The sequence below is a fragment of the Scomber japonicus genome, chromosome 12, assembly GCF_027409825.1.
Source record: "Scomber japonicus isolate fScoJap1 chromosome 12, fScoJap1.pri, whole genome shotgun sequence".
Lineage (NCBI taxonomy): Eukaryota > Metazoa > Chordata > Actinopteri > Scombriformes > Scombridae > Scomber > Scomber japonicus.
In genome coordinates this window covers 3,595,580-3,667,668 of record NC_070589.1, presented here as the reverse complement: position 1 = coordinate 3,667,668, position 72,089 = coordinate 3,595,580, and the positions used below count along the sequence as shown (strand labels likewise).

General features: G+C 38.9%; 2 protein-coding genes and 1 long non-coding RNA gene across 3 annotated transcripts; 1 reads left to right on the top strand and 2 right to left on the bottom strand.

Annotated features, from left to right (window-relative positions):
- Positions 1-13,843: 13,843 nt before the first annotated feature.
- en2b (engrailed homeobox 2b) lies at positions 13,844-16,979 on the bottom strand. The gene is made up of 2 exons (XM_053330082.1): positions 16,493-16,979; positions 13,844-14,160 (listed from the first exon to the last, which is right to left on the bottom strand). Exons 1-2 carry the CDS (start codon positions 16,977-16,979, stop codon positions 13,844-13,846), a joined length of 804 nt encoding a protein of 267 aa, XP_053186057.1.
- Positions 16,980-37,474: 20,495 nt separating this feature from the next.
- On the top strand, positions 37,475-55,858 carry paxip1 (PAX interacting (with transcription-activation domain) protein 1). Its single transcript, XM_053330078.1, has 23 exons — positions 37,475-37,656; positions 40,252-40,386; positions 40,898-40,941; positions 41,063-41,126; positions 41,234-41,344; positions 41,854-41,929; positions 42,690-43,217; positions 46,170-46,285; positions 46,415-47,324; positions 47,721-47,815; positions 48,005-48,100; positions 48,413-48,550; positions 49,078-49,199; positions 50,007-50,191; positions 50,394-50,437; positions 51,424-51,491; positions 51,577-51,679; positions 52,459-52,627; positions 52,837-52,937; positions 54,462-54,596; positions 54,849-54,924; positions 55,037-55,097; positions 55,566-55,858. Exons 1-23 carry the CDS (start codon positions 37,576-37,578, stop codon positions 55,579-55,581), a joined length of 3,474 nt encoding a protein of 1,157 aa, XP_053186053.1. The 5' UTR covers positions 37,475-37,575; the 3' UTR covers positions 55,582-55,858.
- An 11,546-nt stretch (positions 55,859-67,404) lies between these two features.
- Positions 67,405-71,402, bottom strand: LOC128369123 (uncharacterized). Its single transcript, XR_008321998.1, has 3 exons — positions 71,199-71,402; positions 70,556-70,681; positions 67,405-67,898 (listed from the first exon to the last, which is right to left on the bottom strand). It is a non-coding gene; the product is annotated as an uncharacterized LOC128369123 (long non-coding RNA).
- Between the last annotated feature and the right edge of the window lie 687 nt (positions 71,403-72,089).

Genomic DNA, 72,089 nt, shown 5'->3' with positions numbered 1-72,089 from the left:
TCCATGTTCATCTACTTACAAGCTGTGTGTGTGTGTTGTGTGTGTGTGTGTGTGTGTGTGTGTGTGTGTGTGTGTGTGTGTGTGTGTGTGTGTGTGTGTGTGTGTGTGTGTGTGTGTGTGTGTGTGTGTCCACATGAGTGAGCCACTCTGTTCCTTCATCACCATCAACACACACACTGTAGTTTATTTTTTATTTTGACTTAATCCCACACACACCGTCCTGGTGCTAGAAATACTCACCAAAAGTGGATTCATCCGCCGCTGAAAATAGTCCCCCAACAAATGCACTATTTCCTCCTGTTTAAGCGAGCTCTGATTAAAAACTAGCAGTTGTTTGTGTGTTTGTGTGTTTGTGAGTTTGTGTGTTGTAGTCCAGCTGCAGCTTTCCTCTGATGATCCAGTCAACATCCTGTTGCTCTCTCACTAAACTAACCTGTAGTTGTTCACTTCTCTGACACAAAATGGAGTCGCACAAGCAACAGTCGCTGAACGGATAATCATAACACAAAACCATCTGAATATGTGAGGAACATTCTGGATTTAACATCATGAATGCAAAATAATTGATAACGGTAAGACTGCCTTTGTAAAATAATAATATATACAAATCAGTTAAACATGTAATATTTCTGTAACGGAATCCCATCACATTTATTTAATGGCAGTATGCAGAGAGGAATGCTCATGTTCAGCCTTCTAGCGTGATTCATTTCATATCTCACTCATCACCTCCTGTGCACAGAATTGCTTTAATAAACTAGGAAACAGTATGAAAGATGTTGCGGTTGACTTCTCATATCAGATAAACAGCAGAGGAGCAACTTAACTTCCTGCCAGTCAGTGTTTGTGCACAATTCACTATAATCATGTGAAATGATGAAGTTGATGTTAAATGTAGATTCACTGAGAGAAGCAGTGATTTAGTCATTAGTAGTAGCTTTATGGTTATTATATTAAACGACATTTAGATAGAACATTTGTTATATAAATTTAGCAATATTGTTGTCTGACCTTCAATATAATGCTAATAGAGCTACTACCAAATGTATGTATCAACTCTACCATTTGAGCCCCCCCCAGGTTTCTGTCATGACCCTCACCCTCACACCTCCAGCAGCTACAACTCATCAGTATGAATCATGTACTTAGCTAAATGTATTGAATATATCAGTCATAGATAATGTACTTTGACTTCAGTAAGTGTAGCTGCTAATCCTTCAGTCTTTTTATATTGTAGTATTAAGATCTGAGTACCAATGCTATTCACTATGTAGTGTGAAATGAGTATGAAGTGTGTGCTCAGATATGTCAGTGGTCTGGTTAACCCATTCATCACCACCACATCTTCCTCATGTCTCTGATTTCTTAACAATATGAATGATAGAAATATTGTTACATTATGTTTTAATATGAGGCTGTGATCCTGGAATTGTTCACTTTTAGCCTCAGTCTCTTTTTTCCTCAGTAGATTTACTTCACTTCACACTTCATCCTTTTCTTTCACATATAGATGTTTTGACTAGTTTTCACAAAGTGTGAGCAGCAGCAGATGTTCACATGTTCAGATGTGGCTGCAGTCACTTTACTGTTTAAACATGAGCTTTATTTGTAGTTGTATCTGTTTATTGTTCTCAGTGGATGTGTATTTTATTTTACTCACTGTTTTCACTCACACACATACAAAGTGGAGCTGCATAGATTAGTTCATTAATCAATTCATTTTCAACAATTTCAAATACATTTCCAATGATTATGATTAATCATTTGGAGTCATTGTTAAAGAAAATAAAATGTTCAAATTCTCTAATATCATCTTTTTAAAATGTGAATATTTCTTGGTTTCTTTAGCTCTCTCTGACAGTAAACCATTATTAGATTAGCTAGCCCAACATTTTCATCTCTGACTAAATGTAACCTTCAATAAGACCAGTAACTACTGGAAAACATTAAAAGCTGTAACTACCAGTCCATATGTATCAGCAGAAGTTGTGGACCAGCTATTCCAGCCCACTCTCATTATATAACGACCTGGGATGAGAACATGATGGCTATTCTCTATTATCTTCAAGGTATTCCCCCCTCCCCCCCCTCCCCCCCTCCGTTGTTTTCTGATGTAGGCCATGTTGAAACGACAATGTCATGACTTGTATCCATGAATCATTCTTCTTTTAATGGTGTCAGTAGTTTCACTTTACTTTACTTTATTTAACTTTCATTTCATTTATGTCCCCAAGGGGCAAATAGTTTTGCAGCTAAACAGAAATAGACACATAAAAACAACACACACCTGAGTGCAGTGATACTAGAGTGGTCAACCACACTGTAGTATTTTGTTATTTCCTATAGTGGAGCAGAGTACTCTCAGCATGATTGGCTCTTGCTGCTTGTCAGTCACATTGCATCAGAGGATATAGTTGGGCTTTTCTCTGTAGAAGTAAAATCACGATGATTCATTCGAGTGTCCCACATCTCACACACAGCCCTCCTTTAACCCCCCTCACAGTGAGTGGTACCATACACTATATATATAAATATATATACATACAGGCCTTATTTATAATCTGTGCAGGCAGTATGCACAAAACAGGCTTTAAAGATGTGCAGACGTGTCATTTCACAGAGAAACATGTGATTTATAAAAGCAAACCTGACATGAGAATGTGTACACCTGTACTGAAACTCAGAGGAGGCTGGAGACACAGATGGCAAGACTTATAATTATTTTCCCCACATTTCATTAAACTTCATAACAACCGACGCTATAAACATGTAAACCACCTGTTATTCCACAAGCACCTCTCTATTTTTTAATTATAATTGAAATATTGAGCAGCAGCTAGCAGCTAGCAGCTAGCCCATCGCTACATCCAGTCGTATGTGGAGAACGTCACAGCTGCTGACATGGAGGATGGTGACAGAATAGATGAGGTGGCAGAGCTCTGAAAAGACTTATTCAGCTTGTTTCACTAAATCTTTTAACACTGTCCATATTTCAGCAGGTAGGTGACTGTTTGATTTCCTTTACAAATAGTTTATTTTTGCAGAACTGCCTCAGTGAGCACATTTCCATGCTATCCAGGAGCAAACTGTGCTCCCTCCTCACCACCTGGTCCAACCAGCTCACCACACCACTGTATCACATATGCTACATATAAAACACACGAGGTGAATGGTCTCATCAGTGAGACTATAAATGCCTGAGCATCAAATTACAGTGATTGATTTATTTGTTGAACTGATTCCATTAACAGCTGCTATCATATATAATCAGTATTAACAAGTGTTTTGCATTGACAGTTAATGGTTGAATGTATGGGGTGTAGTGAGTGACATGTGAGCTTTCATTTTCAGCAGTGATCCAGAACCTGCAGTGTTTTTTTTGTTTATAATGTGAAAGCTAATATTGTAAATAATATTAATTTAAATGAATCAGAGCTCAGCCACATTGTTCTGGACATGGAAACAAAGTCTCTCTGCATATTGCTAGTAGTGAAGTGTGTTTTATAAGTCCAGTGTGTCCAGCTACTGGCATAAACTCACATTTGATTGGCTGAACTTTTGTAAATGCCTCAGAGGACATTCTGAGCAAACGTTTGAAACTATTTCATAGAAAGAGAAAAGATGTATTGATGTAAAAAATAGTGATTGGATGACATATTTGGCTACATTAGAGTAATAACACAGGGATACAGGAATACAAGTGGAAAACTCTCATTTCACTGGCTCTAGTTTGAGTTTTACAAGCAGCATCTCTATTGGTGGAAAATCTGCAATAAAATCTTCTATAAAGCTTCAAAAAAGAAAACATTTTTTTTGTCTTTTGGTCTACGTCATTTTTGTCTTTATTGCGAGGATAAATTGTGCCGTGTTTATCGTCTGGATGAGCGCTGTGTGAAGACACGAGGTCTAGTGAGTCTTCCTCAGAGTAGTTACCAGGAAGTTGGTTGAGACTGAAGACTGGAGCTTCTGAGTTGGATTATATCTATACAGGAAATTATGGTGAATGTAAAAATCAGTGAGCATTCTTTCAGATTGACAATGTTTTAGCTTGTGTGAGTTTATTTCTTTTATTTTGGTTAATAACCAGAGAAAAAAATGTTTTAAATGGTAACACAAGAATTCAGGTATAGGCCTACATTCAGGAAAGAGCATTAGAGCAGTATGAGAGCAGTATGACATGCAGCAAAGGTGGAGGAATGTTCACTGATTTGTATCTTCACCCTAATTTCCTGTATAATCTATATCTAATCCTCAATCTCAACAAAGTTCTTAGTAGCTAAACTGAGGAAGACTCACTAGACCTCGTGTTTTCACACAGCGCTCATCCAGAGGATAAACAGTGCACAATAAATGTGCATAATAAAGATAAAAATGATGGACAGATGCATAAAGAGTCATCACTAAAAGTGATTTCTAAAGCCGTGCATACACATGCTACCATGTTTAAATCTCAGTCATTATGGAACTATGTGTAAGTACATGAGCCTCATTTCCACTCTTTATAAAAACCACCAATAATAGTCTGAACTCAGCATTCAGTTAAAGATGAAAATGCTGAGATCATTTTCTGAGCCCATGATTCATGTTCTGTATGTAACAAAGCACAAACATGACTCTGCACGCCACCAGTTCTCCTCCACACAGCCGACCCTCCACTCCTCTCTGTTTCCTGTGACTGCACCAGCAGCACTAAGTCTCTGCCGCCCTCCCTGCAGCTTGGGTTTCCTCTCTGCACAGGGATTGAAGTCACAGTAGGCTCGTACAAGCTCATTGTGTAGCTGCCTGTCTGGAAATGTCAGAGAGCCCAGCTTCCACCCCTGACAGATCAAGGGTTACCAAGGTGCTGACTGGCTGCAGGGTGACAGGCAGCCCTCACAGCCGCTCACTTCTAATTCCCCACAGCTTATTGGTCAATGATAAGAGTTTTTAACGTATTTTGTGTGTATACTCCTGTTGATCAGACAACATAGTGAATATCACATTCTATTAACTGAGGGAAATTTCAGGAGTGCCTTGGTAGTCGAGTGGTTACTGCACATGCTACATAATGGTAGTGTCACTGGCAAGAGACCTCTGCTGCAGGCCCCCCCCCCCCAACCTCTCTCTCTCTCTTTCTCTCCATATTTCCTGTTGGTGTCTATGCCACGTACTTTCAAATAGAGGCAAAAAAATGCCCAATAATAAATCTTTAAAAATAAATGTGGCAAATAATTAATGGGAGACTCCAGTTTCATGTGTTTGCAGTTGTATTCATATCATACAATCAATCAATCACAAAATCACAACAAAAGTCATCCCAAGGCACATTACACATAGAGCAGGTCTAGATTGTACTCTTTAAATTTAAAAGACTACAACTAACTACTAACTACAAACCTCCAGGTTAGTCAAACTTAGTTGTGTCCATTGTAAACATCTTCTAGTGTGGACCTACTTCATGCTTAGGGTTTAGGGTTGGCCTGCTGGTCATTGTGTGTGCACAGCTGGATAAACTCTGGATAAGCAGTTTGTTTCCAATCCCAGATTACATGAAATGACAATGTTTTTTAAGATTCTTGCTTCCTACAGTATCTGTGAATGGTAAATACACTTTGGTTGAGGTTGGGAAAAAATTGTGGGTGAAAAAAGGAAAATGTTGATAGCATGTGTCACATGTGATGGGATGCAAACATGGAAGTCTACACACCCAACCACCAGTCTCCATACTCTTACTGTCTGCTTCACTACATAAATCAATCAATCTTTATTTATATAGTGCCAAATGACAACAAAAGTCATCTCAAGGCACTTTACACATAGAGCAGGTCTCAACCGTACTCTTTAATTTAATTTAAAGAGACCCAACTCCACTTTAACAGGAGGAAACCTCAAGCAGAACCAGACTAAGTGTGACCGGTTGGGTTGGGTTGGATAAAGGAAACTCTCTGACCTGCACTGACACTGAATGTTGCCACTGGATATAAAAATATGAGGTGCAGAATCATCTGGTAGAATGGGTAGTCAGATAATGAGATTTTATTTTGCTCTGTTTCTGATAAATATTCTGACAGGTTTTTCATTCTACCCAGTAACAGAATATGTTCCCCAGCTCAGTCTATCAGTGACTGTAGGACTTGTACTCACTGTGCTTACTGTGTCTGCAGAGGATGATAACAAAAGTATGACTGCTTGATCATTTCTCTTAGACTCAACATTCACTTTATGAAAAGAAAAACTCCTTGAGACAAAGTGTGATTTTGTATTCTTGTATCCTTATAGTATAAAGTTTGGTCACTGAGCTGCGGCATTAACTTGTATTCTAACAAGATTAAAATATATTTGTCCTGGAGATTAGCATAGTTAAGTCTCCCTTTTTTTTTTTTGGCTTTTGGGGCGGCTGCAGCAGGCTTTGATCAGTGTAGCGCGGCGAGGCCCAGGCTTGGCCTGGCCATCCGAGGCCCGGGTGTGAAATTGGTCTGATGTCATCCCCCATTCTCCACCTTCCCCAGCTTTCAGCAGCCGTAATTATATTTCCGCCACAAAGCCCCCGTCCCCTTCATTCCATATTCCAAGTTTGACTAGGAAGCGTTTTAGAGAACTATGGCTAAATTACTCAGTGGGGGGAAGGGGGACTAGATGGCCCGTCTTTTGTGTGACGGAGACACAGGGGACATCAATACTTTACTGATATGTACTTTTCTTTTCTCTGCTCGTCTGCCCTTTGCCTCTGCCTGTTGGAGAGGTTAAGTTTATAACAAGGGGATGGATGAACTTTGGATAAATAAGATGTTTTTTTATGTTTTCCACCTTTTATAATAAAGAGTTGTAAAACAACAGGACCTGTTGCTGAAATGTTACAGACTTAACAACATTTAACTGCTGTATCTAACCAGACTTTAGGGTTTGTTTTACTTTCTCTGTCATCTCTTTGGAATATTTACAACATGACATGTACATGTAGATAGATTTCTGGCAGTTAAGAGATTTATGATCATCTTATGAGTGTTGCTTTAGGTTTTGTCACTGATCATTGTAAAATGACTTATAATGATTATAATGACTGTGAAGACTTTTCAATAGCCATTGGCCCATTTGTCATGTTTTAGCCAAATGGATTTTAGACTTTCTAACCTGTTGTAATAAATGTAGCTGATTGAATTGACAGAATTAGCCGCATGTGTCTGGACATTAGCGCTGACATTAGCCGTGGTTTGAACTTAGAGAACAAATTGTAACTTCTGTTGAATGTTGTCAGTGTTCTAAATGATGGTCTACAGTTTTCATTCTTGACCTTGGGGATAGTATGTAAGACGAAACAATCTCACCCTAAAGGTCTATTCTTCACTGGTGTCATTTGCTGATGAAGACCATGAGATGCAGTTGAAAGCTCTGAAAAAGCTTGTAAATGGACCTTGAATTGAGATTCTGTCAGTTTTGTACAAAGGCCAGCCAGCCATGGCAGAAAAAAAAAGAAAAGTGCATCCTTCTTTCATTCCTTTTGTGTCTCTCAGGCTGAATATTCTAACACATACAAAGGAAACACTGACTGTAGTGTATAGAAGGACCTGTCAACCATGAAGTGTATCATTTCTCAAACTATGTGAGGTGAGACTAATTTAACACAGTTTCAAATCTGCATAAAGCTTAATAAAACAGCAGAAAGATTAGATGTTTTTGAGAGCCTGTCAAATTAAAACCAAATCTTTGAGTCATTGGAAAGTGGACTGAACCCCAAAGTACAAGTAGTTGTGTTTTTACTGAGGGGATTCTACAGATCCCAGTCTATATCTAAAGACAACGTTCACTGGCAACACAGAAAATAGACATAGAACAGAAGTTCTGATGTTATAAGGGCCGCTCCGTCCAACCATTTTTGTAATTTTATGAAAACAATCCAACAAGCAGACTTGCTGTACTCAGTGATTGGCCAGGTGAGTGAGTAGGTGGGATTAGAACTTATCCTTCACCAATGAAATGACCCACACACCTAATGTACCCTGATACATTTGGAGGGTCTATCCATTATGGAGTTCATCTAGCCCAGAGGTGTCCAAACTATCCCATAAAGGTTCATATGGCTGCAGGTTTTCATTCCAATCAATCAGGAGCACACCGCATTGAGAATGAAGAAACATTGGCATTGAGTGTTACACAACATTGTTATTGATTGTAATCCAGGAGTTTACGTATGCATGCAATATTATAGTTTGGCAATAGAGAAGGAAAGACCAAGCAGAACATTTTTGTACCATTAAAACACTTTTTTGTTGGATTTAAAATATTGGATTTTTGATGGAACCACACTGGGAGCAAAAGACGTCTGGCTTTTAGTCCAAATGGTTTGATCACTCATGTTATTAGCGCTTTAACATGAACATTTTTGATATTTGAAGACTAGAAAAGTTTTAGATCAGGCACTGTGAGAGGAAGAAATTCAAGAAAAATGATATATTGAAACTATTATTTTGATGTGTAAAAAATATCAATTTATCAGTTTAGTTCCAGCAAATCCTTCCTTTTAGTTCCAGGAAGTTGCAGGATATGTCATGATGTCCACAGTAGGGACTGGTGAGGAAAAAGATGTCCATTTCTCACCATTCTTGGCTCTAGTGTAGTCACCTGCTGCTATTTGCATGAACACCCAAAGCATTTTGACCTTCGTCCAGGTTCTCTGGCAATTTTACTCCAACTCCTCCTCCGCCTTCATCAGTCCATTCCCTCCTCCCCCAACCCTTGGACTGACAGTCCCGGGCTGTGCATAGAAACCCAGCTCGCAGCCTTTTTTCCCCCCTTTCCTCTCCCAAGTCAAGAGTAGCTCAGCTCATCAAGTCAGCGACGGTTGGGCATTACTTCCACATACAAGCCAGCTAAGAAAGGAAATGCAGATGAGGGCTTCTGCAGCCATTCACAGAGCCCAGGTCAATGCTGCTGCTGCTGCCAATGGAGGAGTCACAGATAACTCTGGCTTTTTGTTGATGGATCTGTTTCTACTCTCCATACTTCTTTCTTCCTCTCTGTTTCCTTTTTTCCTCAGCTGTTTCTCCACTTCATTCAGATGTTCAGGTAAACATACACACAAGTGAACGGACAGTGTGTGAAAATCTTGAGATTTCAGAGCGACGTTGAGAGTTAATGTGGTTGCAGGATCACTTTCAGGTAGGCGGAGGTATTTTTAGTTTGCGATTGTTCTTTTAGCTTTCATGAGTCAGTCTTTTAACCTGTGAGGTTTAGTCTGTGGTTTTCAGACGTCTCTACAGTGAGTCACAAGCTTATAGACAAACTGTGAAGTTACAGATCGAAGTAATGATTGATTGACATGTAGCTCCCAGATTTCACCTGCAAGACACAACAGAACTATCAGTATGTTTGCCATTTACACAAGACAAGAACCTAGTTTATATGTATGCAGTGAATTCAATGGACAAGTACAAGCATATTATCAAAATTCATGTTGTTTTTCTTGGTAATGGCTTGTTTTGGCACCTTACAGTCACAGTAACAGTTGATGTGTAAGGTTACAGTGTATACCACAACTCTGTTCTGGTTGAGAATCGTGTATGTGTTCATGTTCATTGTACACTTCTCCAGTTGAGCAAACTGCTGTCAACTAATTCTTATCAACTGACTCATTCCTCATCAACCACTTGTGTTCATATTCCACAGTGTGTGTCAGACTGTGTTAGGTTGATGAGAGAATTCATCAGAGAAACTCTCATCTCTCCCGTCACTGTTTGAACCATTTTCAGAGAAAGTTCCTGCTTCCTACATCATTCTAATTTGCATATTGTTGATGTCTGATTAAAACTGTTCGTGTTGGGTGATTTTTCTGTTTTACCAGTTGAAGGTGAATGCTCCTTTGGGTTGAGGCAGTGGTTTAAACCTTGTTGTTTTATATATAAAGTAGTCACCTAGAAGTATCTCTCTTTCTGATAGAGTGATGTTTGAATGTACAGTGATGGTATGTTTATGGGTATAAAACAATCCCGAATTACAAATAAGAGGAATCATGGTGATGCAGCCCTGTCTCATCCGCAACATCAAAATGAAAGCAAAGAGGTGAAGTGATGTAACTCTGTTAGGATGTCCTGTAGTTCAGGGTGTTGATTTCTGAAACTTCCAGGAGTTTGTTGACAGTAATAAAGCAAAAAGTATCTATAACATATATGATAGCCATTGCATCAGAATGGTCTTAAAGCCAGCTGAAGCAGGAAGGAGACTTTGAAACAGCATTAACAAGGAAATGATTATGGTGGTTTTGGGAAATCAAGAAACTTTACAGTAGAAATCCAGTATTTAATACATGTAACCACTGGGGTTTAGCAGTAAAGAGCATGCCCTCTTAAACTGTTTTGGATTGCAGCTATCAGCTCCACCTTTTAAACAAAATGAATGTACAGCTGCTCAGACCTGATACTTCTGCTAGCTTGTCACATGTATGAGAATGTTTACTTTGTGACATTTAGGATCTGTGAGCGCCAGTCATAATCAGTGTTAGGAAAAGGTCGGCCATTGTAAACAGAATTAACTTTTTCCCCCCAGATGCTAAAAACAAATGTATGTTTTATGTGTGTTATTCACCTGTTCATGACTTCTGAGTTATGTACCATGGCAGCCTCATTTAGTTTCTCAATGTTTCTGGAATGTGGTCCCAAAATGTTTAAAACCAGCATTAACATTCCTATGAATCTAAGTATGGTATATTTCATTACTACTACTGCTTGTGTTTTGACTATACTGTGTATATGTATCTATACAGTATCTACATGGTCATATATTTGTACACACTTTTACACGTCATTCCTGCTCAGCACAGCCCATTTTTTACATCTTTTATTTCCCCTCTGAAGTGAGTTCCTGTCTGTTAAAGATTTTTTGTTCAACTTTTCAACCACTTTTTATTTTTGATCTCATTTTACTTGAATCTGTATTTTTGTTATGTATTTATTATAATTATTACTTCAAGAGCATGGATGGAGCACCAAAATGATAGTACCAAAAATACAATTTCTCTTCAAATAGTTCTATAAATCTCCCTGAGACTCCATATTCTTATCAAATGACTCCATGGCTGCTCCGTGCACTTAAAAGTTGCACCAAGGTTTAAAAAGAAATAATGTCACGTTTATTTGTCATGGGCAGTCATATTTTCAGTAGATTAAGAAAATGTTAAAATAACTGCGTAGTGAACTGTGCATAACAACCACCAGTGACGTCACATATTTTATGCGGCCTTTTTAATAGAGACATATGCATTGAAATGTTTAAGTTGAGGTTGTATGTGAGGCTGGTGTTGAGGATGAAGTGTTGCTGCAGACTAGAAGTATCCTCTGTGTTGTGTCTGCCGTCCTCAGCCCTCTGATTGTTATGTTAATTATCAGCAACATATTTCAATAAAAACCACCCGCAGACTCATCAAATCAACTTCACAACAAAATATCAAACGAAATATTTCAGCTATGTGGATTTTTTCTTGTTTGTTGAACTTTAAAAACAAAACAAAAAAAAGTTTATTCATATTCAGATTTATTTCATGTTATACAATAAAATACACCTCTGAGCCATCAGTTTTGCATTGTTGTCGTTTATTTATCATCACACCATTATGATATAAATTATTTACATATAAGATCATATAAAAGAGAACTTGAGCTGGGAGGAAAACAACTAAATGTGTTCTTTCTTTTTTCTTTTTTCTTTTTAGTCCTGATGTCAAAATCCCATTTGCGATATAGAAAACAGCTGCTCTGTCTTTATAACACTGTAAATATTTTTTAGGTTATATTTACATCACTTTAAGGCAAACGCTTGTCCAGGTCTGTAACCGAATGCAAGAAAACGGATTTTCTATAACACAGTAGAGAAATCATCAAAAACAAACATTCACAGCATCGTAAGACCACGATTTGGTTCGAATCCTCATTAATTAAACCCAGCAAAGGCCTTTCAGATGTTGCATTAAAAAAGTAAAGTTATTGCAGGAAAAATAAGTTATGTAAACGCTCCAGAGCCCCATCTCCACATGGCTATAGATGCTCATTTTATTATAAATAGGAATAAAATGGTCTTTGCTATAAAAAAAAACAAATAGCTAATACTTTGCCTATGTTCTTAAACATTCCTGGATGTACATGAGTATAACCTATGCTAGGCTATAGGTCCATGATTTGACCGGAGGGTGCGGTGCCTAAATCAGCAGAAGGTTAGAGATGAATGTGTATCCGCTGATCATAGCCTGGATTTATAGGGCGTAATATGACTTGTTTAAATGAGTTTAAGCTAAACAAGGGTTGATCTAGGCCTCAATAGAAAATTTTAAAAAACAAAATAAAGTTTGATTTTATGTTTAAAAAATGTCTGATCCAAAATTAGGCAAATTCAAATCAGGAGTGGACTTAAATTCAGCTGCGTGCGGGTTCAATGCCAATTAAACACTGTTCACCAGACAGCTCCTAAAGTACAACTTTAATTCCAGATATCAAAATGTATCGTTACATTCCCAAATTTTGGGGCGCCGAATTTCACTCTGGCACCCTAAAAAGGCTGTATATAGGCTACTTCCACACTGCAGGTCAACATTCACTACAGTACGCCGAAAGAAAACAGCAAGAAAAGATGAGAGAATAGCCAATAAAGTCAGAAAATACAAAACAGACAACAAAAAGAGGCTATTTCCTCAATTCACAGTTCCCAGAATGCAGCAGAAAATAACTCTTTGGATTTCAGCATATAGTTTTAAATCACACAGTTTATCACACACACTTCCGCCTCACGGGACACACAGGGCCGCGATGCGCGTGACGGCTGTCCTCGCGCGCGTCACGTTCTAAACTCAGATTGGATGTTGTTGAGTCTTTTTCCCGCTTCTAAAAACATCAAATACATGCTTTCTCTATACCTGGACCATCTAAGTCATTGTTATCAGTTACTTTGTGTCACTTAGGTTAAAATAATGCATGAATGAGCCTGATATGATGTGAGAGGGCACAACTCCAGCAAGGATAGATAGGTAAGGATGTTGATATTTTATAAACTACGACTAAAATCTGTATTATGCTACATTTTAGTGTCATGCTGGACCTGTACATAAACTGTTCCATAGGTCACTTTATTTTTTCACCGGAAACTGAAGCTGAGAAAACTGAGCTCATCTTATCTGATATCAACTCAATATGGCTAGTTTCTACACTTCCGTTAAAAGCAATATTGTCGCACACAGTCACAGTTAACGTTGTTACATTTTTCAAAATAGCCCTTACTATCAATGTTTGTCTCAGTCATATTTAAATGTTGTAGGCCGAAACCAAACCTAAAACTAGGCTCTAGCCTTTAGCATACCTACTAAATAATAATGGTAGCATATCAGTTGGTCGGCTACTAGCCATTATTTTAGCTAACAAATAACCAAATAATCATTGCCGAGCAATTTTGGAAGGTGGCCCTTAAATGTCCAACACAAGTGTAGCCTACTAGCATTACTGCTATTCATTGGCGCATGAGGAACAATACATTAAAGAGTTCATTAATAATCTTTAGCCTACGTATTAAGCTGCCACTGCACTTTTACAATGCACACAAGGTGTAGGTAACAGGTGTAGCCTACATCTTGGAAATTCTCAACTTCTGCTGGTGACATGAACGCAGCACTATCTTTGACTTGGGTCGTCGTTTTAACAGCCCTGAGGACACGTAGCCTGCACACACACACACACACACACACACACACACGCTTATTCCCCACATCAAAAGACAAACAAAATAGCAGAATATCGTCTCTGGTTGAGTTTAAATATGAATGCTGGTATTGAAGTGATTTTTATTGCATGGTTCAGACCCCCCCCCCCCCTCCTCCCCACCAGTGTCTCCTCTACTCGCTGTCCGATTTGCCGTCCTTGGACGTGGCGTGGTTGTACAGTCCCTGCGCCATGAGATGCAGCGCCAGAGAGTTTTTATTCCCAGTGGCTTTCTTGATTTTGGCCCGTTTGTTCTGAAACCAGATTTTGATCTGAGACTCATTGAGACCCAGTTCCCGGGCCAGACTCTGCCTCCGCTGCTCGGTCAGGTACCGGTTGTTCTGGAATTCAGTCTTTAACCGGTGTAGCTGCTCCGCGGTGAAGGCCGTCCGGGGCCGCTTGTCATCTTTACTCGGGGTCGGAGCCTTCTTTGGTTTACGGGATCTGGGCCCTTGAGTGGACAAAAATGACATTGAAGGGTAAGGATAAGTTTTAAAAGCAGATTTGGGTTAATAATAATGAGTTGAACAGAAAATATCTGTAGTGAGGCCCAAAATGTATTTTTAAGTGGACAGACATTGAATGTTGCTTCTTCATGTTGAGATTTGAGTCATGAAATGATTGTTATTATTGGCCGTCTGAACCTGCTCAGTGACCTATCAGGAGCTCCTGGTGCTGCCTGAATCACATGACCCACTGCCAGCTAAATGAAATATCATGGTAAGAAACACATGACTAACTGCTAATAGTATATTTTAGCAACTTTTCTTAATTTGTGTTGTGTACTTATTCATGTTGTCTTTAATGATAGGCCTACTTTATTATTGTGTTGCATTTATAAGCTGCTGTGAATGTTAAATGCCTCATGTCAATTTTTTTACAGGATATTGTGAGATTCTGATGATTTTTTAAAAGATGCTCTATCCCAAAATACACTTTCCAGACAGGACTTTTAATTCCAACCACAAATACAACCAAGAATTAAATGGAAAATATTCTGCAATACTTTATAGCAGCAAGCTAGCAGGCAGCATGGTGGCTGCATGTCCTACAGCTCCAGCTCTGCAGCACAAACAGTGAGGACGGGAGGAGGAGGAGGAGGAGGAGGGTGCAGATGGGGGGTGGGGTTAGAATAGGATGGAGGATGGGGGAGTTAGGCGCCTCTTTCCCTCTCTGTTACCATAGGAACTACATTTTTAAAAAAGTAATTTCCTAAAAAGACGCGATAAGCCTTTTTTTAAATTAGCCTCCATTCTAATATTTAGACGTTTCTATCATGAACAAGTCAAAAGCAAACAGATGTGAATGGATGTAAACATGTATTTCAGATTTGATTTGAAATGAGTAAAAACACAGCAGGCCTGTATCGATTGTGCCATCCAACAGTTACTCTATAAATCTGACATGTTATTGGTCCAAACAGAGCCTGCCTTTAGTTTGACAACAATACTCATTTTGCGCATTCTAACCATTTTTCGTCATATTATTGAATAACTGACTCATTTAATATGAAGTTATAGTTTAATAGGTTTAGTAATGCAGGGGGAAGCTGCAGCCTCCTGACCCCTTTCAAGGCCCTTTGTGGTCATTTCCATAAGCTCGGGCCTGGACCTCGATGGAAACTTTTTTTGGGGGGTTTCATACAACAATAAAAACAACATTTCCAAATGTTTTCGTTTAGTTATGACCTCATCAATCTGAACTCATCCATCGATCGCTAAAACATTTCCTCCACTTGCCTGCTAATTGTTTTTAGCAATATTACTTCACAATAAATGCATTTTAAAAATCAGGATAAAAAGAAAGTGGAAGTGCACCACGCGCTCACTGCGTTCATAAACTGCGCTGGATTTTAAAAATGAGTCATCATTTAGAGTCCAATTTATTTCAATTCTGAGATAAAACAAGCTTTTTCTCAACAGTGCATTGCGGAGATGAGGAAAGAAAAGCTTTATGATCGTCTGGATTAGATGCACTAAATGCTTCACAGCAGATCATTTCATAGCCACTGTGCACATTATAGCAAAATGTTTTATATTTTGTTAGCGGGTGAAAAAGCTTTGAAGTTGTGTTGTGCATTTAACATCGAACCCATCTCTGCTGGGACACACGGCCCTCACTTTTTAGACTCCCTCCCATTGTCAAAAATATGCTAATGGAATATTAACAAAGAAGAGTGAGGAACAATGGCGTTAAACTTGGTTTTACTTCACTTCTCTAAATTTTTATTTTACTTTTGACTCATATTTCTATTTCTTGCTTTAAATTCAGAACACTTTTAAACAACAGCACGTCCTCCTGTCCACTTTATCCTTATTTCGACGCCAAATTCAGATCAAAGTGCATCGAAAGCAGCTCCTGTTAGTTTCTGATTTTCATTTAAAGTAGTTTGTTTCATGTCAAATATGCTGAAGTATATTCTAATGATGTTACTATCACCTTTATACTGAAAGTGCAAAGTAATCAAGATAATAGTTCTGATGATGCAATAATTGATTTGTCAATTGTTACAAGTGATATGTCTATTAAGTAGGGTTGGGGGTTGCACAGCTCACACAATAAAATGCTATTTCACTTTCTTTCTTTTTTTTAAATTAGCGTGAAGAAGTTTTAAACTTGGAAATAATGCAATCGGAGTTTTTTTCTGTGCAGCCTGTAATAATTAAGAGGAGGATGGCTCTTTTCTTTCTTTCTCTCTCTGAAATGAAGCAGCCTCTCTCAACAAGCTTTCGTTTTTCTTCTTTCAATTTACCAAAAAACTGAGAAACATTTTTTCCACCAACCTGATGACGGACGGTCTGAGTAGCGGGTACAATAGACCCAGGCCGGCCACAGCATCTGTTTGGCCGAATTGGCCGAGCCGGCCTGAGGGCTGCGGCAGCGGTCCTCGTCGTCCACCCGACCCCTCTCATCCACACCACCGGCTATCAGCTCGGCCTTCCTGGCATCAGTATCCGGATGCTGGTCGTCGGATGCTTCAGAGTCGTCCTTCTCCTCTGGTCCTGCTCCACCCTGCTGCGGGTTGCCAGTTTTGGATGCTCTCCTCCCTGTCAGCTCCTCTCTTCGTCCCAGACTGCCTCCCTCCCGGGTCACAGTCCCGTCCTTTCTCTTTCGGCCAAAGTCCGGTCTTAAAATGTTATCGATGTAAAAGTTGGTGATCCTGTGGGACTGCTGGTTTCCAGGTGGCTGGAGGAGAGGCAGGATGGCCCTGTTGGACTCCTCACCGGAGTCCTCTGGACGCTCCGGGTCTCGGCGAGCATTTTCTTCCATAATGATGAAGCCTGATCACCCTCAGCACCTCTTTCTCTGCGCCGCTCTACAAAGTAGTAATTCCAATTTTCTGATGCGTCCTGATTACTTTCTTATCAATGAATTACTAGAGGGTTTTTTTTTTGTTTTGTTTTTTTACCACTGAGCTACTGAGAAAAGCTCAACTCCTTTTTTGGCAGAATAGTTCAGATTGTTTTTGCTGTGAAAACGCGCCTCTGATGATTTTGACAAAGAAAAATCATGCTTCAGTTTGTGGTATTAATCTACTCCTCATTGCTGGACTCGCTGCTCGGATTTAAGATCCTAAATACTTGTTAAAAAATTGTAGAATCTATAGAAATGTTTCCGGATCCCTGCACACAATTATTGATGCTTCCAGCAGCACTAAACTGCTCTCATATAGAAGCCGCTCAAATACTTTCACTACGGATTTTGGTTCTCATTTCTGATTGGCTGCGAGACGCTGCGATGACGTTGTACTACGAGTCTCACAGACACGTGCCTCGGACCAATACAACTGGAGAATTTGTGTCATGTGACGTTCCCGGAATTCCCCGGAGGCGCAGATTAATCCAATCCACTCTTATGTGATGCATTCAGGTCATAGCGGAAATTTCTTATTATTAATCAGGTATCAGGTATTTAGTAGGTACACATTAAAATGTGAGGCTACCAGTTGAAAATAAAGTTCAACCTTCAGCTGATATCAGTAAATAGTAGACACTGGCCTATAACAGTCCTGTTCCCTTCAAATCAGCCCAAACAAACATTATGAAATGATATAATATATACATATATTATTCCAAATTCACATTTATTTATTGATAGCACAGTGTTTGTGATACACTCTGGGCTGGAAATAACACACTTTAAGAACCTAGAATGAAGCTTGAACCTTTAGCTTTTATAATTTCGTTTATATAATAATATAGCCTAGTAGCTCATTTCCGTAATTGTTGCATTAAGTGGTTAGCAGTTACAATGATATTAATGTATGTCACTCCAAACAAATGCATGCAGGGCGGCAGTAGACAGTTGTGTGCTTTTAAGATGTTCAGGAGCTGAGCTGTTCTTATACCGTGGACGATGGTTAGGCTTATTCTGCTTTCAGATCAATTTGGAATAACCATGTTCCACCATGAGATGTTCACTTAGTTGTATAAGCAGTTATCTCATAGCTCAGATGACCAGGTCACCACTGAAATTTCACCTTCACATTTTCTAAATGTCTCAGTTTTTACACTCGGTTTTCAACTTTAATTGTACTGTACACATTTTCACATGGGGCGTGAATGCAGCACAGGTTAAAACACAAATATAGCCGAGTAGTCAAAACGTGAATTATGTCAACAGCTGAGAGTTTTATGTCTCCAAATAAATGAATCATATAAAGCTCCCCAGTTGTTCAGTGTGATCATTTCATGATGGTCATGTTGTAGCTATGATAACAGGGAGGGGACAGAGTGGCTTTATAGTCCTCTAAACACATCATAGAGAATAAAGGGCCCAGCTCATATACAGAGTGCATCCTCTGACCTGTGTGTGCATACAGGCTCAGTCTGTTGCGTGCTCTCTCATTTTAAATGCTCGTTCGTTCAAATTGTCATTCTATCCTAGAAATGATTCTAGGTAATCACAACTCAGCGTTAGTTCTGTGGACTGTTCTGTTGTAAAGAGCTGTCAGTGAATTTGATGGTGACGTTTCTTACCTTCCAACTACTCACATATTCTCACCCTGCTGTGTGATTGGTGCTGTGGGCTCGGTGATCTGGCCTCAGGTCAGCTGTAGATAAAACATTCTGCATAATGTTATTCATGCTGCTCACATGCTATTTTATGCAGCCGTACTGGGGAGGGGTTCCTCCTGAGCATCTCCACGTGATCATTTCATAAAACGGTGACATTGGAGTCATTTGATGGTTGTATATTAGTCATTAAAACAATTAATAAAATAAACTACATTGTAAATTGTATGCATATACCCTGCTCACTATTTTACATTGGGTATTATTTCACTCCACCATAAGGTAATTAGTTGCATCATTTTTAATAAACAATTATAAATGACAGAGCCACCAAATGATGAATGAGTATAAATGTGGCTGTAAAAAGCACATACTCTAACTGTCCTTCACTACTCCAGATATATGTTCTATTATCACACCGTGTGTTAAAGCTGCAGGCAGCCTGTTTGATGCATTTCAATGTTTCCTTTATAAGACGGTGATGCATGTTCTCAGGGGTAAGGAGAAATGTATCATTGAGCGCAGGAGAGAAAGGTGTGAGAGGTGTGAGGGGATGATGCTTCTTCATCGGAAGATCCTCAGATAGCAGAGGCTGGGTAGCCAAACTGGAACATTTTTATTTAAAGCAGGTACACACTGACCGCAGCGTTTATAGGTCAGTGTGTTCCCCTCCTCTCTCTGCCTGATCGGGATCAATATAAACACACACACACGCCAGCGGGCCGAGTATACCGCAAATCAAAAAAGATTTATTGATATGGTTTGGTAGTATTACACCTGAACGCAGCGTCAGAACCACTGAAGTCTGAGACACAGTGATGTTTGTCCATGCTGAACTGTGACCCCCCCCCCCCCCCCCCCCCCCCCCCCCCCGTGTGTCTGTGTGCGAGAGAGAGAGAGAGAGAGAGAGAGAGAGAGAGAGAGAGAGAGTGGCCTATCATTGGCATTGATAGAGTGTATACTACTAGGCTTATTTGTATGTGATAGTTTGCATATGGAGCAGCCATAACTAACTATCAGACCTATGAGCCAAAACACACTTATATGACTTTTTCTGCTGCTATATGCAGAAAGAAAGTGGGCTAAAACTGGTTGAATTACTGAAGAGCATTTACACTAAGTTTTAACCCAAAAATAAAGTGAGCAACAAAGTCTAAATATATTTATTAGTTGACTGAAAAAGCCGGGGTTGTCTTCTAAAATAGAAGTGTCTGTGATCATAGAGGAGGAGTTTAGGTTTAATTATGTGTTAATAACCAGGTTTTAACGAGCATCACGGTTTTATTCCGTTGTATTCATACCACAACACAAATTATAAATATTCACTAATAAATGTGTCCGCATCACACACCACGACCCACGAAAACACTAAATGTTTCAAAGTTCTCCAATAAATCACAACACCTAATAACAATGGATCATTTAAATAAATAACTATATTTTATGTTAAATATTTCTAGTTGTTGTTCTTTAGAACTTTATATATTTATTTTTATATATATATATACTTAGTATTTGGTCAGAAGGCTGCGGGCGGTGTGTGCAGCCTGCAGTAAGCCGGCTACAGAGCGCTATCAGCCGCAGGAAACGTGCAGCAGCTCGGTGTGTTCTCACTGAGCCGACCGGACAGCAGCATTAAAGCTCACTGCTTTCCTTTAGAGTCAGACTGGACTCAGACGTGTTGCTGTCGGCGGGAGAAAACTTCAACCTCTAAAAGCTTTTTGTGGAAACTTGTTTCAGCTGCACGCGCTGAGATGTCTTTAAAATAAAGTGATAGCCTATCAGCGCAAAGTAAAACTGTGCGTTCAAATGTTTGATGTGTAATAGAGAACAGTTAGGAATGAAAAGGTCAACCTGTCTGGAGGATGATTTAAATGCTCTTTATAACACTCACATTTAATATGACTGCAGAGCTGAGTGCGGCTGGACCAGAACGATATTCAACTCATGTTGAATGTACATTGCATACAATACAAGTCAACAGTTTGGACACATCTTTACATTCTCTTCATACTAACATGGGATGCCATCAGATACCCCCCCCCCCACCTTGAAACGCGCTGCTGTTAAATTCGGCTTAAAAATCCAAATAAATCAAATAAAAACATTTGAAAAATCTTACAGATGCTGACATGGTAGAAAAACTGTCATGCTTTAAAGAAGTGGAATGAACTAAATATGAGGATCAGTGAAGCCGTTGAGGCGGGGGCCACGGGCCTCATTATACAACCTATTCCCCATATATGTCAACGCAAGCAATGGATTTATTATAATAATAATTATTATTATTATTATATGATCTATTACAGCTTGTTTTCCTCCTGGCTAGATCTACCTTCTCGGGTTAAATCTCTGCTTTAAATAGCTTTTATGTTGCCTGTCACTTATTTTATTTTATTTTTTACACTAACTATCTTTTAAGCGTTTCTACTTTCGTTATTAGGATAATTATCACTGTGGAGAAACTAAACTGGCTTTTAAATATTTAGTAACGAGCTGACTTCTGCATGATAGAGGCTTTCTTTAATGATGATGATGATGATGTTAATCTGCAAACACCAACTCAATTCTTATTTAACACTAAAATAAATGCTTGATGATAATGTTCAGTCCACTAACACTCACGCTGATCCCTTCATTCATCTCACACAATATCTGATAGATATGATCAAAAGCGATTACACCTTTCAAAAACATCATGTAGAAGAATGCAATGCAGAATAAAGCACATGCATTAAAACATAATGCTGAGTCACCATAGTAACAAAGCATCAAACTGAGTCCAGTCTACACAAGCACTTTGATGAGTAATATCAGCTCATGAGGAAACATATTTCATACTGGACAGGCGTAGTGCTGCCATGTGTGCTGTGTGCATATCTGACATCGTCCAGTCTGTGTGCACAATGGCGGGATCAATAAGATATACATGAATACGATTTCACTTCTTATGTACATTATTTCTCAACTGATCATTATTGAAATTACAGAGCAGCTGTTCTTGTTTTTATAAATATTTTTTGCTACTATGTCATTCGAGTGTGCGCCTCATTTTGTTCCTTTTTTTTAATCTACATTTCTATAATGTTTGCGGGCTTTTAATGTGTTACCTTAAATCTCTACAATCATTAATGAAGCTGATGTGTTCATACAGTAATAATACACAGGATACTGATTAGCCTGCGTAAGACACATTTGGATATTATCTAAATAAGCATCAGCTTCATTACATTTTTTATGCACATTTGACGTCACTCAGGTGAGTTTTCTATATGTTTCCCCCTGCTGTCAATACTTTGCCTACTTTACTATTTTGCTGCGCCATCTAATGCAAGAGGTTGTAAATTCTGAAACATCAAGTAGTAAAATAATAATTCAAATTACAAAAATAAATAAATGAATATGGGAATAAATATAAAGTGTAATTATATTGAGGACATTTATAGACGCTGGATTATTGAGGTGTGACACGTGTTTATCCATTCATGATCTTCTTCATAACGCCACACAGTCACACACACAGTCACACACACGTTCAGTCTTCTTCAGACAAACATTACATTAAACAGTCTATATTAAATGAAATAAATTTAAAAAGTCATAAAAACTTCAAAATGAACAAATAGAATATAATAAAAGCATGAAATGAAGCCCACGTGCTGATTTATCTTCCTTCTCTCTGAATTCTACCTCCCAGTAAAACCAGTATGTGAATCCATCTCAATAAGTGCTGCGGAACAGTTTTTTTTAGACATTACAAATACAATCAAAATATACTTTTTTGAAATATGACGTCATTCTTATTATAATTTCAGCATTTATCGACATTGTTTTGTATCATAAATGTCCAGTTTTGACATGACAAGGTGTGATTTTAATATTGAGTTTAATCTTCATATGAATAGTGAATATAATGCATCATATCATACATTAGCTGACACACATGGCTCCACTCTGACTCTGTAAGATATCACAAGCAAGCAGCAAGAACCTTTGAAGTAGCACTCTGGCTTTTCATCTGATATATAGATCTTTATCTTAATGAATCCATAGATCATCCTGGTTCCACATAGAACCATTAGAACATGTAAAGAACCTTGTTAAGAGTGGAACAGTGACTTATGATCTGAAATAACTTGTGATAGAAGTGATGGAAGTGATGTCCACTAACCAACAACAACATGTCTAATATCATTTCCATAGCTTTAGGCTTTTGGTGAAAGTGCAGCCCTGAAGATGAGAGGCAGGGCTTTGTGCCACTCTGAATGCTGCTGTCTCCTACATTGTGTCGGTGCCCAGATGTGAGATGAGCCCACAGACAAAAGCAGAGGTCAGCCGGGACCATCAGCTTCCTGTCCGCCTTACAAAACCTCCCAGAGGGGGTGGAGGGACGAGGGGAGCTCCGAGGTTAGGGGACACTTCCTATTCCGCTCTGTCTGCTCTGTTTACGCATGCAGGGACCGGGGAATTAGTGCAGGGCCACACAATAATCAAACACACACTCTGCCTCTAACAGATCGCTAGTGGGAAATAAAACAGCAGGTTGAACTGTGACCTGATGCTAGATGATGATCACAAGAGAGAGAATGAGCCAGAGGAACTGAAAGCTTTTTGTCAGAAGCACACGTGTACAGTAGTGTGTATGATTTGTATGCATGTTTCATTCTCTGATCTCTGTAGAAGAGCATTAAACTGCAAAAACAGCTGTCAGACCTCATCTCTTTACTCTCATATTCTTTAAGACTTCTTTTTACAAAAGCAAAGAGGGGAAAAAACAAGCTGCCAAAGCTTACTGAAGCAGATCACTACATGAGAATAAAATCTTTAAAAACAAGCTGATTTGTGTTGCAAATGTGAAATCAAACATGACTTTTAGGCACGGCAGACGTCAAGTCATCCTCTTTTCTTACAGGTTTTATACTACGTGGTGAGCAGCAGACCTCCAATGACAAGGTTGAGAAATTTGAACATCAATATGATTCAAGCTTTTTATGTCAGAGTAACACTATTACTGCTGAGGACAGGAACAGAATTATTACACTTATTTATAAGAAAGGTGTTAGAGAAGAAAACCAGAAGGAAGACTTGTGTTTTTCATTTGACTCTTTCAGACTTCATTAAATCATTCTTTCATGCAGACAGAAATAAGGAGAAACTCATGTCCTCATTCTATATTATTTTATGCCCTTTATTGTGGATATTTCAACAGGCTGCAGGTAAACAGAATGGATGTTTTAATGATACACACCAGTAGGCCTATATAGCTTGTTTTGTCTCTATATTTCTAATTCAATTAACATCAGATTGAAAGCTAATAGGATTCTGATACCTTCCAATCTAACAGCAGATATGTCAAACATCAGGTTAAACATCAGCTGATGCTTAAACATTTTAAAAATCATATGAGTTTAGAGGTTGAGAGACTTCAGACTTCAAACCTGGTTTAAATGATCATGTAAAGCCTCAGTGCACTAGAACACTAATATTACCATGTTCATTTAAAAAGATGAATGACAAATGTATATAATAATATATCCTGTAAAAAGCAACATTTGTTCTGACTGAAATGGTGATTTCATATCCCATCAAAATGAATGATGTCATCTACCTGTCAGTTTTAAACCTGACAGCTTATATGACAAAACATGATTGTTAAATCTACTTCTAGGCCAAATTCACTCATTCAAATAGTTAGTGGAGTTTTTACTAATAAATATGTGATATTTGTTGTAATGCACAATGGTTGAAGTATATCTCTCTTTTGGAACTCAAATACATAACTCATATAAATTTACATTTTACAAAAGTGAATGTATCTTATTAAAAAAATGAACTTTCACTGTGTAATATTATTATGAGTTTAGCTGCTTTCATCCTCAGCTACATGTCAGAGTTTATTTCATCAGTAAAACTCCTTCTGTACACACTAAAAGGCCAAATGTCAAAGTTTCTATGGAAGTATGCATGGAATCAAAGTTACAAGATAAAGAGGACAACACCTTTAACTCTTAGATGAAAAAGCCTGAGTTTGAATCCTACCTGGACACACTCCTTGTCCTCCTCTCTGTGCTCCTCCAGCACCACTCGGTGTGTGTTTCTGTCCTGGCCTGTGACAGCATGTTCAAAAGGCCGTGAGCAGGCTTGTTGCTATCAGTTACTGCTTTAATCCTCCTGATCGTTGTGCCGTGGATAAACCCGGTGTGAAAGCAGCCTGCAGGCCAGACTGACGGGCCTCCCTGGCTCCAGCGGAGCTTGGCAGCCCGGACCGGCGCTCGGTCCTGCATGAGTTCACAGCAGTCTTGGCTGACAAAAGAAGGTTTTGCTCCATTGCTTTTTTTAATTTTAAAAGGCTTCCCTAACTTTCTCCTCTTTAGAGAAAGGATGCAGCACACACAGGGGTTCTTTAGCAGGAGGCACAGCTCTGTGTTGTTTTTTCAAGTTTTTGGGAAATGTGTGTTGGAAAGGCCAAAGCTGAGCTGCACATTCAACTAAATGTGATGTGAGAATGAAGATTCTTTATGTCTGCACAATCCTTTACACAAAGATCAACCTTTACAACATCTGGTGGACATTAGTGTTGAGTCTCTTCTCTACTATCTTTCATAAAGTTATGTCTGCTGATATTTGTAATAATGTTCTCTTTGTGTGGTAATGATTGGATATGAATTGACATGATGTTATGTTACTGTTTGATTTAATGATTGGTCCATAAGTCGTACTATATCTCAGAAAATACAGAAGATCGTTTAATATGAGGTTCTATCTCTCTTTATATTCATTTGTGTTGATTTTATTTGACTTGACTTTTGTTGGATTTTATTTTCCTCGTGTTCATTATTTCCATTAAGAGAATTATTACTCCTCTCTCACTGAATTATCCAAAATGTCTTCTTTTTTTTTGGTTTAAATAAAGTATAATAAGTGGACACAATATGTTTCCTACTTCACTGAAAAATCCAGATTTAAGATGAGCAATAACCGTTCCTCTTTCAGTAGATGAATCCTCATTGTGCACAGTGAAGAGAACAACATCACAGTCAGGGAACTAAAAGAAAAACACATGTTTGAGTCTAGTGTTGTTTTATGGGCAAACACATGACTGAACTGTTACTGCTACATATTCATGTGAAGTCTTTAAATGTATTAAGGTGATCCTGCTCTCAGGCTTGTGTGTCGTTTTTTGTATTTCTATGTACTGTGCTCAGTTCTCTCTCAAACATATGTGAAATGACTTGTGAATATGTTGTTTTCACATTTCACTTCTGAAATATGTCAATCCTAGACAAAGAAGTGATTAAGGTACCATAATTGTCATATTTCAAGTAAATACAACATTTTAAATTTTGAAACCTTTTTCAATTGTCATCATATAAAATGTGTGTTTAAATGTTTGAATAGACTCTCTCCTCACAGCTGCAGCAGATCACCAGCAGCTTTAAGTGGAAACTATAAAGTCTCATTCTGTAAATATATTTTCTCTTTGAAAGGAGCAAACATATGGAATAACTGAACACTTCAACACTTCCATGAGACTCACTAACTCCTGGTTCATTCAACAGCAAACATGTACTCATCATGTCTAGTGTTATTATGTGTATCTATCATGTGTAATATCCACCTGTACTTGCTTTACTTCCTTTTTTTATTTTTGATTATTCTCATCTCTTACTTCCATTGAAGCCCTCTTAGGAACACAGATGCTGCAAATTAGCATTAGCTCTGTGATACTAGCATCACACAGTTGTTCTAGCCCGTCTATGTCTATTTTATCTGTCCCTATTAATTAAACCTGCTTTTAAATAAATAAATAATCCTGTAAATGTATCACATGTGAAATGTGACTATATATGTCAAATACACTGTCGCCCATAAAGTTAAATCATTTAGTTTTCAGACACAATCCTCTGTTTATTCCTATTTAAATGTTCATTGTCATATGTTTGGAAGAGATTGATTAATAACGTTTTGAGAAGATATAAACTTTATGTATTAAAAATGAATCACATTGTCACAATCATTTCATGGAAAGAGGTAAAAAAGATTTGATTCCAACTTGCGACAGTGTATATGCATGTTAAATGCATTTCAGCATGTGATTCTTGTGTAATTTGTCCACATGTGATACATTGACATGCTTCAGTCACATGAAAATATTCTGTTATTCTTGTATTATGTTATTTAAAAAAAGGATGAAGAGTCTTGTGTGTTTGATCAGATATAGCATCATTAACTAAGACATGTGTTTTATTAGTAATAATATGAATCCATTTCCTGTACAGATGTGGCTATTTATAAGCTCTAGTGATGGACAAAGCCTTCATGTGACATTTATTACATATAAAAGAATAAAAAGAGACTGAGTGCAGCGTGGAGTTAAATATAACCTTGACCTGCTGTGTAACGACCATCTCTTTTTATTTTCCATTATCTTCTCCTTCACCACATCCTGTCATCCTCTCACCAACCATCAGCAAAGGCTATTATTATTCCTGCAAAATATCATACTTTAAAGTGCCCTAATTAAAAGTGTGTTGCTTGGTCTCTTTTAATCTGATAGAGCTGATTGAATCTGACTGGCAGTAAGTACCACTGTCTGTAAAACCCTGGGGAAGTTTTCTATTAGACAATCTCTGCCTGCTTTCTCTCCACTTTGGCTCTTGGAGGTCATTCTCTCTGTTTCAATTAATATCCTGTTATTAAAATGTACTGTTGCTCCACAATGGTCTGATGACAACATTTAATCTACAGAGACACTGGCAGGCTGTCTGCTCCACACAACATATCATCATTTCAATTTATTAAAAAAAGAAAGACTTTGTCCTTATGGTCGTGAGGCCTTTGGTATTTTTTTCTACATCTTTGATATTACTTTTTTTTTTTTAAATTGTATAACTACTAACTCACATTTCGCAACTTTTCATTACATATCTAAAATTCACTAATTCAACCAAAACACTTGTCCTGCATTTCAGGATCAACTGAAGTCCCTGAACACAGCACCTAGAAACACTAACAGTTAGCATATGTAACCCAGTATTATTATTTTATTTCTTTCTTCTCTTGTTTTACATAAACCAAAACTATAATAAAAATGACAGTTGTTTTTCTAACTATTCTTCTATTGGATGGATAGTGTTACCTTACAATAGTGACAGAAATGAATCAGAAAATGCTGCAAAATGCTTTTTTCTCTTTTCTTTCTTTTTGGACATTTTTTACATAGAGTAATTCCAGGTATGCAATAAAAAAACTAAATATTCACCATGTGAATACTATACATTCATAGCATAACTACAGATATAGAAATACAACTGTACTCATCAAACTTGTCTTCTGTATATGGCCATAAATACAGAAGCTTGTACACAATACCATACATTGATTTTTTTTAAGATTTATTTTTGGCCATTTTTTGCTTTATTTGAAAGTACCTTGACACAGAGGCCGACAGGAAAAAGAGAGAGAGAGAGAGAGAGAGAGAGAGAGAGAGAGAGAGAGAGAGAGAGAGAGAGAGAGAGAGAGAGAGAGAGAGAGAGAGAGAGAGAGAGAGAGAGGTAACCACTCAACTACCAAGGCAGACACCCTAAGTCTCTAAGAAGGCATCTTTTTTCAGGTATGTCCAGACATCTACCATTGGTCCAGCAGTGTCATGTGATCATATGGCTGGTGGTCAAAGATTTTCCACCTCCATGAGGAGAAGCACCACATCATCCCAAACATTTACTAAATGTCATCGAGAATGAAACTGGGAGCTCATTCCAGTTAGGAATTTTTCTATTTGAATTGTATTTCACTTTTTAGATGTAACATAATGCAGCAAACTGCAGTCTCATGTTATGTTATGTTTTTAAATGTACATTAGTATGTGAGCATGTGTAGTTGATGGATTTTGAAAGATAAGATGATTGAATGTATTTAGTGTCAAAGCAGTGAAAAGTGATCCACAGTTTAGTCCACGCTGACTGAAAGTGAAATGTTAGCTGTAAGGAAGTGTAATCCCTTCCTGCTCCTACTTCACACAGATCACCTGTCAATCAAAGTGTGTGTACCGCTCTGCCTTGACTTTCATTTTCTATCCGTGACACTCTCACACTTCTTCCAGAGCTTGCTCTCATATTTGTAGGTTTTAAAATATCTCCTCATATTACTTCAGTAATTCAAGTTCTCATTTACACATTTTGTTCCCATAATTTAGTTCCCTTGAAATATTATTTCAGTTCACTCAATTACAGTTTCTCTTAGTTGATTAAGCAGATTTTCTAAAATATTAAAAAACATTAAACCCCCTCCACTCAAAGAACAGTTTTTCTTCTCGTTCCTTCAGTTAGATGTTCTCTTCACTGTGCAGAATAATCTGTGCACAGTGTGTTTTATCATTCATCTGCTGAAGGAGGAATGTTTCTCTGTGCTCACCTTACAAATGTACAACTATGACCCAAAATCAGCATTCAAACATTTCACATTCTATAAAATGTTCTCCTGAACCATAAACTAGACTCTGTTTATTCTCTTACAGCTTCATTAGGATGAATCAAACATGAATATATATATGAAATATGAACAGTATGTAAGGGTTAAACATGTGTACCAAAGAGAGGGATAAATTAAATATTTATTTTTGGGCATATTTTGTCTTTATTTGACAGTAGATGGAAGAGAGGCCCACAGGAAACACAGAGAGAGAGAGAGAGAGAGAGAGAGAGAGAGAGAGAGAGAGAGAGAGAGAGAGAGAGAGAGAGAGAGAGAGAGAGAGAGAGGTATGACATGCAGCATAGGTCCCTTACCAGAATGGAACCAGGGATGCTGTCACTATGTGGCATCATGCATGGTAACCACTCAGCTACCAAGGTGTTCCCAGTGCAAAATAAAAACAAACACATGATATTTGCATATTAATACATTCATAGATGAGTCCTGAAAAAGTCACTTTCAACATTTAACATGTGTGTTCAAATCCAATGATCAGCTATTGCATTACTGCCACCAAGATAACAAGTGTGTCTTACAGGTCAAATATGATCTTTTGTTAAACTGGAAATTGGATTTTTCCTAGTGTGACCCCAACATTAGACAAAGTGAAACATTACCTTTCTTCATATCTCAGAAGATGTACACTATTAGGATACAAAGATTGTCTTAGGCTCATTTTGGAATCATTCACTCGCCATAAAAACCACAAACACACACTTGGACAAACACTTTGCACAAACAGTTTTAGTTTTGTGTGCACACAAAACTAAAACTTACTGCATGAGCAGCAGTTCTCTCTTTGTTGAAGCCATGAGTGCACATTTCAGTGCCAAACAGGTCACATCTGATTTTTCAAATGTTCAGGAGGAAGAAGAGAACAATGATTTGGAAGAGGAGGAGGAACCTGAAGAAGACGGAGATGCATCATCTTCATCATCATCCTCCTGTTGTGAGAGACATTTTTGTCAATGAACAGCAAAATAACATCATCCTTGTCACCATGGCAGCACAAAATGTCAGTCTACATGTTCATCACACCAGACACTGAATAAAATCAACGTAGGGATGACACATCTGTACATAGACACCACTGGAACATGGATGAGATTGACCTGCATGCTTATTTAGGGTTGTTATCTAAGCAGCTGTGTATGGTGAGTGTGGAGGGAAGATTTTCTGTTCCATGATACCCCTGAAAGTCTTTCACACATCTCTCAAAAATGCAATGATTTGATAACTGTGAGTCACAACCTGCAATGTGTGTGAGAGACACACAGAGAGGCAGCCATAAGAGAGGTGTGTGTGTGTGAAGCAGGTGGAGCATGTGTTACACCTCTATATCCTTGGACCTGCAACTGGATCCATTCAGAGATACAGCTTTATTTTATTATTATTTATTCTGGAGCACTGATACTAATACTGATAGTTATCTCTCGCCTGTGATGTAGAAACTACAGGTGTACACAGAGATGCTTGATGTGACTGAGGAGGTACAGTGTCTCTTATAGAGTCAGCCAGCAGCCAGCTTGCCTTCAGTCCACCAAGCTCTCAAAGAGGGATGAGAATGTGCTCCTCATGAGTACACTGCACAATACGGCTGAGATGAGTGGTCATGAGGACAGGAAGTGATCCATCATCTGGGTCCACAACAACAACTAAGGAGGCGTGCTCACTGGCCCCTGTTCATTTACAATAGCATCAATTATATCTATCAATAAAGCCAAATGAAATTAACCAGTTAACTAAACTACAAACATGCATTAAGGACATAAAGGCCTGGATGATCTGTAACTTCCTGTTATTGAACTCAGAAAAAACTGAAGTTATTGTGCTTGGCCCTAAACACCTTAGAAACTCATTATCTAATGATGTAACTACTCTGGATGGCATTACTCTGGCCTCCAGCACCACTGTAAGGAACCTAGGAGTTATATTTGATCAGGATTTGTCCTTTAATTCCCACATAAAACAAATTTTAAGGACTGCCTTCTTTCATCTGCGTAATATTGCAAAAATTAGACATATCCTGTCTCAAAATGATGCTGAAAAACTAGTCCATGCATTTGTTACTTCTAGGCTGGACTACTGTAATTCATTACTATCAGGCTGTCCTAACAAGTCTCTAAAGACTCTCCAGCTGGTCCAGAATGCAGCTGCTCGTATTCTGACAAAAACTAGAAAGAGAGATCATATTACTCCCATCTTGGCTTCACTGCATTGGCTTCCCGTAAAATTCAGAATAGAATTCAAAATCCTTCTCCTCACCTTCAAAGCTCTCAATGGTCAGGCTCCATCATATCTTAAAGAACTGATAGTACCTTATGTACCTACTAGAACACTGTGCTCCCAGCATGCAGGTCTACTTGTGGTTCCTAGTATCTCTAAAAGTAGAACAGGAGCTAGAGCCTTCAGCTATCAGACTCCTTATAGTTAGGGCTCTTAGAGCTCTTAGCTTATGCTGCTATAGACTTAGACTGCCGGGGGACTCCCATGATGCACTGAGCTCCTCTCTCCTCCTCCCTCTCCCTCTCTCTCTCTATCCATCCATCTATATCCATTAACATTCATGTTCTATTAATGCATCAATAACCTAAACTTCTTCCCCGGAGTTGTCTGTGCTTTCTCGTCTCACAGGTAATCTGGGCCTGTAGACGTCTGGATGACAGATTCCAGTCCCGGACCTTCATTGTGCTTCTCTCCCCTCTCCTTCCTCTCTCTCCTCTCAACCCCAACCGGTCGAGGCAGATGTTCTCCCACTCTGAGTCTGGTTCTGAGGTTTCTTCCTGTTAAAAGGGAGTTTTTTCTCTCCACTGTTGCTCATGTGGGAATGTTGGGTCTTTAAAGTTAAAACCTGAAGAGTTTGGTTTAGAACCTGCTCTATGTGGAAAGTGCCTTGAGATAACTTTGTTGCGATTTGGCGCTATATAAATAAAGATTGATTGATTGATTGATTGATTGATTGATTGATTGATGTGTCTTCATACAGTGTGTTTGTGACATGGACCAGGATCAACTCTACCTGATTACCTGATAAGTGGAACAAAAGGAAGGTGTTCCTGGAGCAGCTGGGAAAGACACTTCTAACCCCACACATCCACACAGCAGCTTCTGTAGCACTTGTGAAAGCAGTTGAAGGAGCTGGATCCTGCAGCTGAGGCACACAATAGCCCCTCAAAGCACTCTAATACAAATACTATGAGAAATACATCTGCAAGGTCCATGCACACACACTCACATACTGACCTACATGTGCTAATTAAAGATCATTGATTTATAGCCTTCACATTTTAGTTCTTCTTGTATTCTTATTTATTGTTGTTGTTTATACTCCTTAGACTTCTGAGTAGGAGCAATGGCTCAACAGCTGGAAGAAGAATAGTCATTTGTAGCTGAATTCCTCTATTTAATAATAATAATAATAATAATAATAATCATCATCATCATCATCGACGTTATCATCATCATCATCATCAACAACATCATCATCATCATCGACATCATCATCAATTTTATTTATATAGCACATTCACATTCACATAATATACACCATAATAAATAAATATGTATATAGACTTGATTTGATGTCACATGAAGAATCACAAGATAAAAAGTTGAGGAACACTGTCTAAAGGCACCAAGCAGGCAGAGGGCACATTAAATAATCTAAGGGCATGATTATTAATTAATGGACACACATTTTGTAATTCAAGAGCACAAAATATCAAATTTAGGGAAGAAATAAGTACATAAATGATTAATAATCTGTATAAATTATTTGTAATTTAAGAAAATGAATGTAAAATGTATTAAATGTTCAGATGTCAAGAAATCTTATTTCACAAGCAAATGTTTCCCATCTTACTGCTGTCATGTTTTAGACCTGCTCTATGTGTAAAATGCCTTGAGATGACCCCCCCCCCCCCCCTTTTTTTCTCTCTCCCAGTGGGTATATTGTTTTCCTTGTGTGTATTATTCTACTTCTTGCTGTTAGCTCCTACAGTTGGTAAAGGTGTTGTTTATAGTCCATATGATTGATGCATTGTACCCCCCCCCCCCCCCCCCCACAGACACACACACAGTAAGCCGATCCAACCAGTAGGTGTTGTTGGACCCTCACCATCGTCCTGCTCTCACTGTCACTTGTGTTCAGTGGAGTGGCAAAGTGCTACCACCGAATGTGTGAGACAGTAAGCACATTTATGACCTTCATTTCAGAGGCTGCATACTTGGAACGAGGTAATCTTGTGTTCAGAGGTGCATGCTGCTCAAACAGGAAAGATTCACCATAATGACATCACTGTTTCCTGCAGGGCTTCTGACAGAGACAGCCCACTGCTATGCAATGGATCACTGGTTTGTGAAGAATAGAAATTCATAGAAAGTGCATTGCTGAAGTACATTTACAGAGGCCTTGACTGATCAAACACATGCTAAAGGAGGAGCAGCTTGATGTCACTTGTATTTTATGAAACAGTTGGTGTGTAAATGAATCTCATGTTGCTCTCATGTTTCCCTTTGACAATGATGGAAGTGTGACTTCAGCATAGCACTATCACCGGTCTCACTCATGTGCTTCACAGACAAACCATGATGCATTCAAGATCAAGATCAAGAACTTTATTTGCCTTTTGTGCTTGCACACATAGGAACTCTTGTGCGGTTGTTTGTTCAGAGAGTCAAGTCAAGTTAAAAAAACACACAAGAAAGACACATCAATCTATAAAACATATACTTCTCTAGAAATAAAAAGAAAGTGCATACACCCCTGATAAAGGGAAAGTGAGAGCACTGTAAATTGCACAAAACCCTATATAGAAGTGTAGATTGCATTTTAAATTGCACAAGTATATTGCATAGGCCCAGGAGACAATATAATATAATATAATATAATATAATATAATATAATATAATATAATATAATATAATATAATATAATAATAATAATAATAATAATAATAGTAATATATAATATAATATAATATAATATAATATAATATAATATAATATAATAATATCATATAATATCATATAATAATAATAATGATATAATATAATATAACAATCTTATTTGCCTCATGATGGACAGTCAGACAATAGTACAAATCTATATTCAATAGTTGCATGTATCTTTAAGAAGCCCCCCCCTGGTTGCTTGGTAATCTCACAGTGATGACAAGCCTGGTTGTCTGGTGTCTGATGTGTGTCATGTGGGATATCAGGTCTAAAAGCCAATGGGAAGAAAGTATGGTCTCTAGACAAAACAATTATATATATGCTTCTTTTATATTTAATTCAACTCCTTGTCACTCAGAATGAGAAGCTAACAGTATCTTCTGTGTAAACAATCTGCTTCTCCAGCTGTTGGCTGGCTAAAACACTCAAATGGATCACTGTTTCATTTTCAAACAGCCATGCAAAACTTTGCCTCATTGAAATATATGATCAACTTATACCAAAGTATTATTTTAAACTAGTGTTTATGTGATGGAAGAGTATGTATAATTCTGTAATTAGGGTATTTGTAATTAGAATGAAAACCTCTGCTTGAGGTTTCTTCCTGTTAAAGGAGTTTTCCCTTGCTGCTGTCACCAAGTGCTGCTCATGGATGAATGTTGGCTCTCTTTAAATTAAATGAATGAGTACAGTCTAAAATAATGCTCTATGTGAGAAGTGTCTTGAGGTAACTATTGTTGTGATTTAGCGCTAAATAAAAAAACTGAACTGAATTGAAATTGAAATGAATTTAAAAATGTTTTACTCAAACATAGCTTAACCATGTCATGTGATGTTACTTCAGTACACTATACCAGCACGTTACTGGAACAACTACAGATGAACATTTAATATCCATTCATTAACATTATGATACTATCTGTCCCTATAACACACTGCCCACAGCTTCTCACACTGATCATACACAGTTCAGTTATACCAGGTTTGACCACTAGTGGTGCTATGGAGCAGATGTTTTTAAAAAAAGGACAGTTTTGCATTTTGCAACCTGTCCTACACTTTACCTTCCTTCTTAAAGGATAGATTCAAATCATTTCTAGTCTATATTAATAGAGTAGTTTCTCTCTATGCTGGCTGTGAAGTTATCCCTTCATAACTGAACTGTAAGAGCTGAGTTGTTCAACTCAGTTTGCTGAAGCCTCAGTTTCAGCTGAACTGAAGAACTGCACATGTATTCCCCTTTTTGTGTCTTTCATTACATGTGCATGTGAGTATTGTAATATTGATCATTTTACTGTAATAAAATGTTATTGTAATAAATTGATTTACATTTTGTGTCATATTTATATTGTCAACTTGATAGATTTGTTCATGTATATCATCAGTGTGGAAAAAGTCACAGCTGATTGACATGAACAGAAATAAAGTGATCAGATTGTAAAGTCATCAAATCCACTTATGAAGACACAACTCCTTTACCTGTGAAAGAAGAAAACACCACATGGGTAAACGCTCCTTAATCAATGTGCTACATCATGTCAGACATGCTTAAAGAGAGATGTCTAAATCAGACAGGTGTGTGTGTGTGTGTGTGTGTGGTCATCAGCTGATCAGCATGAGCATTAATGTAGCTGTCAAATGGCTCATCCAATCACTGCTCCTATGGCTGTGTTTCACTTTGGTCAGAGGAGGGGGTGGAAAAGGGGAGGGGGGCAAAGGGTGACAGGAATAAGGTCCGAGACCAACGCTGTGCATAATGACAGGTGGTGTGTCTAAACAGTAATGTCTACATTTCATATCTACAAGGTCAAGAGGCGATCAGCTACATCATTAATGTAGCTGTCAGGAAGCTTATCCAATTACTGCTCTCAATTGGTTGCAGCTCACTTTGTCAAGGTCTTTTAGCACTGATGCATCTGATTCACCGCGCAGTGTGTCTCATACCTTACATGTGTGTATGTGCTTGACGGTTGGCTTGACACCTGCTAATGAATGAAGTAATTAACTACTGCAGGAACTAATTGTGAAAGAAATGACATGTTAGAAAATCAGAATTACACATCCTTCAGTCAAAAAGCTTGGCTCATTTTTGTGAAGCTGTGAGGCGGTCGTTAGACTTTGGTTGCTATTGGTGATTTTATGGTGAGATGGGAGTGATGATAGTGGTGGCTGTCCTGACAGACGTTCTCATTGATATGGGACGTGAATAGGAGGACACAGGCATGTCATACTGTGCGTCAATTTAAAAATGTCTCAAAGAATAAGTGAAAAATGTGCCCTGCTGGCAGCACTAGAGGAATAGTCAGGGGATTATCAAAATCAGCAGGTTGATCCTGTGAGGATGAGGAGTATCTGTACAGAATTTCACAAGAATCTGTCCAATAGTTGATATATCAGTTTGGGGCAGCAGACCAATCAAATGATAGATTGACATCACCATATTGGTGTCAATACTGACCTCAAATATCCAGTATGGATAGTCAATATACTGCTATACAAAGGACAGTACACTATGAAATGAAGTCTATATGTTAATGAATAATGATGATTATGTTGATTATTATAGTGCCATATTTAATGATAATTATACACAATAATGGCAAAAATAGAACATTCTGACATTAATGCTCTCTCAGCTACAACATATTTGAACAATATTCAATAAAAACTACATCATATTTATTCTTTATCTTTGCACTAAATGTTACATGATTTATATTGTTTGATGTACTGTTGTGTTATATGTGCCTTGTAAGGTGTCTTTGAATAAAATGCATTATTATTATTATTATTATTATTGTTATTAATAGTGGGCATTTCACTTTATTTTAGTAATTTAAAGTTGTTCCTAGTACTTCGACAATGGTAAGGAAATTACCCACTTTTTTTCTTAAAAAATAGTTTCATACAAAAAACAAACAAACAAAAACCTGAATGAAACTGCACTTAGGTAAGTAAAAAAAAGTACGCTATCAAACACTGACATACAGCGATGGATTTTTAAATTTTTACTTCACGAGGAACTGACATGTCCTCATCTCACTGTCTGGTTGACAATCTAGGTTACACGTTTAGATAAAAACATGAACCTCCATTGTATAGGGGGGGTTTTATGTCCATCAGACAATATATAGATACATTTCTGTCGATTGTAAATCTGTCTATATCATAACATTTAATACATTCCTCTCTGTAAAAATCAAAGTCAGACGATACTATGTATAAGAGAGATACAGAAGACAAAACAAATTAAGACACGATGAATATTAGATTTGAAACACCCCTCTGCATTTCACAATGCTACAGTCCAAGGCGCGCTCAGCGATTTGGCGCTAGAGTGTCTGGTGTACTGTAAGCTCCCAGGAGTTTCACTCTTTTAGAGTTTGACCTGCTATTATTTTTTACTCCTATGACGTTAATGGACAATCATGTCTGAAGAAGAAAACAAGGTTTCCGATGAACTTTTTAAAGATGTCAAATTCTACGTGGTTGGGGACATTGATGAAAAGGTGAGCCTCTGATCGTTAGCTGCTTGTAGCTAGGTTTGTAGCATGCTAACTTGCTAGCACCATTGAATATATATGGGGTTTTTGTTGGACAAGCTAACTAGCTAGCTAAGTGGCTTGTATATGCTACGTGAGAAACAAGTGAGCCTGCTCTCTAGCAAGATTTACCCTGCAGATACTTATAGTATGCCTCACAGTGTTATGGGTCAAATTGTTGTTTACGAGTCCCTTCGACTCTTATTAAACATAACTGAATCCACAGAGCTTTGCACTTTTGCAGCCTGACAGTGTTCGCTGTGAGTTTCCTAGTTGCACAGCTGATTAGCTGCTAGCTTACAGGCTGCGGTTTATCTTGCTAAGCTAGTGATAAAGCTAGTGTTTGCTGTTAGTAAGCCATGGCCGTGCTACTGTCACTGCGCTGCGGTGTGCTGTGATGAAACACCGGGCTGGACAGGACTGTGCTCACTGTTATTTAGCATCAACCTGTGACTATCTACATCTTGCTGGATTGTGCACTCTTCACTGCGCATGTGTCGCCGCGGTTTCACTCGTTTGTGCTGGAGACCTGTGGCTTAGTGCTGTACTTCCTGCCAAATAGTGATCCCTAGTCGCACCTCTTATTGAACTTGTTTCTATTAGTCAGAAGCGTTGTATAAACGGTTGTTTCCTAATAAGACACTTCACTTTACTATAGATGAAATGCAACATCGTTATGAAGTGATTGACTGTCTTATAGGTTATTCATCCTGGTTAGTAGCAACATCAGTACAGTAGTTATATGTGAAGCTACTGAGCTCTACTGAGTCCAACCTGAAACTCTGTCCTGAAGTTGCTTAATTCAGTCATTATTGTAATGATGTGATCCAGGGACAGTCACACATACAGTATATATGACTGTATGGTGAACTTCAGTCTCTTACAGGCAGTGTGAAGTCTTTTGCATTGTTATCTCAACACTGATGGTGTTGGTGATGCTGCATGTTCTCTGTGTCTGCAGAGGCACTGGACACTTCTTTCCCTGGATGCCTTGTTCACATTCAGCTTTTCATACAGTTACACTAAAGCCATGTCAGACAGTGTCAACAGGACAGTGGACAGTTTTTTTTCAGTGTATGTGTGAATCCTGTAGTGTTTTCTATCAATGACTTGAAGGACTGAGTTTAATCTGACTGAACCTGACAAGTTGCTGTGATAATTCTGCTCAGGTATTTTTGACCAAACACCTTGATATCAATATTGAAACAATATTATAGCAGGGGTGACCATGGGTGCTTTCACAAAATATTTGCATAATGAGATTTTTGTGAAGTAATCATCTGTAATGTGGATAAAGGCAATAACTAGAACAGATTGGCAGGCTCAGAAAATGACACCACTTAACTTTAATGCATCCTTTAAAAGAAGGAAAAGACAGCACTTGTCATGTCATGAATATAATTATTATTATACTATAAATTTAAGACCATATCTAGTCTTATATCACAACATCAGACTGTAAAACAGCACAGCTCCCAGTACCTCCCACTACCACTAATAACACTGAGGCTGTCCTTACTGTTTAATCTCAGGAATATTACACACTTGTATATAGTACAAGGAATGTATGTATAATTTAGATTTATATAATAACAAATTATTGTAGAGATTATTCATTGTAGTATTTTATTTTATTTTAATTGTTTTTTTTTAAATTATAATTTCACCATTACGCTATGTTGTGTCAATTTTGAATTTCCCCTTAAGAGGATCAATGAAGATACCTTACCTTAACTCAATATATTACTGAGCTGTACAGCTGCTGATGGTAATGAATCAATAAAGCTAATCAACATGCCTTGTGTCAAAGTGGAGCCAGGTTAGACTTTTTAGTGAAAATGAGTTCATGTTCTTATTGTGACTGAGGTGTGTGTGTGCGCGCGTGTGTGTGCGCATGTGTGTCACGTTGCTCCAAACACACTCTGTCTGAACTGTATGATGCTGGATTGAAGTCAGAGTTTGGAGTGGAGCTACTTTTGACACCCTTCACCTCCAGCTCTAATCTCCTCTCTAAACACCTGTCTAATGGTTCCAGCGTGCTCTACAGTAATGTTTCAGACTGTTACTGTGATCTGTCAGCGGGCTCTACAGTAATGTTTCAGACTGTTACTGTGATCTGTCAGCGTGCTCTACAGTAATGTTTCAGACTGTTACTGTGATCTGTCAGCGGGCTCTACAGTAATGTTTCAGACTGTTACTGTGATCTGTCAGCGTGCTCTACAGTAATGTTTCAGACTGTTACTGTGATCTGTCAGCGTGCTCTACAGTAATGTTTCAGACTGTTACTGTGATCTGTCAGCGTGCTCTACAGTAATGTTTCAGACTGTTACTGTGATCTGTCAGCGTGCTCTACAGTAATGTTTCAGACTGTTACTGTGATCTGTCAGCGGGCTCTACAGTAATGTTTCAGACTGTTACTGTGATCTGTCAGCGGGCTCTACAGTAATGTTTCAGACTGTTACTGTGATCTGTCAGCGTGCTCTACAGTAATGTTTCAGACTGTTACTGTGATCTGTCAGCGTGCTCTACAGTAATGTTTCAATGACTCTGCTGATATTTCAGGTGGTGCAGCTGCTGAAAGCAGGAAAAGGAAAGGAGGTGTCCTACAATGCTCTGGCTACTCACATCATCGCAGAAGACGGGGACAACCCCGAGGTGGGCGAGTCTCGAGAGGTGTTTGACCTGCCTGTTGTCAAGGTAACACTGGAAACCTGATTTTGTTGACTTGTTTCTTGTGTAATATTAAGGGAAATTGCGATAATGACAGCAGCACGTGGAATTTCTTATGTGTGTGTATTATTTGTTTCACCTTCCTTTTAGTATTAGTACTAAATATTTATAGTTTTATATAGTTATACTATCTTTTATAAGCACTTTTTTCATTTCATGACATCAATAAGGAATTGTTTCAATTTCGTTGTGCATGTACAAAGACAATAAGAATATTCCCTTCTATTCTAGTCTATTCCATGCTATTAACCTAAGTTAGACTTTGTGCTTTCATTTGGAGACTTTTTCTTTGAACTTAAATGCAGAAAAACAGAATGTTTTATTCACAGCAGGCCTATGTGATCATTTGAATATGATTCTATAATTAACTTTAAGCCTTAGTCAAACAGTAAGCATCACTTGAAGCTAGTTGATGACACTGTGTGAGAAAGAAAGAAGGAAATGTGGAGCATTAACTTCCTGTTGTGATGTTTTGCAGCCGTCCTGGGTGATCCTGTCAGTGCGATGTGGAGACCTGTTACCGTATCCTTCTAACGTCACTGACATTGTGTCATATAAACATGCATTATAATGTCAGAATATAAATGTTCAAGGTTTTGTTGGAGCAGTTTTCAGTATGTTTCCATAACTAACAACCTCACAGAGTCACTGGATTCTCTCCAGAGTCAGGACAGATATTCTTTGGGGTGACGGCTTGTCTTCCCAGTGTAAGTCTATCACCTGCTACACACACATAATTAAAGGAAAATACATTCTGTAGTGATGTCATCCAAACCATCTTAATTATTATTGTTTTATTGTTGTGTGTGCACAGCTCCCAGATGATCTTAATGCTCTGTGGGCCTATGTGACTTTCTATGGAGGCGAATGTCAACTTAACCTCAACAAGAAAGTCACACACTTAGTGGTGAAAGAGCCAAAGGGGGTAAGTGGAGTGTGTGTGTGTGTGTGTGTTTGTGTGTGTGTGTGTGTGTGAGACAGTCATAGCTGGAGACATTATGTGTTCAGGTTGTCAGTACATCCATCCTGTTCTTATGAATGTGAGAGAATTTATGCAAACATCCACTTGGACTCAAGAAGGAAGTGATTAGAATTTACTGATCATAGGACAATATAACTATAAGAATGTTCATAGATTCACACAAATGTCTAGTTTGGTCACAAACTGAATCAGTCACACTAATCTTGGTGATTGTGAAAAATCTTGTGAAACATCCACTATTTGACATTTGTAGCTTCTTTGCAGCAGCATCCATATCTGAAGCATCATCTGCTGTCATGGCAACAACTTTGTGTTTTATCAGAATCAAGCATGTGAACATCTACAAAAAATATACTTAATAACTTTTATTCAGTTCCTTCAAAGTCTGGACAGACATGGATGTACACTCATGTAAACTCACCTTCTAATCCTACATGTGGACTTTTCTCTAGGCCAAGTTTGAATGTGCTCTCAAACATCCAGGCATCAAGATCATCACCCCAGACTGGATCACTGACTCTGTTAAAGGTAATGTTAGAGCTGTTAGATCAGACTAGTCAACACTCAGTAAAATGACCACTGGAAATGTACTTCTTTAACAACTTAGAGTTAAAATAACATAATGCTGTCTGTATGATCCCTTCCTGATGAATCTCTCAGTATCATTTCTCTTAAAAGAGTAAATGAATGTAAGCTCTCAGGAAGTTGTGATGTGATTTCTGCCTCTAAACATGCATAGAAACATTACACAGTAGTAGATAATACACTGCAGTAGCTTCCACTGCCAGCTGATTTCTTCTACTTGTGGTTCACCTTTGACCTGCAGTATGATGGCTGTATTTGACTGTTTGTAGCTGCACAGTGAAATGGTGAATGACAATGTTGCTGTTAATGTTTCATTAGTATCAGCAGGATTAGTGAGAGATCTGGTTCACTGCTCCACTGTAAACCTGAGGTCACTTCTGTAGTCAGAGTTTCCATTTCAACCAGATGAAGGAACATCCCAGCCTAAACATGGTGTCCTAAAGCTACGCTAGTGACCTCAAGCTACGTTTGAAAAAGTGACTTTTACTTCATGAGGAACAGACACAGTCTTCCTGTTCTGAAACATGTTGAATATTGGAATTATTCAGTAGGTCATATTCAGTCAGTCAATATCAGATCTTTAACAACTTGTTTAGACACCATCATCAGTCGTCTTTGGTTAAAGATTATGTGGACCTCTAATCATTGTGGATAGTGAAGTCATAGTTATTAACGCTGACTTCTTTTCTTTGATCTTTAAAAGGTAAGAGCAGGAAGGATGAGGCTCTCTATCATCCTCGCCTCACCTACGTGGAGCCTGATGAAGACGAGGAGAGTGAAGCAGAGTCTTATGAGCACTCTCATTCAGACGGAAGCTACAGCCCGCGCCGCTCCCGCATGTCCAGCGGCGGCTCATCCGGCGAGGAGTCCAGCCCCCGCAGACGACCCGGACCCAAGAAGCTGAACTCTGTCTCGCCGTCGTCCCCCCGCAAGCCCGAGCGCCGCAGCGAGCGTATGTTCGACGACTCGGACGACGACTCCTCCACGGAGAAGGAGGGAACCAACCTGAACTGGACACCGGCAGAAGTGGTCACGCCGACACCTCCCGTTACTACAGGAACAGCCAGGCGGAGGCCAGGCCCCCCCGGCACTAAAGACCCCGTGTCATCTACAGGCAGCGGGCTCATCAACCTGTGTGCCACCGTTCCTCCTGTTCCTGGAGGAGGAGGAGCCATGCCAGCTGAGGCTCGCTCTGCTGCTGCTGCTGCCATCACTCACACTACACAGCAAGGTGAGTGTTCCTTCCACATACACTGAAGAGCAGGGCTGCAACAACCAAGCCATAAAATAGATAAGCATGGATTGTTAAAAGTGTTGGCACATTATCGATTTGTTGTGTCACATGATTGATGCTTCACTCGCTATATCACGGAGCAGTTTACTTAACCTGCAGACACAGCTGATCAGAGCTGGTATCTGCAGAGAACATTACACTACACAAAACTAGAAAGAGTGTGTAGCACGCTGCCTAGGTCGGGGCGGAGCACACACACACAAAAAACGATGGGTTTTCTATGACTTTTACGCATCATATTAATGATATCATGTCACTGTGTGGATCATCAACCTTACTGCAGTGTGCTCCCTGGTTATAGTTAGTGAACTATCAGCTTCTACCTGCTCAGATCTCACAGTCAGCAGTAGAAGCGTAGTAAAGCACATTTCATAATGTTTATATGCAGTTTCACAGACAAATTGTTGTATTTTTTTCTGGGTTGTGTGTGAAATCATGAAGAATAATATGAAGGGAGGGTAATACTGATTTATAAGTGTGCTCTATTTGTGTGACATAGGTTTTTTATTACCAATATGTTATAGTTTGCGATATATGATATAACTCTTTTTAATTTATATACTAGAACCATCACTGGATGTTGAAATAAATCCTATGAACAGTTTTATCATTTTAATTTTTCTGTATTATTCATCTTTTATTCATTGCTCCAACAGCTCAGGTCGATCCAACAACAGTAAATACCTCTTTTTGTGTAGCATATATGTGTGTGTTATTTTGTTAAAGCTATCAGACATTAACATTTAGTTGTTTTGTGTAAATTATTATTTATAATTTAATATTACTTTAACAACTCAGAGACATCCAAGCAGCAACCTGTTGTTTGAGCACTTTGTTGCATTGTCAATTTGAAATAATGTTGTTTTTGAATGAAAGGGTGGAAATTAAAAATCAGATTAATCGAAAAAATAATCGAGCGATTAATCAATTATCAAAATAATGGTTAGTTGCAGCCTTATTGAAGAGCCCTGTACACTGTGTGCTAGCAGAGCTCACTGCTGATATGTCAGATCTGTTGAATTGTAGCATTATGATGGAAATACACAAAATAATGAAAGTAGGGAAGTGTTCAGTCAGATATGATCATTAACTGGCTTAACAAACTTTGTATCCAAAATGATGCTGACCATGTCAGTCTGTGTATTCTGCACTGATGCTGTATTCTCATTGGTTGGACAATGTGTAGTCCTAAATGTGTTTGATCCTCACATTCACACATCATCCACATCTGTCACATCTTTCATTGGTGGACGTGTGTCAGTGTGCAGTAATATAATATTTTATTTATTATATTTTAGTGACTATAACTGGTAGATCAGACAGTGCTCTGTAGGCATGGGCCGGTATGAGATTCTGATGGCATGATAACCTTAGGTAAAAATATGACGGTTTCACGGTATTATGATTACAGCTATAAAATGTGATATTTTGAAATGTCTGTATTTAAAAACAACAAAAAAAGAGAACTTTTCCATTGAACAGTCTTTTATTTTATATATAGAACATGATGGAACATTAGTAAATATGTATTTAAAATAAATAATAATACAACATTACTGAATTCTTTCTAAATAAAAAAAAATAAGTGCAGTCTTTTTAACTGAGGCTAAACCTGCAACTCAAGTCACGACATAAATGAATTATTTTTAGTGAAAAAAACACAAAATGCAAATAAATGCAATCAGTTAACCTGTGGCTCAAGATATAAATGCAGGCAGGAGCTTAAAACTGAATCTCAACAGTTTTTGGAGACGTGCTCACTATCATATTGGATGTGTTGCCTCCTCGCGCTGCTACTGTCCGTTACCTTCTTCCTCCAAGCCGCGGCCGTCTGTCTTTTTACGGTAGCTGAAGTATTCCCATACAGCCGACTTGGTCCTTTTAGACGGGGGGAAAGTTGGGGAAGCTCGCCTCCTTCAGCTGTAATACAGCCTGCAGAGCTACCTGCTTGTAACAGCAACCGGAGGTGCGCGGGAGGAGGACTACTGTACGCTGCAGCTGCACACGACCTGAGGGACCTCCACTGTCTCTCTGACGAGACGTCACATTAGAAAAAACCCGCTCATACCACAGGAACGGTATGACGGAACATTTTAGTGGTTTTGAAACCGTGACTTTTTCATACCGTGGTATACCTTGAAACCGGTAACCGGCCCATGCCTAGTCCTCTGCAACTTAAACTTAATTAATTAACTTAGCATAAGTTAATTAATTAATTGATTTGAAAGCATCATACAGTGCAGTGTGTGTTGGTGTCATTTGTTACTGCTGATCACTGCTCTGCTAACGTTACTCTGTTAGTGACAGTGTAGAAAGTTCACAGCATACTTCATGTTCATCTCACAAAGATCATTATTTAGTCATTAAATACTTCCTGTAAGGATTGATTATAACTCAGTGTGGAGGCTGCACCACTCTCACAGTTGAGCTCCACCTTTTTCATTTCATCATCATCACATACCAGAGCATCACTTATGTTGGATTGGACAGTTTAAAACCAGTTCTGAACTGCAGTCTGTTCTTGATTGTCATCCCTATGATTGGATGCATCAGTGGAGATGCTCCTGAGTCAGTTGAATCACTGTACAGACTCCAGCTGTTTTTAGAAAAGTGATGTTTTCACATCACAACACTGACCATGTGAGGCTCATGTAGGTTCTTATATGAGGGCAGTGTGGAACTGAGACAGAGACATGGAACACTTGTCATCATTGTTGGGAGTGTGTTTTGGAAAAAGAAACATCAGTAATAATGTTGAGTAAATATATCAGTGTGAAGTAGTCATTTATATTGTGAGAACTGTGTCTCATGTATTCAACTTAGGACTCACTGTGAGTAGTTGAATGATGTTAAGCAGACTGTAACCACAGCATGTGAATTGTTTTTCAGGAGGTGTGTCAGTTCCAGAGGGCATCCCTGGGTGGAGTCCAGCTGCTAGAACGCTGCGCAACATCACCAACAACTCTGACATGCAGCCAGCCAATCGGCCTGCCAACGTAGCACATGTAACACCTAACTGTTATTACAAAGAGTTAACAATGTATTTCTGTATTTACTCACTGTTTACCTGGGCCTCATCATCATGCTCATAGTTTGACCGTTGACTTATTGTTCTTTGTTGTCTTCTGTCACAGATCATCCAGAATTTGACAGCCAATCAGACCAAGCCATTGGAGCAGCAGACCAATCAGAGCCATACTCAGACCCCCAACAGTACCAATCCTCTGATGTTTAATCAGTCTAAACTGGCGGGGCAGCCCCTCACAGCAGAGCAGCAGCAACAGTTACTGCAACAGCAGCAACAGTCACACCAGGCTGCCCAGCAACAACACCAACAGTTACCACAGCAACTGCAACATCCCATGATGCACTTGCAGCAGCAACAGCAGCAGCATCAAATGATGCAGTTACATCACCAACAGCAACAACATCAACAGCAACAGTCTCAGGTTGCACAACAACAACAACAACAACAAGCCTTCCCACAGTTGCCGCAGCAACAGCAGTTCCTGCAACAACAGCAACAAATGCACCAACAGCAGATGTTTTCACAGCAGCAACAACAACAACAACAACAGCAGCAGCAACAGCAGCAGCAGCAGCAGCAGCAGCATGTATTCTCCCAGCAGCAGCTGCGACCCCAGCAGCTCCTGCGGCCCGGCCTGCAGCAGCTGCAGCAGCAACAAGCACTACAACAACAGCTGCAGCAGTTCCAGCAGCAGCAGCAGCGCATGCAGATGTTACAACAGCAGCAGCAGCAGCAACAAAATCAGCAGCAGTTACATCAACAGCATTTGCAGCAGCAGCAGCAACAGCACCAACATTTCCTACAGCAGCAGCAGCAACACATGCAGCAGATGCAGCAGCAGCACCTGCAGAGCCAGCAGCAGCAGCAGCAGCAGCAGCAGCACCTGCAGAGCCAGCATCAGAACCAGCAGGCCATGCAGCAGCAGCAGCTCCAGCAGCAGCAGACCACGCTGCCACCTCAGCTCCAGCAGCCTCCACTGATCTCCCAGCTGTTTGGACACGAGCCAGGACAAGAGAGTGAGTACAAAAGTCGGTGGGAAGGTTGTCATGGTTACTCTTTGACTCGGGTTTACACCTGGCTGTTTGACCTTGTAGCATAAGTGATGTAGGCACAAGTTGTCAGCTTGAGACACATAATAGAGACAGGTGTGAACAACAACGTGTCTCTGATGTCCAGTTGTGATTAGATCACCTGAGATGCGTGTTAATGCCAGGTATGAACAGGTCTATGAGTGTGGACTGAACCTGTTAGTCTGGTAGTATTTACACTTGGAATCAGAAGTATGTATTTGAGTGTTGATGGAGAGAAAAAGATGCATTTTGAAGTCAAAATTCCTTCATTTCATTGATTTAAAAGAGTTAAAGGCGCAGACTTGTGTAACTTGTGTAACTTGTCTTTATTGTAATGCTCAGTTCCACAGGACGGCTTCCTGCTTGGCTGTGTGTTTGCTGTTGCTGACTACCCAGAACAGATGGCTGATAAACAACTGCTGGCCACTTGGAAGAGAGTAAGACATCACAAGATTGCTGACTCCCTTTTAGAACTGATGCATGATTAACAGTTCATGTAGCGAGCGGTGAATCATAATCACATATATTTAAATGTATTATATGTATTTAAAAGAAGATGCAGGAATAACACTTCTCATTAAAGATGGAGTCAGAGTGGTAAATGATGTTGTTATAAACTCCTACAGGTCATCCAGGCTTGTGGAGGGGCTGTAGACCCTGCTCTGACCAGCCGCTGCACACACCTGCTCTGTGAGAGTCAGGTCAGCAACATGTATGTACAGGTAAGGATGCGTGTGTGTATGTGTGCTGTCAGAACACACACAGCTGTTGTAAGTACGACTATGAGTCAGAAAGCTTTTTATTAAGTATCTTCTTAGAAATCTGCTGCTTTGTTCAGTTTAATTTTAACAAGTTTGATTCAATGAGTTAAAAAGGTGTGTGTGTGTGTGTGTGTGTGTGTGTGTGTGTGTGTGTGTGTGTGTGTGTGTGTGTGTGTGTGTGTGTGTGTGTGTGTGTGTGTGTGTGTGTGTGTGTGTGTGTGTGTGTGTGTGTGTGTGTGTGTGTGTGTGTGTGTGTGGTGTTTTCTCCTCCAGGCTCTCAGAGAGGGGAAACGCTGTGTAACAGCACACTGGCTCAACACTGTACTGAAGAGGAAGAGGATGGTTCCTCCTCATCGGACACTACATGTGCCCTTTGCTTTCCCTCCTGGAGCCAAGCCTTGCTCACAACATGTAGGTGCAGCTGACTCTAACAGCAGCTACTGTGTATGAACCAGCATTTCCAGCTGATTTCACCAGTTTAATACTCCAGATTTAATACTGATCAAACACATCAACACTTCACTGTCATATGTGGAAAGCTGATATTCAGTTTCAGTTCAGTTCACACTTTACTAAGAACACAGCTCATGGGAGTTCCATGACAAATAAACCAAATACACAATATCTAACAAAGAACAAGAGTCATTGAAGTCCTTCCAGCAGTGGCAGACTGTAGTGTATTCTGCTTCACCATAATCTGTTAACTGTTTTCCAGGCTCATAAAAACAGCACATCTACGGTACATCACTGCATTCATAATGTGACCTTGTACATACAGCACCAGTCATAAATGTAGACTCATTAAAGAGAATGGAAAGCTATGAATACAATAACTTCTTTTATTATCCCCATAGGGAAACTATTTCTCAGTCAGTCTCCAGCATGACAGGCAAGGTATGTTGGATGTTTCTCATGCCTGTCCTCTTCTCTCCTCTCAGATCATATCAGTGACTGGCTTTGTGGATGCTGACAGAGATGATCTGAAGTTGATGGCCTACCTAGCTGGTGCCAGATACACTGGATATCTGTGTCGCAGTAACACTGTCCTCATCTGTAAAGAGTAAGCAACACACCAAGTTTACTCTGACATTAAAGTTCTTCTAATATTTACACATTAACATTCCACTACCCTTCTTTAATGTACTGTGTCGTTGCCTGGAAACAAACACTAACTTGATGAATGATGGGGATGAGATCATGACAATAAAAAGTATAATTGACAGCAGTGTGTTGTGTGATTACAGTAATATTAGTAATAAGATGTATGTCAGGGGTGTCAAATATGCGGCCCGTGGCCCAGAACCGGCCCGCCAAGAGGCCCAATCCGGCCCAGTTTCCTTCTTCCTCTTTTCCTTCCTTCCATCTGTCCTTCCTACCTTTCTTCCTTCTGATCTTCCCTTCCTTCCTTCCGATCTTCCTTCTTGTCTTCTCTTCTCTTCCTTCCATCTGTCCTTGCTCCCTTTCTTCCTCCCTTTCTTCCTTCCATCTTTCCTTCCTGTACTTTCTTCCTTCTCCTTCTCCTTCTTTTCCTTCCGTCCTTCCTTCCTTTTGTGGTCTGGCCCACATGAGATCAAATTGAGCTGTATGTGGCCCTTGAATGAAAATGAGTTTGACACCCCTGATGTATGTGTTTGTGATTGTGAGTGTCAGAAGACCTACACACACACACACACACACACTACTAGTGAGACCAGTGTGACAGTGAATTGTACTGCAGGAAGCTGTTTAATCCTTCTGTGTAGTTTGAGTCAGCACCATCATATGAAATACACGTTACATATTCTATGTTATAAGTGGCACCATCAGTTCAGACTGTATCTGGGTTAGGGTTAGTCCTCACAGTGTTGATGATGTGGTTTCCATCTAGACCCAGCGGGCTCAAGTATGAGAAGGCCAAGGAGTGGAAGATCCCATGTGTGAATGCTCAGTGGCTGTGTGATATACTGCTGGGAAACTTTGAAGCACTGAGACAGATCCAGCACAGCAGATACTGTATCTACACTCACCCTGAACCACTGGTGCCTAACCCACAGCTGGTCCAGAACCTGCTGGGTATGTACACACACACACACACACACACACACACACACACACACAGCTTGTTCTGACATATAAGGTATTATAGGTTTTTTTAATGGTTAAACATGTACTAGATGTGTGAGTTACCTTCAGCTTGACATTATATTTAAATATTATGTGAACATTATATTAACACATACATTGAACATGACTTGGCTTCTGTGTTTCTCCTCAGCTGCTTGGAGAGCTCCCATCAAAGTATCAGCTGAAGCTTTAGCGGTGAGTACATCACAGCCTGTCAGTCTGATTTATACTCATCAATCCACTTCTTTAGCAATACACTTATGAATTATTTTCATTACTAAAGAATTGAAATTGATTGATTGGAAATTATGAAAGTATTGTTTTGGGAGCAGCAACAGTAATCACTGTATAAACTCAACTCAGTTTGACTAGTTTTATAAACATAATAAACTAAAGAGTTGAGCTACATACAGACATGAATGTTGTAGCTTGTTCCTAACGATTAGTTGTTAGTCTAACCAGCAAGCTGTGATGCAGATAAAACACATGACCTTTCCACATGTGTATGCAGGCTAAACAGCTGCTATTATAAAGTACTTACTGACTTTTTACTAGCTGTTTTATTAAAGTAACAAGTGTAGTTGTCAGAGAGAGAGAGAGGAGCTGAGCCCTGCCTTTAGTCAAGAGGAGCAGCTGCTGTGTGACTGTAACTGACACCAAAATGTATGAACGTACAGATAAAAGTGACTTTAAGTATCTCTGTGTTCTTACAATGTTTCAGAAGTAGGTTTCAGGTGTTTGGTCTCAGGCCTGTTTGATGAGCTGAGTGTCAGTGTGTTTTGTTTTTTTCTACATGCCGTGTTCAGAAGCAGCTGATGAGCTCTTTGTGTTTCATTCTACCTACATCCAACTCCACCTGTACAATATCCACTATCTGACAAACCAAAGGTGTTAGCTCTTACCTCCATGTGTGCTTCACTGAACATGCTCAACACATTTTAAACATATTTCTTCATTGAATATTTACACAGCAGCTTTCACACATCTCTTCCTTAGAATTCAACAAGAAGAAGAGTTTAGTGCTTGACTCATCTGTGTGTGTGTGTGTGTGTGTGTGTGTGTGTGTGTGTGTGTGTGTGTGTGTGTGTGTGTGTGTGTGTGTGTGTGTGTGTGTGTGTGTGTGTGTGTGTGTGTGTGTGTGTGTGTGTGTGTGTGTGTGTGTGTGTGTGTGTGTTGTTTAGAGTCTGCAGCTGATCCAGAAGCAAAAGCTCACTGACTCCACTAACCAGCCAGCCAATAAGAAGGCCAGGTGAGTACAGGGGTGAACAGCTGTCAATATGATTCTATTGACTATGATGATGATGATGATGATGATGGGTTTTATGTGTGTGCAGACTGGAGGAGATCCAGTCTCCCAGTAAGAAGCTTCCTCCAGAGTCCACACCTCGAGTCATGTTCACAGGGTTTGAACCCACACAAGTACAACTGTACACAAAGGTAACCACACACACTGTTCATATTCTCACTGTACACAAAGGTAACCACACACACTGTTCATATTCTCACTGTACACAAAGGTAACCACACACACTGTTCATATTCTCACTGTACACAAAGGTAACCACACACACTGTTCATATTCTCACTGTACACAAAGGTAACCACACACACTGTTCATATTCTCACTGTACACAAAGGTAACCACACACACTGTTCATATTCTCACTGTACACAAAGGTAACCACACACACTGTTCATATTCTCACTCATACAATAATCACATTCATACATTCACCATCAGTCATTATGAATGTTTGATTCATCCTCAATGAAGAGTGTATTCTATTTATGTATGGAAACACTACATTCACAATCAGTATTCTAGGAGAACATCATATAAAATATGATGAATAATAATTAAAATGTATACATTTACCTTTTCAAAAATGTATATCAGCTGCACAAAAATAAAAACATTCATGCATTTTATTCCCACTTGTGTGTATTCAGGGTCTCAGTAGTCACCTAGCACGAATGTGTATTGGGTCAAATTTGATCCTAAACAGTAATGTAACTGGACACATATATTATAATATGTCTTTACTTGGGATTTACATTGGTCTTATTCATTTTAAAGTTTACCTTGTGTTTCACTGTGACTTTTTTAAACCTGGACGCAGGACGTGTTTCCTTTCAACACATTTAAACAGTAAATGAACGAGCTCAGAAGCTTCTCTGTCTCCTTCATCTTCTCCTCTTTCTCTCCTGTCTTTCAGAGGTTACATGCTTTAGGTGGAGAGGTAGCAGACAGCAGTCAGAAAGTCACTCACCTGGTGGCCAGCAAGGTGACCCGCACTGTCAAGTTCCTCACCGCCATGTCTGTGGTGAAACACATCGTCACCCCCGACTGGCTGGAGGAGAGCTGGAGGAGCCAGAAGTTTGTGGGTATGTGTGTGTTTCTATCCTTCCTCCTCTCCTCCTCCTCAGTGGTGACATGTGTCTTTACTGCAGTTAAGATTAGCTTTAAGGGCAATTTTGATGGTAGTCTCTATCCTCTCCTTCAGTTGGCCTGAGTTAATCACACAGAAGCTCAAACTACGTGTGTGTGTGTGTGTGTGTGTGTGTGTGTGTGTGTGTGTGCTCCTGTCTTTCAGATGAACAGAGCTACATGCTGAGGGATGCAGAGGCTGAGGTGTTGTTTGCTTTCAGTCTGGAGGAGTCACTAAAGAGAGCTCACAGTGCACCGCTCTTCAAGGTTAGACGCACACACACACACACACACACACACACACACACACACACACACACAGGAAGAATTCCAGATACAGTGAACCCTCGTTTATCGTGGGGGTCATGTTCCAAAAAGAACCCGCGATAGGCGAAATCCGTGAAGTAGTCAGCTTTATTTTTTACAATTATTATACAATACAATACTGTACTATAGAATGAAACCAAAGATCAAAACCTGGTTTCAGGCCCAAGCATTTGTTTAAGAAATAAAAATATAAACGTTTTCTTACAAATAACTATGATAGTTTTTAGAAATACTGTAAAATAATCATTTTAATAATCAATACGAGGTTGGACACATTGTGACTGACGCTATTTCACAGTTCCTCTGACTGTGCCTCTTCATCCTGACTCCGCTCCGCTGTAGCGTCTTCTACTGGAGGCTGTGGTGCAGGGGTCTTTTTCTACTGAAGGCTGTGGTGCAGGGGTCTTTTTCTACTGGAGGCTGTGGTGCAGGGGTCTTTTTCTACTGGAGGCTGTGGTGCAGGGGTCTTTTTCTACTGGAGGCTGTGGTGCAGGGGTCTTTTTCTACTGGAGGCTGTGGTGCAGGGGTCTTTTTCTACTGGAGGCTGTGGTGCAGGGGTCTTTTTCTACTGGAGGCTGTGGTGCAGGGGTCTTTTTCTACTGGAGGCTGTGGTGCAGGGGTCTTTTTCTACTGGAGGCTGTGGTGCAGGGGTCTTTTTCTACTGAAGGCTGTGGTGCAGGGGTCTTTTTCTACTGGAGGCTGTGGTGCAGGGGTCTTTTTCTACTGGAGGCTGTGGTGCAGGGGTCTTTTTCTACTGAAGGCTGTGGTGCAGGGGTCTTTTTCTACTGGAGGCTGTGGTGCAGGGGTCTTTTTCTACTGGAGGCTGTGGTGCAGGGGTCTTTTTCTACTGGAGGCTGTGGTGCAGGGGTCTTTTTCTACTGGAGGCTGTGGTGCAGGGGTCTTTTTCTACTGAAGGCTGTGGTGCAGGGGTCTTTTTCTACTGGAGGCTGTGGTGCAGGGGTCTTTTTCTACTGGAGGCTGTGGTGCAGGGGTCTTTTTCCGAGAGAAGAACATAGTTATGGGTAGTTGTTGGCACTTTTTTTCCTTCTGGGCAAGAAGACACTTATAAACAGACATGCCACCTTCGTCGACATTGTGGGTTTTGTCATGGAGAAAATTTGCAAACGTAAATTTGGCGAGCTGTACAGAGACGAGGCACAGAGACTGTTGACATTGGTCTACAGTCCCTTAGCCAATCAGGATGCAGAACACAATGCACCTTAAAAAAAAAAAAAAAAAAAAGAAGAAGCATAAAAAAACTGCACTAAAAAAATCTGCGAAGCCGCGAAAGGTGAACCGCGTTGTAGCGAGGGTTCACTGTACATACAAACTTTTCCTTCCGAAAGAAAACACACAAGAAATAAGCTGTGTATTTATATGACTACTTGTATGACTTACTGTGTGTGTGTGTGTGTGTGTGTGTGTGTGTGTGTGTGTGTGTGTGTGTCATGTGTTGCTGAGCAGGGGAAGTATTTCTACCTCACCCCTGGGATCTGCCCCAGCCTCAGCACCATGAAGTCCATCCTGGAGAGTGCTGGAGGGAAGCTGCTGGCCAAACAGCCCTCCTATAGAAAGATCATGGAGCACAAACAGAACAAGGTGTGTGTGTGTGTGTGTGTGTGTGTGTGTGTGTGTGTGTGTGTGTGTGTGTGTGTGTGTGTGTGTGTGTGTGTGTGTGTGTGTGTGTGTGACCCTGCAGACAGCTGACAAACACTGGCTGATGCTGGGAAGGTTAGATCAGTCCAATAAATGTCCTCCTAATAGAACTCTTTATTATTATTAATGTGAGTATTTATTGAGTTGATGTATTGACTCAGTATGAACTAACTGCATGTTGCTGTTTTCTTCCAGAACCTTCCAGAGATCATCTTAATTTCTTGTGACAACGATCTACACCTGTGTAGAGAATACTTCCTGAAAAACATCGGTAAGACACACACACACACACACACACACACACACACACACAATGTTCATTACTCAAACTCATTACTATACTGTGTGTGTGTGTATTGAAAGATGTGTGTCTTATCTTCCAGATGTTCACAACGCTGAGTTCATACTGACGGGAGTTCTCACTCAGAAACTCGACTATGATTCATATCCTTTATATACACACATGAATGTTTTAAACACACACACACACACACATACACACACGAAAGAAAACATTGTTAAGTAAGTAAATGAAAAAGTATTAAGTATCAAATGTGACATTGAAGTAATCATGTAGTCAATCAATCCGTTTAATTTGTGGTTGGAACATAATCATGTGATCAGCTTTTACTTTTTACATTAGTTTAGTGTTTTTCCTTCAGCTTTGTAAGCAGCAGCTATAAATGAGTGTTAGGTCAAACATAAAGAACTGTTTAAATGAAAGAAATGACACTTAAAAACTATAGATTCTATACAGTAAGTTAGATTAAAAGCTGCTATACAGTATATTTACAGTATATATACAGTAAGTTAGATTAAAAGCTGCTTTTTTTCATGTTTCTACAAACTGATTTAGAGTATGTGCAGGAAAACTGCTATGTGCTGTAAAATCAGTTTCCTTGACATCCACACGTATAAATTCACTTGATGGCGAAGCAGAGAAGACCTGAAGAAGAAGAAGAGGAACAGCAACCTGTGTACAGTCCAACCACACTGACTTTTCTATGTTTTTATTCCTGTGCATAGATATTGAGTCATTTTGTAGCTTTTTGTTACATGTTTGAGAATGAAATAAATGGATGTTATTTTTGTGAAATGAATGTTTAAATTATGAACGATTTTAACCTTTTTCCTGTTATTAAAATAGAATGTGTAAAGGCCTCAGCTCCAACACGCTGCTTTTTGGAATAAAAACAGTAAATTAATTAGAGCACGTCTTTTGGCTTCTTTTTTTTCACTCATTGATAAAAGTCACTTTTCTCACCACCAGTATAAATAGTATCTTCAGCTTCCTGTAAGAAACTTGAATCTAAATAATTGAGCAAAAGGTTTTAGGAGTCAGCAGTTGATTTCATCCTGATGCTTCAAGAAAAGAAAACCAGTGCTGAGAACAAAAGCTGTGGCTCTCCTTGTTCTCACTTTTGAGGTTTTGAAAGCTTTCCTGAAGGTATTCCTCCCAGGTTTGAGCTGATAATTCCTGATAGATTTGATTTAATTAACTGTTAATGAGGGTCTGGGGTAGTTACTGGTGAAGTTCTAATTGCTGGCTGTCAGACAGATAGCCTGGGGTCATGTATGGGTGGGGGTGGGGGGGGTAGCTGGGTAGGAGCGGGACGTGCAGCGGCGCCTGCGGTGCTGCCCTCAAAACTACAGCAGACTGAATTAGACTGAGCCTGAGCCAAGGTCATGTGCTACATATTCCTGCTGTCTGCCACCAGCAGCTCCTACACCATGCCTTCACTGCTCATCTGGAGAGCGTGGTGACTTCAGGAAATGAGTGTTTAGTTCATGTAAATCCTAGATCATGGCCCTAAGCCTAACCTTCCATCTCAGAATGAGGCTGCTTCACTTTCTGGTCACTAATCATATGACTACAATAATTGTGTGATTGAGATGAAGTCTGGTTTGTTCATGTATCAAAGTAGGACATGAATTAACCTTTAAACAGGCAGGAGTGGAAAATGATTTGATGTTACCTCAGTAAAACATTTCCACATATATATATTTTAATATTTTAGATTGTATGAGTTGTATCTCCAAGGATACGTTGCCATATTAAGGTATAAAAATGCTGATAATGCTAAACATTTGAACCCTTGCATACTGTTGAACTCATTTTGACATTTGAGAGCAATAAAACATTTTAAATGCTGTTTCCTTGGCATAGTTACCCTTGGCAAAAAGTAGTATACTTGAAGTTCATTTTATTAAGTATGCTTGAGTGTAAGTATAAGTATAGCAAGTATACTACAGACCATGTACTTGTAGTGTACTAGAAAGTTTACTAATTTAATACCTCTTCAGACTAAATTAGAACATTTTTAAGTTTATAAAAGTATACTTTAAGTGTACTTTATAAGGTCATTTTAAGTTTACTCATCTATATACTACTAGTGCACTAGGTATATACTTCTAGTCCGCATTTTAGTTTATTGAAGTATACTTTAAGTATGTAACAAGTACACTCATCTATATACTACTAGTGTATTAGGTATATACTTCTAGTCCACATTTTAGTTTATTGAAGTATACTTAAAGTATACCACAAGTACACTCTTCTATATAGTGCCATTGTACTAGTTCTATATGATGTTGAACATATCATTTTATAATAGGGGTAATACCTCAAAGCTAATGTAAGCACGAGTCAATGACTTGACCTTATTCTGTACTTGGATCAAGATATACGAAGTATTAGTACTTTGTGGCAGAAAGAAGTAAAAAGTATACTAAAGTACAAGTATAAGCTTTAGTATTAAAGTATAAGTGTAAGTCTTAGTATTAATGTACTTAGTCTTAGACTTTTCTTTATACTTTTCAGTATAAGCCAAGTATACTTCAATATACTATTCTTAAGTATATAAAATATAGTATATGGAAGTAAACTTCAAGTATACTGCCTCAGTTTTAGTATAAAATAAGTATACTGGTAGTACACTTGAATAAACTACTTTTTGCTAAGGGTAGACTTCAGCAACCACAGTGGACAGTAGTGTGTCATCCCATGTAGATCACTTGATTTATGTTATTATAATGTCATGTTATATCATTTGGTGAAAGACAAAATTAAGTTCAAATATATTTTTTTATGCCTAAAGAAAAATGAAAAACATGAGGGGAAAACCTCCTGAATGAGGTTATTATAATTCATGTATGAAAGGGTTAAAAACAACAACTGATATACATTTTTATACTGTATTGACTTATATTTAAACACATAAATGACTGTTGCATTCTTCACATTTAATATAATTCATTGAGGTGTGATTGTAAATGTTTAATGATCCATAAAAACTAAAGAATAAACTATCTCTGCTCTCTGAAAGCTTCCTTAAGGATTAAACACACATGTATCTGTGACTGATGAAATATTCATTCATAATTTGTGGTGCAGTAATTTGGTATAAGACTAATTATACTGTGAATATGTCTGAATATGAACAGTATGTGAGGGTTCATGTTTTATACATTTTTTCAGGTCATTGAGACAAGAGCTATGTGTCTGTCAGCTGACTGTAAAGGAGAATGTTTGGAGGTGTTGATAATAGAAAGGTCACAAACTTTCTCTCACTGTCCTCTTTTATCTGAAACTTAGACATGAAGTGAGATGAATAACTCCACCAGTCACCAGTCAGCTGAACAGTAACAACACCAACACCAGGAGAAGATCAAACATCACAGTTTGGTGGTGATAAAAATGTAAAACCTCAGAAAGAGAAAACAACAACACAAATACACTCAAAGTCTAAGTCATACAACATCACATAAAATCAATTGATCAAATGAAATCAATAATTGATCATTATATGAATAAATATAATGATTATGATTCATAAAAAAACAGGAAATAAAGTGTTCATTGATACTGATCTGAGTCATTTCATTTGATCATGTCAAATGAAGACAATCACCAAATTGTACCAGAATAGCAATAATGAAGAAATGCATGCAGTATTCAGTAGTACTATTAACTAGTAGTATTTCAGAGGATTTCAGAGTAGTAGTATTACTGTAACTCTGAAATCACAGAACACTTGTTAACAAATAGAAATACTATCATATATATTTGTCTAATGATCTACAGAAGAGTAACAATCACTCAGAACATTCTGTGATGATGTATGCAGAGATATAGATAACATAGATATGGAGAAAAAACACAATGATGCATCTACAGAACTTGATCCAAAAGGTAGCAAACAGCAAAACTAGTATTAATAACTACAACCCACTGAGTGAGGATCAAATATATACATCATGAATAAAAGAGTAACTTAATCTGATCATTTAGACATAAATAAATTGTGTTGCGTCTAAAACAGCTATGAGTTTAGTGCTTTTGGTTGTGAGAACAGTAATCTCAAGAAAAAACCCTCAGATTTGACAAAAGTCAGAACATTTAAATACAATTATGTGTTACAGAATAAAATATGTTCTTATGAATCTTTTTTTAATCTCCTGACCCTTCACATTTATCTTGTGATGCCATTTGGGGTCCTGACCCCCAGTTTGGCAGTTTGGGAACCACAGTATAAGACTATTGGTCTATTGGAAGATCCAGACAAATAAAGGTTGATTGATCAGAAACGTGTGTGTGTGTGTGTGTGTGTGTGTGTGTGTGTGTGTGTGTGTGTAACAACTAATCACATCTGCTGACAGAACTATAAAGTGAGGAACAGTAACAGAGTTTGTGCTGTTTAAAAACACATCATTCCTGCTCAGCCTGAAGTCTATAGAATCTTAATTTACCCAGAATTCACTACTTAAGACACAAAAGTCACTTCAGAATTAGACATCAAAAACCAGCTGATGCCCACACGTCCAGCCACTCTCCTGCTGCCCATGAGCTGATGATAATGACATCATCAGATAAATGAAGAAATCCACATAAGCAAGAGCACAGTGAACACACACACACATACACACACACATAATTTGGGCAACCCTAATTAATTCCAATTAGAAATGCAAATAAGGAGCCACATCTTTGATTAAGCAGCAGTCAAGTTCCTTGTTGGTTTGTGATGTCCTCCTCTGACGCAGCCCAGTTGTGAGAAGAAGGGAAGAAAAAAAAGGAATGGGACAAAGAAAATGTTGTAATTAATGTAGAAATGCTTCATGTGAGATATTTCTAATTACTCCCCAGTCCCCTCCCTCTGTTGCATCAGACACACTTTTGGCCTGCCAACTTCCCCCTGTTCCACAGGATGCAGAGGAATTACAGACTAATTACACAGAGATGGGCGCTGGGATTCATCTGGCCCTGCAATTTACATATGAGCTAATTAGCATATGATGGAACTAATTACTAATAATTTAGCCAATTACAGGGCTGGGCTATCTCATTACGCTTTTGGAAAAAAGGGAGGCTTGGAGGAAAATGTATTGTTGCAGTCCAAGACAAAGAGAAGATCAGAAGAAGCCTGAGTTCACCTTCATGGATACACACTAACAGTACACACACTGACCTGCACTGGAGCAGCTGGAGGTGGAGTGCCTTGCTCAAGAGCAGGAAGTGGAGGATGGTATAAATAGTTCAGACTCAGTATTTCTAACATCCGTCAACCTGTGCCGACATCAGAAATAAACAGCTTCAGTTTGTGATTTAACATATACAGCTGCACACAGCTGCTTCCAGGACTGTCTCCATATATTAGATGAGATACTACGCATACAATGAGGAGCAAATTCCTGTTTACTCCTTACACACTGTTCAGGGCCAGATTTGACCCATTTTTATATTTGAGAGCTGCAAAAACTGTAAAAATACCATATACACATAGACAGACCTTTTCCTAATGTGACCCTGAATATACAAAAATTGAAATAAAATGCATCTTTTTTAATTTTTGTGCAGCTGATACACAATTTTATAAATGCAAATGTCCAAATGTTTTATTACACAATTCATAGATCAACATTCAGACATATTGTATTTATCATATTCTATGAAATGTTCTAGTGGACCATATAATAGTGAATGTGAATGTCTTTATTCCATAAATAAACAGAACACACTCATTAAGGATTAATCAAACATTTATTAATGACTGATGAGTCAAAACATGAACAGTATGTGAGGGTTTAATGTTTTCTACTCTCTACTTAATGTTCCCCATCATAGAAAACATCATTATCATTATTTCATCTTTGTTTGTGAGGAATAACTCATCAGTTTGGATGACAGGTGGCTGTTCTGCAGTTATTATGGAGAAGAAGACAGCTGGAGGTATAAATTAGAGCTGTAGTTAGTTAAAGTACTGGGAAAGCAAAAACTACACTATTTTTTCCAAATTGACCCACAATCCACCGAAAAAACACCATCTATAGCCTCCACACATTGTTGATGGTGACTAGATTTCTCTGTAATGTACTATGGGAATTAGGGATGCTCGATATTGACTTTTCTGCCGATATCCGATATTCCCCATCTCTTAATTTACGATACCAATATCACCTGATACCTGATACTGATATATTCAGGCTTTTTACACCAAAACTGTAACAACATAACATATCTCCTATTGTGGAATTAACACATTATGCCTCATTTTATTGTGAAGCTCCACTGGATGCAAACATAAATGCAACATTGCTTTCCACATGTAAACACTGTCTGAGCAACATAAGAGAACAACTTCAATTTAAGTTATGGAACCACTGCCATATTAATTATGCTGCTCTGCAGTCATTGCAACTTGCAAATTTACTATCCGAAGGACACACCTGGAAATAGTTCCAAAGCACAGACATAAGCCCCGTTTCTGAAAGCGGGACCTTTACAGGAAGTCCTCTCACTCGCTCCTCTCAGCTGTTGTGTCTCCAGCAGAGTAGGACTCAGATAGGACCCACCGGACTCTGACGGTGACGTCACAGAGAAAATGACAACGAGGAGGTAAACCTCGTTTCTGTTTGTGTGTTCGTGTACATGGCGGTGGACGCCATATGTCTATGGTGGACGCTATGAACTTGTTAGTCACAGTTAGCCACGGTTAGCCTGTTGTTGTTGTCATCAAGCGCGCACCAGTAAACGTCCCATGCTGCGTTCATGCAGGCTCGGAAATGCTGAAGCCTACAGAACAAACATCGGTTATAAAAACCTGATACCGATACTTCCCGATATTACATTTTTAAGTAAATATCTAATAATATATAATATTTATGGGAAGTGTATTTGACTTGAGAGTTTCATGTTCACACTGAGTCATTGCTCCTACTCTGCTGTCAAAACACACACTGTGATGCTGGTCAGTGATTCAGAACTCCATCTTTTTAATCTCACTTACACACTCTATTAATTAATTAACTGACTTCTGCTTCAACTTTGGCTCCAAACAGGAAATACCAGTACAATGGATTGGCAGTTGAATGGACTCTCTTTATTAGCAGAGTAGAACTTGTGGATAATGTAATAAAAAAGCACATATTTTTTCAATGAAAGATGTAATTACTAAGTATTCTATTAGAAAACCATAAAAAAGAAAGACAAAGTTGTGGTTGTTACACCTGTATCAGAGTGTTGATGTGGTGCAGCGCTGCAGAGGCCTGATATCACCACAGCACACACTCAATCTCATTGACTTTATGATTGTGTTTAAGTGTCAAACTACTGAAGACATTTCAGTTTGGTTGTTTCTGAGTGAAATGTAATTTAAAAAATAATTTTATTTTATTTTTTTATTCCAAATAAATGACTACCACCACTTATGTTTGCAGTAATCATACAATGCAGTTACATTAAGTTCTGCACATGTGAACCATCCGTTCAACATATTTATTACATTAAAAGATCAAATGAACTTTAATACATCATACAGTTAATACGTTATATATTTGTAGTTTCTACAATCCTTCAATATAAAGGCGACAGAGCTCAACATGTTTAAAATATTCAAATTCTCTCATTTCTTTTGAAGAATGATCTGTGTTGTTTGGCCTTGATGTCAACCCTATATCTCTGATATTATGTGTTTAATAATATTATTTATCATTTTATACACCTGTCTGTGTTATTAATGTGATGTCTGCGCTGCTTTTGCTTGCTTAATATGGCTCGTAAGTTTATGCATTTTTCATAGAATTGACAGTAATTTGCATATTCATTCAGTTAAACATAATTGAAAACCACTGTTCTCTACAGTGTTAATGTGACCAAGATTGTGTCTACATGACATTATTCATATTTTAGTAAATGGGTGCTATGAATTTTCTTGCCAATAAAGTTGAATTGAATGAAGTTCTAAAAACAATGCCATACACACCCATTGTATTGTACTTTATATTTCAGTCATTGTAGAAAGTACTAACTCCATTCATAAGTCTGAACACTGATCAGCTGCTCATACACAGCTTGACTTTCATAATGGAGAAGTGCTTTAAAGCTGCCATTCACTAATGAACTTCATATTATTAAGTAAATCAGGCTAATCATCATCTGTAAGCAAGTTTATGATCCAGTTTAACTTGTTAATGTTTGATTGTATTAGTTTTTGTTCTCCTGTCACTGTTCTAATAGAAAAGTACAAATATGATCCTTACTATTATTATTCAAGTATGTTCTTGTTTAACAATGCTCTATATTTACATTCAGTCCAGTGATGAGGAGTAGTTTGAGGATCAGAGCAGTGGTGTGGAAAGCTTTTCTGGGTCATCAGGACTTTGGTGTGTGTATATTGCCCCCTGCTGGCAAAGCCTGGCAGTGTGACATAAACCATGAGAGCAGGAGCCACTGATGTTTCAACACTCTGGAAGCCCTTTATTAGTTCTGCACCCTCACAGGAATCTGAAGTCTATACAAAATCAGAAAACACAGTTATTTACAGTCGTGTAAACTCAACAAGTTTCAAACTGACAGAGAAACTGTTAAAGGCATGCGAGGTTCAGATTTTGGTAAGGTAGCAAAACAAGCAAAAAACAGAAAGGAAGTATTTGCATACAAGTGAAGGTGGTTAAGCTGTGGCACCAGGTTTGAATAATAAATATTCAAAGTTATTTTTACATAGAACACAGTAAAAGGTCCACACAGTGTGTCTGAATCACAATGTAAAACACTTTGGTGTTTTTAAGCTCATATTGCAAAGTACTGCCTCACATCTGGAGAAGAACAGTCTGACATTTTGGGAAACTCGTTTTTTGAGTATATCTTCTGAGTCAGATGAGAAGATTGTAACCTTTTTTTCTTCTTAATCTGTGTGCATTGATTTTAGTCCTGAGTGGAAAATAAGTGTGACAGAACTCTCTTATGCACATGTTGTTATTCATTTCTGTTTGACACTAAAAAGAGAAGCAGGCCTGTTTTCACTGCACCTCATTTTGTTTTCAGCTTAATTTTCAATATTTTTTGGTATGTAAGAAATTGTCTTTTATTTCTAATTAAAACCTCTCCCCTCTGCTCACCACTGTTATCTCCCAGTGCTCTGTCTGTGTTCATTATATTGTTATTATATGAATATCATTAGGTAAAGTGTTTTCTAGTTGTGTCATAACCATTTAGGGGAGGTGGTCAATGCTTATTTCAGTAAAAAAAAAACTGTACTAGCTTTTAATAAATAAGAAATCCAACACATATTTTCAATATACATTAAGCACAACTATTAAATACATGAATCATGCTGAAGTTGCTATGAGACAAATAAGATATGTTACATTAATTAGTAAATAGTCTAAATACTAGATTGTGGCCTTCATTCAACACAGTGTTGTATGCTGATGAAGGCACAAGCTGAAACATGTTCTTATAATAACGTTGGTAAATCTTAATAGTATTTAGTGTTGCTGGGGTTCTTCTCCATGAACCTTGGAAGAAGGTGAAGTTGTGCCAGACCTGACCAAATAAAAGCATTGCTAAGTTTGCCTGGTTTTGCAAATAAATACAAAGAAACATTTAGAAGTGTGCATCTCTTCATTGATGGCAGTCAGTCATTACACACAATAGTATTAGATTTTGTTTTTAACCTGCGAGTGAGCAAAGCTAGCAGAGTTTCTCATTGTTTTCTAGTCTTTATGCTAAGCTAGAATAAAGACATGTCTTCTCATCTGACAGAAAAAAATAAACCATGTTGATTTCCCAAACTGGTGGAGTGTTCCTTTAACCCTGATGGGCAGAAGGTGTCTGTAATAATCTTGGCTTCATAAAGAAACTTGACAGAAAACACCAAGCTCTTTGTTTTTGGCAAGAAACACTTCAAACAAGTCACTACAAATGGAAATGGTTGTGTATGAGCACAATAACCAACAGCTATGCTAAAAGAAGCCACATATGTCTAATACTTCTATATTATACTTCATCTACATAAGAACTGACAGACCTTTACAGAATTAATCTTTAAACATTATAGTCTGTATAGGACTGTCTTTGGGTAAACTCTGCATATTAATCATCATAACCTCTTGGAGAGCTCTTATTTTTTCATACAAATATATTCAACAGTGTTAAATGAAAGCACACATACTGGATCACACACCTATCATCCAAAACCAGCTGTACTGCATATCACAGGACTTATGGAGTGTGTGGCAATCAAACCTGAAACCATGTAAAACTAATCTGAAGGAAAAAAAAGTTCACCCGTTTATTCTATATTGATATTCTTATTACTCTTTATCAGAAACTGTGACATTATACTGAAGTAAAAGTGTCTGATTGTCTGAAAGCAGTCCATGTGCAGATATTCTGGAATCATCCACTAATTAATATATATATATACATACATATAAAAAAGAAACCGCATCTAAAAGGTGTCTTCTAAGACATCTAAGAGACTGATCAGAGACTGTCACTTTGTTGACTGGAAGATCTTTCACCCTGAACAAAGCCATAGGTTCACACCTGATTACAGAAGGGGACGTGGAAAGGCATTCTTGGAAAATGTTGAAGAAGAAGCAAAACAAGCTGGTCGGTGGGAAAGTAGACCCACTGAAAAACCAAATAACTCAGCTTTGTTACCATAAAACATAAATAAAGTGAGATTTAGCACTGGAAAGCTGACAATGCACTCATTTGATCCTTGTGCAAATATGTGCTGATGAGCATCATGTCAACAGGACTTCATATTACACAGTATACAGATTTTGGAGTGCTTTAGACTTCTTGTGTTAATTCACTCTCAATATCAATATCAGGATTTAAAAAATCTGTACAATATACAATTTACTGTAACTAATGTGCTTATTCAACCAGTAGAATATTCAAGCCTAGACTGGCTGTTCAGGTTCAGGAGCATCATTTCATACACTGACATGTACTTTACAGTGTTGCAAGTTGCAAGAGTAAGTATTTTTTGACTCCTGGACAAGAAAGATGTACAGTACATGTGTTCTACACACTGATTTTGACAAAATGTATACACTCACACAACACTTTATTAGTGAAATCTAATTTCTGCCAAGAATTCGACGTTTATGAGGCTTTAACATTTTCAGTTTGTGTTAACGCTGTCAGAAAAGTGATGATTCTACTTTATGTTCATGATGGAGGTTGCAGTGGGTGCTTTTAGTGTACATTGTACAACACATTGTATTTAGTGTTCCTAATATTTTACCCCTCCTCAAATATGTTAATGGAGGTGCAACATTTTAGGAACACTTTTACCACAATGTCAACAAAAATGAAAAATGAATAAGCTCTGTCAAGTTGAATCTTTGGCAGAAGTGTTGTATTGGATTGCACTAGACTGCATTGGTGTTCCTAATGAAGTGCTTGGCGAGTGTATTTTACAGTCGGTTTTACAGTTTACATGTCGGTGCGCTCTAGTACTGCTGTAACGGTATGTGCATCTGCCTCACACTGTTTGATAAAGGAAGTGTGGTACACAGGTTTCTTCACTTGGTCGACCAAATCACTGCTGTTAAATGAACCACATTCACTCTCATTATGTGTATATCTTTACAGTTGTGGAACGTACTTTTTTGCTCTACCCAGACAACTCATATAGTGTTACCTTGTGAAGCAGCTGGATTCACAAGATCATGCAAGAATCCATCTCGTCAGGTTTCAAGTTATGCACTTGTGACTGGCTGACTGGTCTGAACCACTGGTGGTTTGAACCAATCGACATATTATGAGGATTCTCATGTCATCTTACAAATCCAGCTTCTTCACAAGGTCAGAGAGTGATAGACGCTGATAAACAAATGGTTCGCCCAAATTACCTGCCAAGTATTTTCTGAAAGCGCCTGTGCTTTTCCAAACAGATGCTAGGAGCAACGTCTCAGATGGTTCCATGTAACAAACCATCTGGTGTGTCAGGTTAGATTTAGTGAAGGCTAACAAGAATGGATGTCCTATAGGTGTACTGTTTGAGAGTGTCAATGGTTACTGACACTGAACAAAGAGAGATGAAGACTGTAGCAGTTTATCCACTGCCTGCATCTTCCTGACCAGTGAGACTTTTAATATATGCAATAAATGTTTTCCATACTCTTTTGAAAATGTACTAATGCATGACCCCAAAACTGAGGTATATACCAAACGATGTATTTATTGTAGTGTTACACCTGTACTCGCTCAAAGACTAACTATGTAATGGAGACACTGTTTCTAAATGTTATCAAACATATTTGTGCTATTTCTGTTCTGCAGTGTGTTACTACCTGTTGGCTACAATAAAGCTGTGATAAGTTTTTTGAGCATCTTATAATCAAACATGGCATCCACAATATCTCCTCAGCAGAAGGTTGAAAATCATCACATAACTGATTCCTTGGAGAGAATCAGTAATATAAAATTACAAAAACTTATCTATGTCCACAACTCATCCAAGAATGTCAAAAAGTAAACATCACACCATATTGCTATGGGAACACAGCGCAATTCTGTGCTCCACACTAACACTAACATGTTTTTTTAAAGTGTAGGTCAGGAAATCAAACCATCACGCTGTGTCCTTTGAGGCTGCTGCTGCACGCAGGACTCGGCCAGCTTGGCTTCCAGTGCGCTTCTTGCTGCGGGCCGGAGAACCAGGGTTGGATGCAGATGCTCGGACATTCCTCGCCCCATGGCTCCCCATGGTGGGGAGGAGGGAGGAGGATGGAGAAGGAGGGGAGGAGGAGGAGGAGGTGGGGGACAGAGATGAGGAAGAGGGTGAGGATGAAGAGCAGGAGGATGAAGAGTAGTAGCTATGTTGGGAGGTGGAGGCGGAGGCGGAGGTGGACGTGAGGGCCAAGTGATGCTGGCATTTGCTGCTGCCGCTGCGAGCTCCATGGGGGGCGGGGCTGACACTAGCGTGGAGTGGCGACGAGACATGGCTAGATGAGGGGAGGAGACGACTCAAATTCAGAGATGGGATAAAAGACTTGTGAGAAGGGGGAGGGGATGAAGAGGAGGATAAAGCTAGGGAGCGAGGCGAGGAGCAGGATGTAGAAACTGAGGCAGTTTTAACCAGGGAGGGAGAGGAGAGCGGACACAAGAAAGCCTGCCGAGAGTGCCGAGCGGAGGACGGAGAAGATACATGGGAGGAGACGTTTGAGGGAGGAGACAAAAGACAGTGTTTCCCAGAGGAGGAGGAGGAAGAAGCTGAAGGTGAAGAAGCAGAGGAAGAGGAGGAAGAGGAGCAGGAGAGGTTCTGGAGGTTATCGGCGGCGTCTGAGCAGTGAGGAGTGGACAGAGAGGCAGACTGGTGTTTCCCAGAGCTATGGCACAAGCCTGGGATCTTAGAAGCACGCAAAGCAACGTCTGAATGGTTACTATCCCCAGCTGCTCTAGTGCCTCTGCTGTCAGCCTGCAAACACACACCACCAATACTGCAAGTCAACGCCAACACAACCCACATGAAGGATCAATAGCACTCAGTCTAAGAACTCATGCTTGTTACTCCTGTGACTTTGGCCAGCTGAACTCTGTATCAAAGTAGCAAACAACATCAGACAACTGTTTTGGGGTTCCACAGGGAAGCTGTCTTGGTCCATTATTATTCTTACTACACATGCTAACACACATGACGTCATCAGAGAGCACAATGTATGTTTCCATGGTTACTCAGATGACACACAACTGTACATCTCCACTGCACTAAATAATGCTGCAGCTGCAGACATACACTCCTTTACTGCCTGTCTTCTGTTCATACATAAATGGATGAGCAATCATTTCAGAAAGCAGAAATCTTACTGATAAGAGAAATGCTATACAATAATCTGAAAAGACACAAAAACATAGCCAAAGTACAACTATTCATTAATCAAAAAGATGCAGAAAAACTAATTCATGTCTTCATAATCGAATAGTCATTTGCATCATCTAAAGTTTTTTGAAAAACTTTAATGAAGAGTTGAACTGTGTAGTCTACTATGAAGGCTTCATTAACAATTACTGCTGAGCAAATTTTCACTTTCAGCCACTAGGGGGATGTCTAAGTTTTTGTAAACCATCTCCACCGTATTTTTAAGTAAAACCTCACATGGAGTGATTTTTTATTCCTGCCCTCAGCTCCTTTGACTCAGTAGTGAGTTAGCCTGCTAGCTAGCTGACTGGAGGGAACATAATGCAGACGAAGCCACACAAACCAATGTGGAAAAACTGCTGACTCATGACGTCAGCATCCATCTGCTGTGATGTTTACTGAGGAAGACAGAACTGATGCTAATCACAAAAAACTTAAACATTTGGAAAAGCTCCTGGAAAGTGTGACAAAAGTAGAAAACTAATGTTATTGCTCTCATTGCCAACATGATTGTAAAGGATATTTATAGTTGTTGTTTTGTTTTTGTTTTTGCCTGAGTCCGCCATTGAAGGGTGTTTCTACAATCACGTTCATATACCTGACAACTTTTTCAATGAAACTTCTGAATTCATTTATACTAACTAAGCTGGCCAAAGACACAGTAGTAACACACATGACTACCAAGATTCAGCACTATTTTCCTTTAATTAATCAGGATCAGTTTACTATAGAAAGTAATTGCTAGTTTTAGAACAGACTACTAGTCTTAGAAAATATTAAAAGACATAATGTGGAATTATGTGTAATCATGTTAACATACCGATTTCATTTAACACAACATGCATGCAGTACTTATAGGATGACAAACTCTTTCATGACATAAATATGAGGGTAATCAATGACTGATGTTTCAACTGGATTGTTCATATTTGCTTTTAACATTTTGGCTTCTTATGTTGAGTTCTTGAGCGTAATTGACACCCACCCATATTTCCACAACTCACTGTCAGATGAAGAATGGCTGTACGCAGTGAACATGGAAGTTTCAGATACACTCCCTGATTTAGAGCCTTTACTGTGAGCTCTGAGGGTCACAAAACGTTAACAGGAAACTTGAGCACATGGGAGGAACTAATGGATGCTATAAGAAAATCAGAAAGTGTATCTGGAAGGAAGGGTGTTAGGGTGCAGAGGAAACTGAACACAGCCACAAACAGAATAGGAAGACCCACACCTTAAACAAAATGACACCGAGTGACACCACACAAATGACATCAGCACATTGAAAAACATCTCTTACAAACACTTTGTCACTTTTTTGAAAGACTGCTCTATTGTTCAAGAGTTGTTCTACTGATGGTATTTAGTCCACTCACATCCGAGCTGATTGCTACAAGCTAAAGTACTTTGTTAAAATGAATAATACAGGAGAGTTGCACTACAACGTTTAAATTCTCAATTTCAACATTTACAGGTGACTTTGAAATATTGGTTCTCTTTTTTGCCCAAACAAGACAGAAATAACTGTAGCTACACTATGAAGCTACTTTCATGTTTTATGTATTATTTCTAAGGATACAGAGGGTAAACCATATTAAGTATCTACTAACTTGCTGAATGTACCGACACTATACAACAAAAGTCACATTTCACCATTTGTTGGAGCATGATGCAGTAATATTTTCTATTCTGTCTGTACTAATCCAGAGATTCTAACCTCAGGTCACCATAGAGTAAATTTACCTGGCTGGGCTTCTTCTGGGTAGCCTGCTGGCTCTTTGGTGTCTTCTCTGGAGAGCCAGTGGAGGACGAGTGGTAAGACTTGGTGTGGGATCGCTGAGCAGAAGAGCTGGAGTTGCTGCTGGATGTCTGGAAAGATCATTCAGGAACAAGAGAGGAAAATAAAACAGTTTGTTACTGCAGGCCAGCTAGGATTTATGTATGGAACTATATAACTGAGAAACACAGAGCAGATATAGTATTTGTGTTAGAAATACCAACATTAAAAAGCAATGAAAAGCTTTAGAGTCAATCAGCAAAAGAACATCAAGAAGGCAAATCAAAGATTCCAAGTTTGTTCTTTAACCACAGTTATGCAAAGAGAAATAAAGTACATTTCTGTCCTGTACAGTATGAATAGTGGGATCTAATAGGTGGAGAAGTGAGGGTGACATTCCCAGTGGAAATTATGCCCTTGGGCTACACTGACATATACAGAGTAATGGAAAGAATTCATCTCAGTTTGCTTGAAGACACAACACGAGGAAAGAAGGAAGGAAGGAAGGAAGGACACAACACATGTGTGCTGTCAGACAGTCAGAGTAAGCCCAGCACCAGCCAAGCACCACTGAAGCAAGCCAGCTATGCAGGGAGACGAACATCAGACCTGTCTCTTGGTGGAGATTTTCACAGTGTTGTGTGGAGACTGTGGTTTGGCCCTCTTACTCTGCGGTGGATTTGCGCCCTTGGGGGACACCCCATGGGGGGCTGGCCTCTTTGATGGGCTTCTCTCCCTTTCTCGTTTGACCTTGCCTTTGAGCTGAGCTCTGTCATTGGAGTCAAAGGAAGAATCAGGGGACTGAGGAGGTGAAGATGCAGTGGAGGAGGGTGAAGAAGGGGCAGTGATACTGTCCACACTGATTTCTAACTGTTTGATGGATTCTTCAAGACTGTCAATGGTGTCATATGTGTTCTTGCAGAGCTTCTCTACCCGTCTATGTGTCTTGAAGTGTCTGGTATCAATGTGAGAGGATACCTGGATGTCTCTGTCACAGGCTTTGTCTTTATCTAAGTCTGTTAGTTTGGCACTGTTGATCTCAAATCTCTTGGATTCCTTCATTTGCTTATTGGTATCTTTTGCTGGCCTGCTGTCCGATGATTCCTCTTCCTCATAGACAACAACCTCAAGAGTCTTCTTTCCTGATTTGGTCACCCCTGTTCGAATGGCCTGGCTAATTGCGGCCAGTTTATTTTTGGGCAACTTGAATTTGAATTTCTTTTTGGTCTCTGTCTTTTTGCTTGAATCTGGTTTACCCTGATCTTTGTTGTCAGGAACTGAACCATTGTCTGCTGAAGGTCTGTGATGATGCTGCAGATGTAGAGAATTCTGACCATTTCCTGTAATGTCTTTAAGACCGAAGCCCGAATTTGTTTCAATGATGCAAATATTTCTCCCATCCTGCTCTTCTCCCTGTTTTGCCTCCTCTTCATCTGCAAAATTCTCTTCATCAAGATCCTCCTCATATTCAAAGATTGTAGACAGACGCTTATAAGCTGA

Coding starts and splice junctions, on each gene's coding strand:
- en2b (XM_053330082.1), bottom strand. CDS start 16,979: ATGGAAGAAAATGCTCGCCGAGACCCGGAGCGTCCAGAGGACTCCGGT. Junction 14,161..16,492: donor CTCAGACCGTCCGTCATCAG/GTTGGTGGAAAA, acceptor TGTCCACTCAAG/GGCCCAGATCCCGTAAACCA.
- paxip1 (XM_053330078.1), top strand. CDS start 37,576: ATGTCTGAAGAAGAAAACAAGGTTTCCGATGAACTTTTTAAAGATGTC. Junction 41,127..41,233: donor TGACGGCTTGTCTTCCCAGT/GTAAGTCTATCA, acceptor GTGTGTGCACAG/CTCCCAGATGATCTTAATGC. Junction 50,192..50,393: donor GCTGGTCCAGAACCTGCTGG/GTATGTACACAC, acceptor GTTTCTCCTCAG/CTGCTTGGAGAGCTCCCATC.